Source organism: Perna viridis, chromosome 3 (genome assembly GCF_037379345.1).
Source record: "Perna viridis isolate PV_CMFRI_1.1 ecotype Kerala chromosome 3, ASM3737934v1, whole genome shotgun sequence".
NCBI classification, from domain to species: domain Eukaryota; kingdom Metazoa; phylum Mollusca; class Bivalvia; order Mytilida; family Mytilidae; genus Perna; species Perna viridis.
Window position 1 is genome coordinate 52,637,076 of NC_142447.1, and position 72,089 is coordinate 52,709,164.

Below are 72,089 nucleotides of genomic sequence, written 5' to 3' on the forward strand. Positions count from 1 at the left end.
AAAATGAAGAGTTGGAAAAGAGAGTTCAGAATACGTCAATAATGCATGTACTATATATAATGCATGGATGGAATTTTTGGCATTTTTAAATTCATACGTCCATTTCTTACATATCTGTTCGGATGTCAATTTACTTTTACTTGATTCGAAAAAAGCGGACATAAATGAATGGATAATAATGTTCAAGGTCTATAATCATGTTTACTTTTGTCAGAAATTTGTTCTGTTTCAATTTTACATGCCCAAACTCACGTGTCTAAATCCTAACGCGGGTCATTTCCCGAGAAAAGAGTAATCAAGGGAACCAAGGTTATAGCGGTAATCAAAAGAATGCATTCTAGAGACAAAGACCAGACATGGGAAACAGACATACACAACAAAGAACATAAAGTAACTAAAATCATACATACAAAGTAACAAAAGCAAATGAGCAACTCGGACTCCACTAAAAACTGGGAGTATGGACCAGGTGCACCGGTAGGGTAAGCGTCCTCTGCTTTTCTAGAAACACCCGCCGATTTGCTCATAAAAAGGAAAGGAAAACTATGACCCGTTGAATAAATCAATTTTCATGGTGCAGATGGATACACCATACTGATCCACGAGTTCATGATGACGACCATAAAACTTCTGTAGTGATGACTTCAATCTTGTAGCAACATAACCCTGTTCCAGAAGCCTATTTGTTAAGAGTTCTAGCGCGATACAAAAAGTCTGCGTAGTTTCGGCAAGCTCTGGCATAACGTATGAGTTGTGATATGAACACTCCATACGCAGGTGCTGAAGGGATTTTGCCCCAGATGAAAGGAAAGTTGACAATTTTGAATGAAAAGTCATCACGTTTGTCGTAAAGTTTGGTCAATAGTTTTCCTTTACCATCGATTTCAAAGTGTAGGTCAAGATATGAGGCTGACTTCACAGTGTCTGTAGTATCCTTTATCTCAAGTTCTTTGGGGTAGATGCAATGTATCAAATCCCAGAAATTAGGATTGCTTAAAGATAATACGTCATCTATATAGCGGAAACTGAAATTAAAGGATCTAGCCAAACGATATTCCTTCTTTCGGATCAGATCAGCTATAAAGTCAGCCTCATAAGAGTGAAGGAATAGGTCAGCAAGTAAAGGAGCACAATTTGTTCCCATTGGAATGCCGACCGTTTGTTGAAAAACACGTTCACCACACTGGACATATATGTTGTCGATTAAAAATTCCAACATTTTGTAAACATCTTCCTCTGTATATTTGGGAGATGATTTGGAATTATTTCTTACAAAGTATGAGGAATAGCTACCAAGAACTATATGTTTGTATCTAGGTGTATCATCTTTTTTGGAAAAACAACGATGTATTATGTTTTTCAGTCGGGATTTTAACTGAGTATTGGGAATAGAAGTATACAGTGTTGATAAATCATAGGTTTTAATGTTATTATATTCAGATAATAGTCTTGAACTGATTGTCTCCAAAAGATCTTTCGAACTTTTCAGGATCCACATTGAATTAATACAACTACGGGAGTAACAAGTGTTGTGGTAGGACTGCAGACCCTCTTTGACAGTTGTGAGTATAGAAGTTAAAAGTTTTGAAAGAGGTTTGGTGGTACATTTTGCAGATACAGCTATGAAACTTTGTTTGTATGGATTCTTGTGGAGTTTAGGAATCCAGTACATAGACGGTAAATCACAATCATCGTCCTTGGTAGAGAGGCCAAAAGAGGATAGCACATGGTTTTCCACAATCTCTTCTTTGGAGAGTATGGTAGCAGTATAGGTCTTATCACTGCTATTATTTTCTACGTCTACCTCTGATAATAAACATTGGATGTAAAACGTTTTGCAGACAAAAACAATTTGTTTGTGCTTTGTCTGCTGGTACGACAGCATACTTGTCATGTATAGTAGACAATGTTTTTGCTACCTCGGGGTCTTTGAAAACCGATGTAGCCTTGGCACTCATCGACCTACTTAAAACTTTCATTCGTTTCAAAATTAAAGACCTCACGGCCTTTAACCATTCTGACAGAGAATCAATGTCTTCTTGTTCTCGTTTTATCCATTTTCTTGCATAGTCCTCGACGGCATCCATAAGAACTTTAAAGTGATAATTCCAATTTATGGAGCGTGGTTCAAGGGACCTTTAGAAAGGATATTACGCAGAGATTCGTTTTCGATGATGGTTAAATCTCCCGTAACGACGTGACCAGAAGAACCATATTTGAAAGGAGAGTTTTTGCAAGAACATTCAGGTGGTTTAGCCTTGAAGTCCTCAATCTCGAGGTTCTGAAACCAAAAAAACCTTTTGTTTCTGAAACAAAAGAACTTTTGTTCTGAAACAAAAGAACAAAAGATATGGGTTTCGTTAAAAAATATCAAAAATGAAAGAAATTTTACTTTTTCTCTTCAACAATATTAGCATTCGTAAAATAAACAATCTTTCAGAGTTTTCCTGTCTCCAGAGGTGCAAGTACACAGATTTCTCAATCATTAAAAGTAATGTAGACAAAGCACAATTTACATCATTTCTTGATCATTCTCCTCGAGACAGCTAGTCAGAACCTCAAATGAACATCTCACACTCCTATACTCACCGTTTAGACTTTAGAATTCTCAGATTTCTCATAAATGCTCTCATGTTTACAAAATACCCGAATTTTATATGTGGAGACATTGTACCTGTGGTCGAAAGTCAAACTCATTTAGGTATTGAATTGAACTCACAATTCAAATCAAATGACAGAACTTCAAATTCTTGTCGTAAAGGTGGAAACTGCTACTATGCTTTAAAAGGAATTTCATCCGATGGTACTAGCCCAAATGTAATGTTAAAACTTTATTTTTCTGTTATCTCACCGTCGTTACTATATGGCTGCGAAATGTGGACTAATTCGAAAACTAAAGATTTGTCAATGTTGAATGTGTTCCAACACTTTATTGCAAAAGACATTCTACGTTTAAAACGTGACACTCGCTCTGATGTTTGTGAAAGCATTCTTGGACTTCATCCTATCATTAGTCAGATAGATAAAAGGAAGCTGTTCTTTTTGCAGAAACTATGTTGCCTTAATCATAACAATCTATCAAAGAACATTTTTCTTGCGAGACTGTTCCTCTTTTTAAACGAACCGTCAAGAAAACAATTAGGATTTATACCCGATATTATCCATATACTTCACCGTTACAGACTGGAAGGTTATCTCGCTACCTTTACAAGCGATGGACATTTTCCACCTAAACAAATTAGGAAAAAAATAGTCAATCAACATATCTCTTCAATTCAAACTGACAATTGGAAATATCGTATAAACAATAATTGTAACTTTTCTAGATTCCGAAATATTCATACATCAGCGACATTTTCGAAATTCTGGTCTGAAACAAAAACTTACAGCGAAATTCGCACCTCGTATTTTATTACGAAGTTATTATGTGACATTCCTGAACTTTCAGAGAAATATAGCTCCGTTTGTGGTCGAATATATAGAGATTTGTTCTTGCATGTTTCCTGCAGTTGCCCATGCATAAACGTTTTGCATGATATCTGGTAAGACAAATTAATAGAAAACTTTACTCTGACACTTTACCAGGAAACGGCCGCAAACTGATCTACAAGACTGGAAAATCACGTCGTTGACGAAACTTTGTCATTCCCACATTGTTCAGTGCTCCGCCAGATATAGTCGCTTACTGCCAATGCATGATATAGCAATACACCAAATAAATTAATATATATATGTGTGTGTGTGTATAATTATATATATATATATATATATATATATATATATATATATATATATATATATATATATATATATATATATATATATATATATATATATATATATATATATATATATATATATATATATATGCTTCTTTGCTATGCTGATTTTGTAATATCTAAGTTCATTGTAATCGCACTATTGAGGAATTAAAGACATGAATGAATGAATGAATGAATGGATGGTACCATTTTGACACGAAACTTTGGTAAAAGGAATTAATTCGAACTGTTAAGCCCTTCAGGCTCGTGGTTTCTTCGGTTACCATTCAACAGTAGTTCAATGTATCTCTATTACTCGATTGTGTATTACTGAAGTTAACTATGATACTCTTAATACGAATCATATTCTAATCATTCGTAAATTCTTTTTCAAAAATTTTCCAACTTGCTGATATGGAAACATAATTATTCCAGGCTCCCACGTCTTCTAGTTTTTATTACATATACCCTCCCACTGCTTTCTGTCAACATTCGGTTCTTCCGAAAACTTACATAAAAAGTGAAAGGTAAGAATACTTTTAACCAGACGCTTAAAAAATGTCTGATATCGTGAAAAATGTTTGTACACTGGCCTTTTATCGAGATGAATTAATATAATGTTTAAGTCATGACGATTGTATAGATTTTTTTCTCAAACCTGCATTCTTTATTCATTATGATAATATTTATGACAAATAAACGAGCATTGGAAATGATAACATTCAAAGGCAAGCAAAAAATAGACGCAATTTTAAGAAATGACAAATGAGATTTGATCTGAAGCGAGCACTGTTAACAGAGATAGGCAAAGGGAATTCAAATATCAAGAAAATTGTGAATTCCCAATCCTGTCGCACTAATGTTTACAAATTGGTTTAACAACGCACTGAATTTTAAAATGGGAATCGACAATAGCAGAAATAATGCACTTGTAAAGTACATTGGTTTATTGGCTAAGTTATTCTTAAGTAGAACCAAATCAATCTAACAATTCCACATGTAAACAGCTTTCTTGTTATAAACTTAACTCCCTTTATTAGCTGATACACTTTATTCTGAAAAGTACTTAATTATTGTATTATTGAAATTTCCAAATTTGTCCGTAAATTTAATCATTTGAAATTAAGAATTGAACGGGATTATGACTTATTTTATCCATACAATCGTAAGAGCGATAAATAGTTAGATTAAACAGGAAATGTTTTAAATCGGACCATTCTCTTACTACCTCCTAGTCCTTATACTCATTCATACAATAAACAAATGGTCCAATAATACATCAATTTCGTTTGTTTGTTTGTTGGGGTTTAACGTCCGAGTAGCAATATTTCAGCTATATTCAGACAATGAACATGAAATGGATGATAAAATGAACATGAAATGATAAAAAAAAAGGATGGGTCACAAGGATAATTGGGTCGACAAATTTTGATTGCCACTGGAAAAAGGGGGAATGGGTAAAGTCGGGCAATTTAGCCTCCTGTGGCGGAGCGCAAAGGTTCCTACTCCTATCGAATACCACAGCAGGATGCTTTAACGTGCGAGGAAAGTGGCATCTTTCCCAACACGGTGCACCACTATGGTTTGCGGTCAGGTTTTCCGTATTATAGCCTGACAACCCCGGCATGTAACATACCAGGGGTACCCCATTCCACCACCTGGGGCACACATCCCAGTTGCTCTGTGGGCAAAGCGCCTAGCCCCCGGCTAGGTTTCTGAGCACTATTTAGTCGCCTTATACGACAAGCTTAGCGCTGCTGCAGGCCTATTCTTTTGACACCCGGACCTGCACGGGGTAATAATACATCAATAAATTCTATCAGAAATACAAAAACAAAACAGAAGAAAACAATGTGTAATTCTATAATGCACTAAGATCTCTTATCTAATTTTCAAAAAAGATTCTGCCAATAAACTAAAAAACTTACTGCAAATTATAGGCGGTCATTGTAGTGTGGATTTTTCTTATAAAAACAGTTTTTGTTTATTTCTAGTTTAAATTATCAAATATTATGTCAGGGAACTTGTATTTCCCACCATATGTTCTAATATTTTGAGATTTGGTTGATCTTTTCTTCTCAGATATTTCTTTTGATCTTTTACCGTCTGTCTATGCACTGTCAGCGACCGTATTTACTTTATCCATTAATTTTGGCACCCCAATAATCTATAAATTCAGGTAAATTGAGCTAATTTCTAATTTCTGTTTTTAAAATAGAATATAAAATATTTGCAGAAAATTAATATTATCCAAAGACAGAAAATTATCTCAACTCAACTCAACATGTGTTTTGACATGAAGTACATGTAGCTGTCAAAATTTGTTTTTATTGATATAAATTGCCTTAGTATTCTGGTTACAAAAGTGCATAGAAATGGTGATTTTATTAATACAAGTTCAAAATCTTGGTTATTCAACAGACAATTCTATCTAAGCAGCTATTTAAGAAAGTTTCAGAATCACACAATTATTTCGAGGCTTTTGCTAATCAACTTCGATTGCGAACGTATGCAACCTATAATCTAGTAGCAAAGTATAAAGCAGATGAATAGCTGATTAGAAAGATACCATAATGCTACAGAAATGTTATTTGGAATGAGACCCTAATTGCATTTAATATAATGGTTCTAGTCGGGCTTTCACATGCTATCCTGTAATTCTCATGATCATTCTTCTCGTTTTGAAAGAGAAACTGCTTATTCAAGTGTGCTGTTTGATTGCATGTGTCTGTTGACTTGGAATGTCAATGACAACTGTATTAGTTGTCAAAGCTATATTCACATAACGGCTTATTTAAAGGAATAATCTGAGAACCGCTTTACGAATTGATATCATGTCTCACTGGCCGATGAAACAAGTGATTTATAAAAATCAAAACCATTTAAATATACTGGCTTAATATTGCTTTTTAATGCCCTTGAGTATTATAACTAAACATCTCTATTTCCTCTGAGAGATATGTTTATTGAAAAGTTTAATGATATCAGTGAAAAATAATTTCCGAGTTGTTAAATGTGTGGTTAAATCAATGGTCCTGATCTGCCTTATTTGGTACGACAGAAATGTAATAAGCCATTTTTACAATATAGACTTTAGTCTCGGCGGTTTTGTGATACCGTGCTCGGGCGGGAGGTCGTGGGTTGAGTCAAAACAAAAACCTAATTTGCAGGGTCTGTTCGATTGATCCCGAAATCCATGGATTATCAGTCGAATTAACCCATAATCAATCAATCAAACAAACAATTAAATAGTATATCTTATTGTAAAAATGCAGTTTTGAGAGATATACAAATGTATATTATTAAATATGCCTTGTCAAGTTTTCAACACGTTGTTTATGAATCATCTTTTTTTATTGTTACCAGCCAGTTTATGTGGACATTTTGTTTCTTTGCCTGTTTGCGGTTTATTTTCATTTTATTTTTTTCATTGTATTCATTAGTATACATAATACTTACTCTAGTTGAATATGAACACAGAGATCAATTATATTGTGACACCAACATTACATTTTTTGATGCTGTATAGTGTTTCTGTTATGCCACTTTTCGATTGAACTTAACGTCTACCCCACTCATAGTCAATTATATATGCCCCTTCATTGAATAGCAGTCACCAAAACATTGCTGACAGCCATATCATACAGTCGAATTCCCCCGCATTCAACGCATATATCTGACCAGACCACAAATAAACGAACTTATAATAGACATATTTTTAGAATATAAAGCTAAGAAAAAAATGGTTAATTTACTATCTGATTTACTATTCTGTCTACGGGACCCGTTCTCGGTCGATGTATTGTAATTGGGAAGCCTGCATCTAAAATATATTGTAAGCTCTCTAAAGTCTTTCCCGCAATACTTATTTTGACATTTTGTGGAATTTATTCCTTATTTATTGATGTCAATAAATGAATTATTGATATTAAGGAATTATTATTAATATCAATAAATCATAAATTATTGATATAAGTAAATATGACTTATTTATTCACACATTAATAAATAAATATTGATATGAATTAATGAATTATTAACACTTTAATATATATGTATCTGAGAAACTTTTTTCAATGATCAATAATAGTTGACAGGGGTAATCAGAAAACTTGCCATGTTGAATGATTGGGAAAAGAATTTCAATAACCGCTCAGAAGGGAAACTGTGAACATATACTACTTCTAAATCTAAGTTTGGTTGCGAAAAATATCTGATAAAAAAATTGAAGAAAAACAGAGTCTAACAAAATTAAGCATATCTGCTCACCATTTACTTATAGAGAGAGGTAGATATAATAATACTCCCGACATAGCAGTAATGAGTTCGAAGATAATACTAGTTTACATTTTCATTTTGACTGTGATAGTCTATCTGAGCAACAAAAAGAATATGATAAGGGACCAGTCATTATTTATCTCCAGGGGTGGGACAGCAAAAAAGTAGGGGGGTCTAAAAAAAATAGCTGTACTTGAAGTTGGGTGTGCATTTTTTGACTAATTGATTCTTTTTTTTTCTTAAGAAAAATCATTCACACATGTTCTTGTGCAATATGTAGAATTTCACACAGCATTGTAACTTTGCATGATTGTTCCTCATGGTATTGTGCCCAAAATTACTGTTTGGATTTTTGATCCATGAAAAGAACATGGCCCCTGTTGATAAAATTATAGAACATAGGGGTCAGAAGGCAGTTTTTATAACAAAGTTTGGAGGTATATAGGCGTCACCCTGTCTGTTTGTTCTCCTGTCTGGTAATGGGTAATATTGTTCAGCATCATGAGACGGAACTATGCAGAAATTTTCAGAACATTATGTTGACCCATATAGGAGTTACCCTTTACAAAGAGTCCTGATTTTGTTTCGATCTGATGAAATACATGACTGTCAGAGCAAATATTTGATTCTGATTGGCTGATTTTCTGAAATCTTTTTTCTCCAAAACTACAAGGTCAGATGTTTTGAAACTTTGCAGGAATGATCTATGGCAGACCATTAACAAGCAATCTTCATTTCAATCTTGGTTGAGATCCAACAAAAAATATGGCCACCAGTGGGGTCCACAGTTTACCTAGAACTTGACATTAATGAAAGATGTTTATTGTGCAAGGGGAAGTAATTCAATTATTAAATAGAGTAGTATCTTTAGTTCCTTTCCAGGCCAGGGGTCAGGAATCCAGGTGAGCGATAAAGGCTCCCAGGAGCCTCTATTTTTAATCATGTGACTATGTGTAGGATTGAAAAACAAACCCTTTTGTTGAAGTAGACAAGATTGTATAGTATATAACTGAAGGGATAAGTGATGCTTCACTGATTCAATGAAACTGATATTGAAAAAATTGTCTGAGATATGGTGTATTTTAAACTGATTGAATTACTCCCACCCTAAAACCCTTTTCTTCATGATTTTTGTTGTCAAGTTAGAAATGTAAAATAAAATGATTTATTTAAATCTATCATCTCGTATAAATATTGCTATACACATCACTTGCATCAAATACAACACAGGTCTTGCCTAGTTCAATAGAAGGTTTCCTATTATACATTACTTTAAGATTTCCTAAATTAATTTGGACTACTTCTGTCCTTATTGCACATGATAGATTTTGATATTTGAGATCAATTATGCATTTTTTTGTATGATTTATATTTGAAGTACAATGTACCATAACAACATTATGATTTGCTTTGAGATACTGTGTGCTAAAATGTTTTCACCTTTTTGATGCATTTTATTTGGTTACAAATTGTGTCTATGATTTTTTGTGGATTGAAATGAACAAACATGTATAATTTAACTAAGTATAAAACAAGCTTTTTGATTTGTCTAACCACTCGAAGGAACATTGTCCATTTAGGATAACTTGGTCAGCTTTGAGGTCACGCCCCTTTTACCTTTTATGTCAAATATATGTACTCATGTGTGCGGAGCTTGTTTGATTGATGTGATATTTTCCTATGCCGTTTTTTAATTGTTTCGATTATTAAAATAATGCAAAGATTAAATCTTTATTTATTTTATCATTTCAAATTAAATTATAAAAAATGTTTCTAATATTTGAACAGGTTATACAATATAACCTGGTTTGGGGCAGTTTACGCTAAAACTTATAGACCGCTTCGTGGCCCATTAAGCGTAAACTGCCCCAAACCAAGTTATATCGTATAACCTGTTCAAATATTGGAGACATTCCTTAAATAACTTGAGATTGTACTATATGTTTCCTATTCCTATTCCTAAATCAATACATATATTGAAATTTCATATTAAAAAAATGCAGGGGGTTGATTTTTTTTTTGGTACTTGAGAGAGGGGGTTGAGAATTTTTCTATGATTGGAAAAGAGGGGTCCGTTATTTTTTCCGGGATCATTTTTCAATTTGCCGGCCCACCCCTGGAGATAAATAATGACCGGTCCCTAACAATGATTAATAATTACTGCAAAAAAATAAAAATCTAGAACCTGCCAAAAAATCGATTTGGTTAATGAATAATGAAGATGATAAATTGTTATCAGAATTGTGCAATTTCATCAAGAAATATAAAAGAAAGTTTTGATGTGATTATTTTTATCACTTGAACCCTATAATTTCCCCTTAGTAAGTTCTAGAGCACCGTTAACCCCTTGCTGTGCATCATTCACGAGGAGAGCCACTATTGGGGATAATCTCATTATATATGTAATATCTGTAGCTGGTTCCGAATGACCGCCCCTTGATGACCTCTGTATTGTAATGATGTAAGTTCGTCGCTGCTGTGCACATATCATGAGAAGAAATACTGCAAATGGGAAACTATATTTCTTGTTGTATTATTATTTATTGACGTGTTTTTCATTCCTTTATTTATTGATATCAGCAATTGAATAGTACAGATGTTGATAAATATTTAATAACATTTTATTCAATACTTATTTATATCGATAAATGGGGAATAAATTACTCAACTGCTTCCCACTGAAATCGATTTGAAAATTTAGAGACTGGAAAAAGTCCAACTAGTACATACTAGTTCGATTACTGTGGAGGAAGTCGGATGGTTTTGTGTTCATTCAACTGGAACCAACAGTGAACCCGAATTTCGCAAACTGGTGCACTTCTACGATGCCACGTGAGTTTTGGTGAGAAGATAAATTGAATGTCACCCGTAATTCATTCAAAGACTGTTCTGTGTTGTAACATTTCACAACAACACGCTTGTGTTCATAGATACGTATTTTAAAGTCGATTCGCATTTTTTTCTTTTGTCTTCTCCCCATGTTTTCAATTCGCAGTTGGTTATTTCAGGCATAGAATTCAAACAAGCGATTTGCATTGATTCAGCACACGAGTACTTTGATTTATTATCTTGTTCATGAATTAGCGTATATAACCGGAAGTTCATTTGTTTACAATCGCCATGTGAATTTGTTTTTGAATACACAGAAAACTGGTGTGATGGAAGAGGAAAACAACTGCCAATCAATAATCAGCTTTCAAGTACACACGTTTTCAGAGAAATTGCTAGACGCACACGTTTTCTTTCAAGTAATACGTTTTGATGGAGGCTTCTACTTATGGGTGGGCACATCACCGTGTGGATTTGGGGATTTGGCCCTTGCCATGAAGAATAAATATGTAAGATGATATTTTGAACCAGGGCGCATTTCATAAGTTAGCTGCGAAAATTGTGCTTTCGATTTCCAATAATTTCAATGCTAGGTTTTTTTCTTTGTTGTCAGTTGACTAGAATAATTGATAAATGCACATGACATGTACGAAGTGTAACTGTAAGTGTTTGGTCAAGTTTGTGTACAAGTACATTATACTATTACGTGTCGTGTCGTTTGCATGAGTGGCTACCACATAAATTAAAAAGAACTTTTACTATAAGTGATGAAATATATTATATACAGGGATTTTCTTTTAATAAAAAGTAATCTTTGTGTGTTTTTAAACTATGTACATGTCTATGGCAAGCCCAAGTGGACAAAAATGCCTCTTTATAAATAATAATAAATATTTATAATTGACATATTTATAAATATTAATAAATGAATTATGAATATTAATAAATAGGAATTTTTGTCCTCTTTAGCTTGCCATACATGTCTTGCTGTTTAGAAAATTTTTTAAAGAGTAGATGTGGTAAGCTGCTCTTTAAAACTCTCAACTGCAGTACTGAGAACTGCAGATGTTGGTAGCATGTTCCGATGTACATGATGGTATATGGATAACATGAAAATTTATAAGTGTCTTTCTTTATCTGAATTTGTTAATAATGGTAGTGTATTTATTTTGGTTCTATTGTCACTAATGTCAGATGGTTTAAGTAGATTTATTGGGTATATTGCCAGTTGGTGGTGAATGATCTCATGAAATACTATAATATTCTTGTCTGAACAAGCCTAACATTTGCCATTGCAGATGCTCTAGTATGTCTGAGACAGAACTGGTGTTATGATGCATGTTGTATCTGGTACAAGTGAAACAAGCTGCTTTGGGTTGGACCATCTCTAATTGATTGATTACTTGACAAGCCCTAAAGAGTTTGAATTTGAGTTTATATAACCTCAATCCTCCTTTCATCTATTTTCATTCAAAATAAAAACTTAGGCACCGACCATTTTTATACTGGGGGGGGGGGCCTGGGATTTTGCTGAATAATTTTTTCCACTCTTCTTATTTTTTTTTTTTCAATAGCAAATGAATTACATATATAATTTTTTTTTCAGGAATATGGCAGATTTTTTTTTTTGCAAGTCAACTTTAGGATAAACAATTAATGTAAAATGTTACATAGATATCAAAGGAGGGCATATAAAACTAAAGATTCAGTTCAATCAGCTATTTTATTCCAGTTGAGACTAAATAAACCGCATCCCCTCCCGCTCCTAAAAAATGACAATCCTTTAAAAACAAATGGGATGGAAATTTCAAAATCAGGATTTTTGTTCACATCAGTTTCTGGTATTTAGGCCTTATAACATACAAATATTTCAATTCTTGTTGACCAAAATAATGTTTATTCTCTGTGGCTATGGATTTAGAACTTGTCTTTACATCAAATAGCTAAAATTAGGATTGCAAACATTTGGTAAGGAGTAAAAAAAAATCCTACTAACCACCCCATGTAGTTGGTGAGGGTTGGATGAAATTTACTTGGCCCAAACAAGACAATGCCTTGTCTGTAACCAGGAATGGACAAGGAGCTGCTTCTTTTTTATAAACCATAACAAAGTACGAGAAAGTCTGGGACTCGAGCAGTCCAGGAAGCTTCCCCTGAGATACCATGAGAAAGCCTAGAACTCGTGCAGGTGCAGTCCGGGAAGCTTCCCCTGGTGGATTCCACTCCCAAGAGTGTTTGGTGATGTTGCTATATCCATCTCCATTTATGCCTCTTGATGGTGTCAGTAATGGATGTTTGGTTGGTATGTTTCCATAGCTCTGGTAATTTATCAGGCCATCTGATCTGTAGAATCTGTCAGTGGCATTTGTTTATGAAGACCTGGTCATGTTTGGTTTTCTTTGTCTGTTTCCAAATCTCCGACCCTTTCAAAAGAACTGACTTGACATTTGTCTCATATATTGTGATTTTTGTTTTGAGACAGATGTTTCTGCTCCTCAAGATTGGTCGTAGGGTTACAAAAGATTGTGGCTTTTCCAAGTCTCGCCTTGATGCCCTCATCGGCGCCTCCAATCACCATTGAGTATGGTGGCTACTGTGTTATGTGTGTTAACTGTGAGTGACTTTATTGGTGTTTCTCTCTATACCAGTTGATTTGGCTGTTTTGTACAAGACCGATGTCCTTAGTTGTATTTGCTGGAATTGTTGGGATAGTAGGCTCACATCATCTGCAAAGTCAATCTCTTCTAGCTTTGTAGTAAGTGACCATTGAACTATTTTTTCTTCAATCTTGTCTCGACTTGGTCAAGTTGTATCTTAACAGACCTATGCTTCTTAGTTGTATCGATTGTATCGTCAGACAACCATAACTTGTATTCCTTCTTTGAAAATCCAAGTTCTTCTTGTCATTTGGTGTTTCTGTGGATTTTACTCTCTCTTCCACTGTTTGTTTACTGTGCTTATTCCTTATGCTGTACTTTCTACTTCTAATCTGATATTGTCTATTTGCCCTGGCTATCTTGATCTTAAATTTAGCCACCACAAATTGATGATCGGATGCTATATCAGCACCTTGAAAAGCTGTAACATCTGTCATGCTCTCTCCATCTCCTGGCGACTGTACTGTGCTCTATCAGGTTTCTAGTTTTCATGTCTGGAGATACCCAGGTTGTTTATATCCTTGTGAGGCAATATTGTACCACCTATGACCAGATCGTTTTGGGAGCATAAATCTGCAAAGAGTTCTCCAATTGATTGTTACCAATTACTTTCTTCCCCATGATGAGTTCTCTCCCTGTGTTATCTTTTCTGACTTTGGCACCCATTACATTCAAGACGTCCTGTGGTGTTCTATCTAGGGTAGCTTTGAACTGGTTGTAAAACTCCTCTTTATCGTTATACATGATTGTCATGTCATAAGTACACAGAAAATTTGTTGTTATTTAGAAACTTTAAAATTTCTGAATTGTCTCGTACATAAGTTTCTTCGTGTTTTACTATAGGTTGCAAAAATCAGTTAAAAAGTCTCCACAAGTAATGCGTTAGAGAACCACAATAGGAAATGATCAGATGGATTTGTATTCTTATCATGTCTCCATTGGAGATAAAATCTAAATTGGTTATAATGTATAGTGGTAATTTGTGTATTTTTGTGCATCCTTCGTAAAAGCTTAAAATACTGGATAAATATAAAACAAAAGTATCTGTATATTGATATCCATTTAGTTGCTCATTATAACATCATGAATTTATATGTACATGAGATTTCTCACCTCTCCTTTTCTTTTTTTTTTCCCTAAACTTTTTTTTTATGAAAAGCAGAATACAACATTATTTTTTTTTATCATTATTTTATTTTTTTCTTGCCACAGAAAAATTTTTTTATTTTTATTTTTCTTCAAAGTGAAATTAATATTTTTTTTTCAAAAATATCCTGGCCTCCGCCTCAATATAAAAATGGTCAGTGCCTTAATAACAATAGTAAATGAAAGACGTGGGAGATACGTGCATGATGCAATCACCAAGCAGTCCTTTTCAAATAAAACAAAGTGGTGACTAGGTTTTTTTGGAACATAAAGATCAAAGAAACAATAACAAAAAATATTGTTACCTGAAAAACTCACTCTCTGGAGTCCTGTATTCTTTACCAGGAAAACACAGTACTAATATACATTACATACTAAAGTCAGAGTTACGTTTTTTTTATATTGTTAAACAATGTGGAAAGGTTTATGTTGAATCATTAACATAAAAGAAATTATCACTGTTTTCGTGGTTGTTTAGTAAAACTTAGTTGATACAGAATAAATATGTATAAGCCCACAACTTGGTGACGATAATTAATTTCATATTATCAAGAGTTCACTTCCATAGATTATGACTATGTAAGTTAATGAGGCCTAAAAATAATTACTGGTGTTTTCACTAACCCTATTGACCCTACTTTATAACAAAAAGGATATGAATTAAAACTCGTTCATAGAATTTGAGGAACAGTTGAAAAAATACTGATGCTTTAATAATCAGTAGAGAAGCTGTAGCTTTAGTTAACAAAATCAATTATCATAAGTTTTCAAAGTAAAGAATACTCTTAAGATAAGTCTGCAAGACAAATGGACAACAAGCTCACAAGTAGACCTGACACGAAAATATATACCAATCAACAAAATATCGCAAATCTATATCTAAAATTTCAAGTATTTACTTTTGGTATATGTACAAATGTAGCTCCTTACTGACTGCATGATTAAAAAACTTGTACATTAAAATGCAGTTTTTCATTCAGTCTTTCTTGTGCTCTTACTGAAGTCATTCAGAATTGTTGTTTTATTTTCAGAGCAAAGAACCAAGCTTTTCAACACTCTTAGGAGCATCAGATTCACAGTGTAATGGTATTGCACAGAGACTAGGTAAGACAAAGAAAGATAACCCTTGATTTCACTTCACATAAATATTGACATTACATGAAGCATGCACTAAAAACAGTGACTTTTTCATGTATTTTTTTACAGTTGGATTCAATATACTATTAACCCTCCTTACCATTGGGTTGGTGGTATTTGGATTGTGAGTAGAACGCATTTTTTGTATGAAATCTTGATTTTGAACAAATTCTACCTCAATAAATTTTCATGCATCTCCTCACCCAACCTTTTATTTTATTTACACCACCCCTAACCTGAAATTCTGCATCTGCCTCTGGAATATATATTTATTCTGGATACCATTTTATCATTAAAAGTCTTAAAAATATGTGAGAATATGCTTACATTCCTGAAACTTTTCACATTAATAATATTCACACTAAAACCTCTCAGTGGATTGCATTCTTTAGATATCTACTTCAAAAATTCTTCTGATTACACCAATCAGGCAAAAACACAATGGCAATGTCTATTCATAGAAAACAGACATAAAACTGCTTATTTCAAGTAATATCTCAAAAACTAAGCGAGATAAAAAAAAAAAAAAGAAGAAAAAAGGTCACCATCTGATAAGACTCATAAAAAGTTTTCCTTAAAAAACATCTTGCAGATCTAATTTAAACTTTCTTAATAGAAATCCAAGGATTAGTTGTTCTTTATTCAATGCATGTATATAAGGTCAATCACAATTAGTATTTCTGATATACAGGCTGTCTATATATACAATGCTATCAGTAGTGATGAACCATTAAATCAAAGTTTATAGGTTTTACTTGTTGATATCTGCATTTTCCTGAACTTTATTTCCTGCTCTACAATATAAAGATATATCAATGAATATTCTCATTTTTCAGCCAAGAGAACTAGTAAACAAGTGTTTGTTGGGGGTAGCCTGAGCTACAATCAGATAATGTTACCACTGATAGAAAAGAGGATAGGAGAAGAAATCAAAGCTCATCCCGAAATATTCATGAGCTGAAACAAACATTATTCATGAAGACTTCAATTTTATGAATTATCATTTGAATATACTAAGGAGTACTGAAATGAATGTGCCATAATTGAGTTGGTTAGAACGAACAGTTAATGATTAGTCTTGATGTTTGATGTAATACTAACAATTCTAACACTACATGTAAAATATCTTACTTTTCTTTCTATTTAAGAAAAATAGTACTTTAATGTTAATGCTCTAATTTTGAGTCATTCTTGAAACAACTTTTAAAAGCAGGAAGTATATTGTGATCATGCTGTCTGTGTTTCCATCTACAACACCTCCAAAACTGTGAATGGAATGGAATTGGAACTTACAGGCTCACATGATGCCATTGTGCACCTCCTATTTTACATTTCTATTTGAATGACTTTAGTAATTTCCTGGTACAAAATATATAAACTTTGTCATTTATCGACCAAGGATGAGCATCCTACCATCCACCGCTGAGGGGAAATCAAGGAACATGTCACTATTTCTTCAACATGTCAGATGCCATTGTGCATATCTTATTTGTCATTTAGATCTGATTGACTTAAAGGGTTTCCTGGTGCAAAACATTGACTTTGTCATTTATAGACCCTGAGGGAACAGTTTTCTCTGCAACTACTTGTTACATCTACTAAATATTTTGACTGAAGCTTTCTATAGGTATGTCACTTTCAGACTCAGCAAGTTCAAATTTTCTTTTTTTTTTTAGGGTGGGGAGAAGGTTTAATAAGGTCACAATTTTTCTAGTTAGTTAGTATTGTACATTGTGGCCCTATGTTTCATATTTAATTACAATGTATATAGTCATCTGTCTTAAACTGTATAACCAAGACTGGAAAACTTTCCTAAGGTAAGTCCATGTGGAAAACTTCAAAATTCACAGATAATTCGGTAAAACTTCATCAATATAAAAGTTTTGAAAATCAATGGTATAGATATGGCTTTACTTATATGTAATTTAAACATAGAGTTTGCACCATAGAATGTCCATCCATATCAATATTCTTTTGTTTTTCAGAAACATATGAGGGAACTAGTTTTAGCCAATTTATTTTATTTCTGTTCTGAAAAATATGCTGCAAGTTTATTGTCTTCCCGTTTTGTTAGAAACCTACCATATGCTGTGTCAAATATCTAATCACAATCCAAACTAGAAAAAAACTAAGATACGGTGCTCCTTTCTTTAGAAACTATATTGTCAAAAATGGAGTTAAACAAAAAGTTAGATGCCAAGTAAGTCGGAAATCTATTTTCACAATGTAACTGCTGTCAAAGTATTGAGTTTGTGCGATAAGCTGTTGCAGAGAGAAATACCCTCAGTAATTCAACGGTTTCAATATGTTCAAAGGAGTTGCTGGTGATAACGGGGGATGGATATCAATATAACCACTGAAAATCCTGCTTTTCAAAGTGGGGTTATTATTTACAATGCGTCAAAATTGGTTTTCAGTTCTTGCTATTCCAACTTTCCGAATTACACAAATAACAACTTGTTTTGGAGATAATTAGTGTTTAATATCAAATTATTGACCCGATGTTGATGTGATTGATCGATTTATTACATCAAGGTTGGAAGGTGAAAAAACAAGAATGTGTACAATATTAGTTATAAATTAAAATTGTCATCATCGAATTCACATAATCAATGATTTAAAAGTCACCTTCACAACTAATACTTTAATCAATTATATCTACACATGCATAGTTCGGAGAAATATTAGAATCACTTGACTGTTCTTAACTTAACAATGGCTTTTGGTGCAACTGTACAAGTAGTTTAGGCACCATATGTAACCTATGTATCAATGTTTTGTTATAACCAGGAACTGACAGTTAGCTTACATATAGATCCACTTTCAAAATTCTAGATATTCTTTGATATTTTAAATTTATCCATGGTATTTATGATTTGCACAATTTTGTTGGCTTTGTCCTATGAGTCAAAATATTAAATTCAATGCGAAACGGGGCGAAAGTTGTTTTTTTTTTATAAGAAATATCTTACAAGCTGATGCACCTCAGTCTGTTTTCAGTTTCTGTATGCTGTTCGTGGTTTCGATCTCTCTTAATTGCCTTGTCCCTTGACTTTCGAATTTTTCAAAACTTCTCTGACACTACTTGATCAATTGGAACCAAATCTGGTATGAATGTTTCTTGGGATATCTTGCCTAGAATCGGTGTGGGGATTTTTGATCCGTCGAAAAACATGACCACCGTCACTAAAATATTGTTTGTTTGTTTGTTGGGGTTTAACGTCCAAGCAGCAATATTTCAGCTATATTCAGACGATGAACATAAAATTGATGATAAAATGAACATGAAATGATGAAATGAAAAAGGGGTGGGACACAAGGACAATGGAGTCGACAAATTTTGATTGCCACTGGAAATGGGGAGAGGTGGGTAGGGTCGGGCAATTTAGCCTCCTGTGGCGGAGCGCTATGGTTCCCACTCCGGGAGAATACCACAGTAGGATTCTTTAACGTGCGAGGAACGTGGCATCTTTCCCAACACGGTGCACCACTATGGTTTGCGGTCAGGTTTTCCGTATTATAGCCTGACAACCCCAGCATGTAACACGCCATGGGTACCCCATTCCACCACCTGCGGCACACATCCCAGTTGCTCTGTGGGCAGAGCGCCCTAGCCCCCGGCTAGGTTTCTGAACACTATTTAGTCGCCTTTTGCGACAAGCTTAGCGCTGCTGCAAGCCTATTCTTTTAACACCCGGACCTGCACGGGGCGTTACTAAAAAATAGAACATAGGGGTCAGACAGTAGTTTTTCGCATATATCTCCAAAACCGTCAGGCTTGGTCAAATTCTGACAACGGTAAAAGTGTTCAGTATGATGAGATCTGTTTATGATCAAATTTTCATTTTAATCTGTTTAGCCATGTTGGTGTTATTGCTCTTTTTTTTAATGTTATTTCTTTCAAAAATCTCGGAAACTACTGGACCAATCAGAACCAAATTGATATGAATGTTCCTTTCGGTGTTTTGCATAGAACTGATGTAGGGATTTTTTATCCGTCGAAAAACATGGCCGCCGTTACTAAGAATAGAACAAAGCAATCAGAAGTTTTTCGCATATATCTCAAAAACCATTAGGTGTGGCCAAATTCTTACAAGGTAAAAGTGTTAAGCATAAAGAGATCTATTTGTGGTCAAATTTTAGTGAAAATCTGTTTAATATCCATGTTGGAGTTAATGCCTTTTTTGAAATTTTTTTTATCAATAATCTTCTCCCGTAAAACAAACTACTGGATTGAATTCAATGAAATTTGATTATTCCGTTCCTTGGGTACATGTATGAGCATAGGAATTTTTTATCGATAAAAAGATCGGTAGCTTATCGTGCGAGATAAGTGATTTCAGGCTTTTTGGAGCCTTTAGTTTTTATTTTGGGAGCATTAAAAACACCTAGTTATCTTGACATAACAGAAACATGTTTTTACAGAATACTTAGATTCATTTAATAAATTAACTGTTCTGACTGATTAGATAGCCTTTCCATTGCTCTGAACTGGGATAGTTACAATTAGAGTATACACCGCAATATTGTTCAGACAACCCTTTAAACATTCAATGATAGAAGTTTTTTTTATAAGTCTATGCATGTTAGTCAAATGCAGTTTTCACATTGCTACGATTGGTTATCAACTGTGGTGATCCAGAGTCGAACATAGAATCTGCTAGACTCGTAGTCTCTGTATTACAGTCATCTGTATGAGGATCGATGTACAGTAATTCTATACGTTTAATAACATCGATGAGGACCGTGAGATCCACACGGAAAAATCCACTGAAAGGCGAGTCTAAGTCCGAGACAACATAGCACAACATACTGATGGAAAACACGGTTATTATACACATAACTAACTCCATCCTGTAGGAGAAGGCTTTCAGTAACAGAATACCAACAAACGAAAAGAATCCCAACGTCTCTAAAAATGCCCATCTGAAATAATTAAAACCGATGTTTTGCAAATGATCAAAGTATTATCATGGTTCTAATGCAGTTGCAATAAAAATAAAGTATACGGAAAGGGGTTACAAGTGAAGCATTTTGCAATGATTGCAACTTCGATAAAGAGGGTGTTCAAATGTTTTTTTTCCCTATGTAGGAAAACTGTTATTATTTTACGATATTATTTAGATAAAACATCGTGAGTATTTCTTTTACTGAATTATTAAATGGGCTGAAAGGTCTCCAGTGTCCCGTTTCTGTACTTGTTGGTATGGTATGTAGTTTTGTATCTTCATCTCACTTGATCGGATGTTTCATTTTTATTTTTTATTATTATTTTTATTTATTATTTTTTTGTGAGAAGTCCAAAATCTAGTGTACCGTTATATTGTCTTATTTGTTGGGTTATATATTTGAATTGAAGACTTGGAGTCTTACAAATAAATTCCAGTGTTAAATCACAAACAAGGGACTCGGAATCGTTAGGATCACATTATGGTGTCATCCTCAACGGATTGCATTTTTTGTGAGACGAATTAACTCCTTATTCTAGTGTCACACCATATAGTCTTATTTGACGGCGATATCTTTGATAGGGGACTTGGTCTCAATACAATAACTTACTTGACGGGGTGTATTTTTGTGTGTAGTACTCCGAGTCGATCAGAACATATACTGTTAAGCTGTAGAATATGTGACATGATTTTCTCACAGAGAACTCTGTCGACTTGTGCCCTGACGTCATTCACATCAGCCTTCACTTCTCGCAGCACATCAATCACAGACCAAATCTGAACTGAAGCAATATGATTAATATTCCGTCAACTTCTACCTAATCGTACATTCACAATTTTTAATGTAAATTAAACTTACTTTGTTGTCAATGAAATAATTCTCAACTGATTTTGTAGACATTCTACTATTAAAGAGAAAATTGTCAAAATTAAACTTTCGTAGTTTGATGAGGTTCTACAGTGTCATTTCTAGAAGTGGCAGAGAGTTTCGTACAGAAAACAAATTTCATAAAATTTATCATAAATTGTAAAATTGTTACGTCATCAATTGTCATGGTCATTAAATTGCCAGTATTCCTTCATTTTTAGTCGGAAAATCTTTCCAAAACAATTGGTTCAATTGTAGATATTTCTTTATTATTTGTGAAAAACCATGAAAAATTAATCTTGAAATAACTTCCAAATTTTGTTGTTGTTGTTGTTGAAAAAATGTGATTTTGCATAAAAACAAAGGAAACTTTATAAGTGACCGAATATTTTTTGCACATATCTGTACATTTCATGTATCAAGAAAGTAATGGGAAATTTAAGAGTGGTATGTCTCTGTACCAATTTGCTCTGCGGGTTCCTTTCACTTTTGGACGGAGCGAATTAGTTGGCATGACATCTTTTAAACGCTTTTATATATTCAATACAAAAATGTCAATTTTTTTTTTTTTTTTTTTTTGGGGGGGGGGGGGGGGATGTTTGTTACTTCTACAAACAACCAATAAAACCCTGGTTTATATCACCCCTCGCGGGCCGGAGGCCTTTGGAGGTGATATAGGAGTCTGAGGTTGACATGGAATTACAAACCGATTTTGACATGTAGTATTTAGTATACAAAATGATATTCATATTTCTAGATATAGAATGCAGTGTAAGCTAACGTTAATTTGCTCAAACAAATCGTCATATCTTCAGAACCAAATGAAGATGTTTTGTCCTGTTGTCCAGCTTAATCTTAAAATATTAAAATATACATCAACATTCGGTAATCTGTTACAAATAAGTGAAAGACTAGCTTGCACTACATTTAGTATTTAGTCTATCGAATATTTACATTCCAAAAAAAAATTGTTCTGTTAAGTTGTAAATTTATTTTAAAAATTTTAACTCTTGTTGTTTGAATATAATTTTTACAACAGGTTTTACTTTTTTTAAAAGGGGAACATATTTATGTGAAGAATACTTTATTAAGAAGCATCATTTAGCAACGTTTCAGTGATTTACATTTATTAATTAATTATCATCAAAATGACTAGAATATTTGATATGTAATGTCCTACAGATTCAGAAGTTAAAAGCGGAATCTTATTTAAGTTGAGAATAAAATAGTATAAGCATAGAACTTTCCTAGTATTTTAATTTTGAATTTTTGACACAGATCGATTAAATTATGTAATTTTATCTCACGGAATTAATTGGTAAACCCTTTTTATTGCCATTAGAGACAAACAATGGGATAACTAATGGCTTATTATTATTTCCAATTTCTCTTTGTAGAATCAATGTCCGCCGACTGGAAGCATGTAACAGAATGAAGTAGTTTATTACTTATTCAGTTGTTCATTTCGCTGATGTAACATTAATGAAAGCTTGGTCTCTACAGAGAAATCAAAGCACGTTGTTACCAAAAACATAGGTTTACTTGGAGATCAACAACATAAACAAAAGACATGTGGTCGTTTAAACATTTCCTTTCTTTTTTGCTGCTACAGTGAAACTAAACAACTATTTATCTTTTCTTCTAGATCCGTTGAAACACTTTTTTTATTAAATCAATGTTTTTATGTATAAAGCTGTGTTCCTATTTTCTGTAACATCTAGATTAACTCACTACTTTGAACATACGTACAAAGCCCTACCTTTAAATATAAAAATAAAAATACCTACTCTTTATATTGACATCAGGTTTTTCCTCAAAAGAGTCTGGTCTCCTGTCTAGTATTTGGAGCACCATGAAGATTATTTCCGCCTTTATATATCTGTAAACCTGGCGTCTTTGCCTTTGTTTCGGTAGATTTATTCTGGTACAAAATGTTGCAATTTGATCTATCATGCTTATTTCTTTAGTTACCTTGTCCATGATATGAGATTGTTTTGACAAAGCTTGTTGGAAGGCAAACCCAAAGGACGTTGCATATACAAGCCCAGCGGGGGCCAAGAAACAGGCAATGGCATCATTGATATCTGGAGGGCTTGCATATTCATCCTTGGGCCAAATAAATGTTGTTAGAGGTGTGTAAAGGTACAGGGTAAATGGACAAAGGGCAAGGGACAGAAGAGCTGGGAATGCTATCTTTAACAAATCTATTGGCCTGTTATAATGTGTTTTAAATGTGTCTATGACCTCCATGTCAAACGGTGTTAAGAATGGTGGTTCATCTTTACAGCTATCATTATAATCTTCTAAAGAAATTATTTGTAGAGATTGTTTCTTTCTCTCCTTTGCCGCAGCTGCTATTGGACGGTTCCTACAGTTACTGTATGCGTACAGACCTATCATAGCTGCAATAACAAATAAAACATTTGCCATAATTATGATAGTTTTGACAGATTTTATTTTTATCAAAATAATTCAGTCACTATCATTACCGACTTATATGTTTCTTGCTCATTTATGCTTTTTAACATAATTATGTGAAGATTCAAATGTAGATTTTGAGCAGTTATTCGATAATACTTGCTGGCGTCTCTACAAGTAAAAATGGACTTAAAAGAGATTTTTAATAATTGTTTTTTATTTGTATTTCATAGTTTCTTAAATGATTTTGATCATGCAAAAAAGATACATCGTCTGGCAATTGATCACATTAGGTAATAGAACATGTACTACAAGTATAAATCAAACATAACGTACCAAGAATAACAAGGACTACAAGCGACAATGGTGGTACCATTATTTCTGCTACTGAAGGTTCGGCTGACACAGTTTCTGCTGTGACTTCTGGTTCAACATAAGCTTCTGGTTCTGAGGACATTTCTGATTCAGCTCCAGGAACCAACTCTGGTTCAGACCCAGTTTCTGGTTCTGATATAACCTCTGAAGTCGCTTCCGGCTCTGATGTAACCTCGGACTCAACCTCTGGTTCTGCTGTGCCCTCGGACTCTGTTTCCGGTTCTGATGTAACCTCAGACTCGGATTCCGGTTCTGATACTACCTCAGACTCAGCTTCAGGCTCTGATGTTATCTCTGACCCTGCCTCCGGTCCTGATGTTACCTCGGACTCGCCTTCCGGTTCTGCTGTAACTTTTGACTCCGCTTCCGGTTCTGATGTGACCTCAGGTGCAGCTTCTGGTTCTGCCGTTACCTCTGACTCTGCTTCTGGTTCTGACGTGACTTCTGGTCCCGCTTCCGGTTCTGATGTAACCTCGGACTCAGTTTCTGGTTCTTGTGTTATCCCTGATTCTGCCTCAGGTTCTGATGGAACCTCGGACTCCGCTTCTGGATCTGATATGACCACTGATCCTGCCTTTGGTCCTGATGTAACCTCTGAAGCCACTTCCGGCTCTGATGAAACCTCAGACTCCGTTTCTTGTTCTACTGCGCCCTCAGGCTCTATTTCCGGTTCTGATGTGACCTCAGACTCTGGTTCTGATGTAATCTCGGACTCGACTTCCGGTTCTCCTTTGACTTTTGAGTCCGTTTCCGGTTCTGATATGATTTCTGACTCAGCTTCTCCTTCTGATGTAACCTCAGATTTAGTTCCTGGTTCTGCCGTCACCTCGGACTCACCTTCTGGTTCTGATGTAACCACTGAGTCTGCCTCCGGTTCTGATGTTACCTTCGACTCTACTTCCGGTTCTGATGTGACTTCTGACTCCACTTCCCGTTGAGCTGTAACCTCTGACTCCGCTTCTGGTTCTGATGTAATCACTGAATCAGCTTCTGGCCTTGAAGTGAGCTTCGACAAAGTTTCTGGTTCTGGTGTGACCTCTGATTCAACCTCTGGTTCTGATGTGACATCGCCCTCCGCTTCCGGTTCTGACGTGATTTCAGACTTGGAGTCTGGTTCTGAAGTTACCTGGAAATCGGCAACTGGTTCTGATGTAACACCCGACTCTGCCTCCGGTTCAGATGTGACCTCCGATTCCGCCTCCGGTTTTGATGTGACTTCTAAGTCTGCTTCCGGTTCTGATATAACTTCGGACTCAGCTATGGATTCTGATGTTAGCCCTGACTCTGCCTCCGGTTCTGATGTAACCTCTGACTCCGCTTCTGGTTCTGATGTAACTTCCGACTCTGCTTCCGGTTCTGATGTGACCACTGACTCCGCTTCTGGTTCTGTTGTTACATCTGAATTAGCAGCTGGTTCTGGTGTAATCTCGATCTCAGACTTGGTCTCTGGATCTAATGTTACATCGACCTCTGGCTCAGTTTCTGCTTCTGATATAACTTCCCTTAATTGCTCTGGTATTGTCGACTTTACTTCATGTAGTTTAGTTGCAAGGGTAGTTTGGAACGACGTTTCTCCTGATGTACTACAGCAAACATCTGCAAAAAGGAAAGTTAAACTAGAATGTTCTTACAATTAGTTCTTATATTTATACTTCCGTCAATTTTGACGGGACGTAATATGATATACTGCTGTCCGTCTCTCCGTCGTAAACACTTCGTACAATAACTCCAAAACGCATTAAGCCATATACTAGTAAGTAGCAGTCTTTGTAACAAACATGCAAATTCTTTGCTGTGTGATTCATTTATTTTTATTATCAAATTGTTTTATGGCTTTATATGATTGAATGTATAATCGTTCATTCCAATCTGTCTGTTATTATGAGACAATCCACATCGAAAATACAATAGTTTCTGTTGTATTTCAGTGGCATTTGCAGATTTATTTCTCTTAATTTTGCAGATTCCTTACAATTTATATCTCCTATGAACAGGTTCTATATGAAAAGTCGTGTTAATTTCTGTTTACTATTAAAAAATTAACAAATATCAAATATAAAAATATGTAGGCTTTCCGACCATGAATCTAATTTTGCATGATTGTTAGCTGGGGTATTACTTTAAATAAAACTTTGGTCAATTATTCATATTGATAGAAAAAGCTACTTTTAATTTTACATCAAATTTGAACATTTCGTTTTTTTAATTTTTAATTTTTAATTTTTTTTTTTACTGAAAAACTCTTCCGGCAAATACTTTCGGATATTATCCATGATCATAGGCTCCCTTCCGTTTTCTATATAACTTCTATTTCATTTTTTATTTTGTACTTTCGCTCTAAAAATATCGACTTCATGTTTTAAGTTATTGTACTTGTATAAAAAAAGCGGGATGTTTCTTTCTATTTTCGGAACTGAAAAATGCTTTTCTGCCGACGGGTATATCATGCGTTCATGGCACAGCTCTTTATTAATTCAATCTACAAAATTTGTTGTTTCTCATTTTTTTCTATTTATTTAACATCTGCTTTATATGTAAGTACGTACGGAAGCGTGTGTGTGCTATGTCTTTGAGAGTTATTTCAACATTTTGCGAGTTAAAGTAACGTCTGTTAAAACACGTGATTTCTACGTTTCACGAGTTAAAATAAATGGATTGGTGACTTGCAATCAGAAACTAGGGTTGAAACGTAATTGAGCAAATAAAATATAACATGAAGTGAATTTATCTTTACACTTCATGCGATTTATCAAACTTGGGTTACTTGTTGGATCGATGAACACACAAACATGTAAATAAAAAAATTGCGTTACGCGATCGTAATAAGAAACTCAAGTTTAAAACAATAAATTCATTACGTGTACTGTATAATTTGTAATATTGTATTTGAAGGCACTAACGAGCAATTTCCGATCAATTTTGTTGAGTTGCAAGGCAGAAACTCATACAAAGTTGATATAACACATAAAGATATGACACATTCCGTACAAGTCGTTCATTCGAGTTATTAAAGTCGTTCACACGAGTTATTAATTCCTGTTCTCAGTAGAAAATCCTGGCCAGTCATATTTTAGCACGTAATCGAAATGAAAAGGTGTGATAGACTTCATTGAAGGTCTCGCTAGTTGTGACATTTGTGCACAATTAGCCTCAATAAATGGCATTGTTGCTAGTGAAAATACAGTGAAAAGAACAGAAGCAAAAATCGAAGTCCAAAATAGATGAAAATATGTATTCAATTGTGTTTTTATAAAATAAGTTGACAATTGGCGAAGTAATCACATACAACGTGTACAGGAGAATATTCTTATTTTAATTTGATTTAACATAATATTAACATAATCTTAAAAACTAAAGTAATTGTGAGCGCAATGCTCACTAGTGAATACCCCAGGCTCAAGCTTTACTTCATGTTTTGCTACTGAAAGAGTAATCAAGGGAACCAATATTCTAGCGGAAATCAAAAGAACGCAACTCAAGCAGAATTTTTGACCAACAGGGAAAATAGACACGAACAGCAAAGAACATATAACAACCAAAATAATACGTACAAAGAAACAAAAGTAAACGAGCAACTCGGACTCCAATAAAAACTGGGAGCATGGAACAGGTACACCGGTAGGGTAAACGTCCTTTGCTTTTCTTGAAACACATGCCGAGTTGCTCATAAAAAGTCAAGTCCGGAATCGACGAAAATGGAAAGGAAAACTATGACACATTGAACAAATCGGTTCTCATAGTGCAGATGGGTGTATATATATCGTTACGATCCACGATTTTATGATAGCGACCATAAATCTTCTGTACATAGTGATGACTTCAATCTTGTAGCAACATAACACTGTACTAGATGCCTAATTGCAAGAAGTCTATAGCGCGGTACAAAAAGGCTGCATTGTTAAGATAGGTTCTGGTATAACATTTGAGTTGTGATATAAGAAAACTCAATGCGCAGGTGCTGAAGGGATGCTGCCACAGATGAAAGCAAAGTTGACAATAACGTTTGTCGTATAGTTTGGTCAATAATTTTCCTTTTCCATTGATCTCTAAGTGTAGATCAAGGTGTGAGGCTGACTTCCCAGTGTCTGTAGAATCATTTGTCTCAAGTTCTTTGGGGTAGATGCGATGTAAGAAACTATGATTGTTTAACAATAATACGTTATTAATATAACGGAAACTGAGATCAAAGGATCTGGCTTAACGATTTTCCTTCCTTTAAAACAAATCAGCTATAAAGTCAGCGTAATAAGAGTGAAGGAATAGTTCAGCGAGTAGCGAAGCACAATTTGTTCCTATTGAAATGCCGACTGCTTGTTGTAAAACGCGTCCACCACACTGGACAAATATATTGTCAATCAAATATTCCAGCATTTTGACAACATCATTTTCGGTATACATGTATTTGGAAGATGATTTGGAATCTGCATCTAGGTGTACCGTCGGGACTTTAACTGAGTATGGGGAATAGAAGTATAAAGGGTTGAAAAATCATAGATTTTACCGGTAATGCTAGTGTATTCTGATAATAATTTTGAATTGAGAGTTTCCAGAAGATCTTTTGAATTTTTAGGATCCATATTGGATTAATATCACTACGGGAGTAACAAGTGTCGTCGTGGTAGGACTGGAGACCCTCCTTGACAGCCGTGAGTGTTGAAGTTAAACAACTTTTGAAAGAGGTGACATTCGGTGGCATATTTTGCAGATCTAGCCATCACAATCTAGCATTGTATAGTAATTCGTATTTTAATAGCTTCATATCTAATCTTAATTCATTAAAGGAAAAGGGTTAATGTTAACGGTTTAACCAACCACTTTTTGCATGTGATTTTAATGTTTTTAGTACAAAAAAAATGGTTGAAACCACAAATAGGATTTCGATTAAAATCCACAGCTTGAGAAACACAATGGTACTATGCGACAAAGATTTTGTGACAGTCCTTCAATAACAACCGGTTGCATCGGAAAGAGTTGGACGGTCGAAAAACCCCATCATTTTTAAAGCATGGATAAAAAAACATTAAGTAGTGATGATTTATTTTCACATTTTTTTTTTAAATCACATGCAATATGTGCTTGGTTTACAATTTTCCTTTTCCTTTAATGAATATGGATGGAGATTTAAGGATAGGTAATGGAGCCTATTAAAATCAGAATGACTAAAAAATGTACATAAGGTTATTCAAACTCACAGTTTTCATAGTACAACATATCAACTTTCAATCAAATAAAATCCCGTTATATTTGTATGTAAATCGTGGGAAAGCATGAAACTTTAATTTAACATTAAATGCATGATAAAGTAATTTGCAACGATAACAATTATTATAATAGAAATAAAAATTGACTCCAAGTTAAATAAGAGGAGCCTGTTGTAATGTCGTTCTCATGAGTGACGAAGTCGTTTCCACGAGTAACTAGGTCGTTCCTACTATGTCATCTAAACATGTAAAGTGATGATATTGAATTTATCAAGAAACCCGATTCAGAGCAAGTATAAGGCAATATGATTCGTTATGAATATATTTAATTGATTTTTATGAACATATATCTTACTTTTATAGACAAATTTTCAATTTTAAAAACATATATTTCGTTTTTGCGAATACATATATTTTTTATTACCAATTATATGTTGTAATAAATAAAATGGAAATGGATATGGTGAATTTGTCAAAGAGACAACAACCTCAACGGGCTGTGAAAAATGTCAGCTCAAGGCCACCCATGGGTATTCAATGAATGAAGAGGGATCCATCACACCACATGGCAGCTGAGTCCAAAACAACTTACCAAATACGTATTTCGTTTAAATTATTAATACATTTGATTTTACGAACATAATTATATTCTTTTTAATGAATATTGAAACGCTTTACACGCGCCATAAACAAGAGTGATTATTGTATCATGGAAATATAAATAATTCGCAGGGCGCAGCTTCACATACATATGATGTTACATGTACGGTTGGGAAAGTATAAACACAATTTTCAAACTTGATACAGTCCCGAAGTTTGCTTGTGGTTGTGAGTGAGCTTCTGATAAGAATGAAAGTTTCTCAAGGAAATGAGAAATATATAAATTTAAACAACGTTGAAGAATCATTTCTATTGCTGAACTTTTGTGATACCGATATGAAACCTTGAAATACGATGTCTAAGACAAGAATTTTACTCAGGTGTTTGTCAAAAAACAGGGAAATGTTTGTTTGGACCCTTTTGGTCCCTAATCTCTAGATGGTTCAAGACACAAACCTTAAAATCAATCAAAGCATTTCCATCTTGGAATATAACATTGAGTACTATTTTAAAGAGATCACTTATATTCAAGTTTTTGTCTAGATATCAGGTAAATACTTGATTTGGTTCCCTTTAGACCCCTTATTCTTAAACGGTTATTGCAACAACACCCGAAATTTATCACAATTTTCTTTTGGGGTATAGCATCTTGTCCAATTGAAAAAAAAAATCCATGTACTTTTACTTAAGTAATATCGTTGTCCGGGCATCGTGGAAATGATTATTTCTATATTTCTAAACGGTTCAAGGCACAGCCACTTAAATATCGATCCCAGCCTTCCCTTGATCGTAAAGCACATTGTGGTATATATTAAATAAGTCCGTAATCTATAATTATTCATTATTTTCTGGAATTAAATTGTCAATGGAGATACCGACGTCGGACGACGACAACTGCGCAATACCATTATACAACCGCATTTTATTGCGGTAGTATAAAAAACTGGTGACTATTAATCTGTATGTGTGTGCTTGTTTTTCATAGATAATGATTTTTGAAATGGGTTCCAGATAATGGAAGGGTTGTAGGCTATTAATAGTCAACTTTCGCCCCTATACATGCACGAAATCAACAAAATTTTCAAACAAAAGCCGCCAATGGTATGAATCTGCTTAGTACACAGCGCATCTAGTTTGAATGAGTTGTACATTGCATTATTGTATGTAGTAATTTGTAATACAATCATCTATAATATCTAATGATTACTGACCACTTATTCTGAGCTCCTATACTTCATCCATACAAAAACTTAAAACTTCTCTTTATCATAAATAATGTAATACAGAAGAAACATAGAACAAATGAAATCTATCACTATTATAAAGCCGCTTACCTTCTAGAAATAACAATAGAACTATTCCTGTTAATCCTCCAACTGTTCCTATCTGAAAAATCATCTTGCTGCTTCGCCTAACTCTCCATTAGAAATTTACATTTATTTCAAAGTTTATAGAGACATATTGATTTGAATTACAGATAAAATGCATTACCATTTCAATTTATACTAACATGCAATTGCCTTGATATTATAAATCGTCACCGTCATAGTTTGTAGTTTTGATCGGTTTCTAGGATGGCAGTTCATCAAAACTATTGATCTTAAGAATCTATTTTCCTTTCTTCACAAATTATATATCGTTAATATCAGTTCCAAGAAGTTTATTTAATGAAGTCACTAAACATATAAATGGTTCGATCTAATCAATAGCATTTTTAAAATACACAGAAGTCTCATAGCTTAATTTTTAAAATCAAAATACATACCAATAAAAAACGAAAAGAAAACATATTATATAAATACATGATTAAACATGGCAAGCGTGTGGTTTTCTTGCTTTGTACTTTGACATTGTGACCTTGACTTTTGACCCTGTAAATGACGGTGTTCTGCCATAGATATATATTTCAAAGGAATAAGAAAAAGCCATGTTGGGTTAAAATCCAAAGAAGAAAGTTGATATTATGAATGATACTATACCTTATATTATTTGGGTGTGCATTAAATTGGAATTCCAGCGTAAATAGCCAAAAAGCGGATACAGTACAACAAAATCAGTTCGGTGTCATTTGAAATTCTGTATTTTTATAACACGTGTTGAACCGGTGTGTTTTAAAAGACTCTCCCGTTACTCTATATAGGAGCTCGTGGTTTAGCCGTTTTTAATAACCCATCTCACGATTTCATTGAAATGTTCGAACACATTACTTTTTTTCAAAATACTGTTCTGTTAAAAGATTTGAGAAACAATGTGATATAAAAGCTTCCATTCATATTCCCTAATAAAGATTTATCAGTCTGCCTTTTTTCATGATTGTTATCGATCCTTTGATCACAATAATCACTGTTTATAATCGAAGTTAAAGACCTCTTTTTTTATACAACGATTCACATGCATGAAAACTTTGGTTCAGTTTAAGAATTGCTTTCTTTTTCTCTTTATTTTTCTTGTAATAACCCGTTTGAAAGCGTAAGGAATAATAGCGATCATGTTGTCCGTCCGTACTCAGTTTTTTAAACCACTGAATTAAATTCGATGAGACTTGCACACGTTCTTCATTAGACGATGCCATTGGGTATCCCTATTTTGAATTTCAATCAGAATGATTTATTGGGGTTCCTTAATGCAAAACATGAACTTTGTCATTCGTTGACCAAAGGGGTTATCTTCTAATCCGCAACGTCTCTAGATCTGAAAGCAATAAATGAAATTCAATGAAACTTGCTCACTTCATTCATTACAGACTCCATTGTATAACTCCTATTTTGTTTTGTTTTATGGGTTTCCTATGTGGTTTCTGAGAGTGGATTGGGGATATCAACCAGTAAGCTTTCCTTCAGGTTTTTCTGTTTTCTTAATTTCTTTTTTAATCAGTAAATTAGCTTGTTGACAAATGAATGGAACTCTTTTAAATTAATAAAAAACAAATGTAAACAAGTATAGTGAAGAAACTAGTTTTATACTAATAAGGTCGTGTTCATGGATTACGGCTCAGTCAACAGATCTATAAAATGGACTTCTAATCATGGAAGCAAATAAAAAATTCCAATATAACTTTCCTCACCCCATGTGATCTTGAAATTTATAATGTCATTTTCTGGTAAATATCAATTAATATACCAATATTCTAATTGGCTTTCTCTTTGACCAGCACTCAGCTGAAGATATGAAAGGTTATTACATTGATGGGAAAAATTCTATATTTTGTATTTTACTTCAAGAAACATCCATTGTAAAATGAATTTAATCATATTTTTAGATATCTTGATATTTTGGCCATAGATAACCCTAACTTCGAAAACTTTGTTCAAAAGAACTAAAGTTGACAAAGTCTAACCATAGCACACCTCTTCTTGATTAAGATATGACACTAGAAAATGGCAGCCTTCATACTTAAATTTATGACAAAACAGATTATTTTGATTTTATTATTGTTAATTTTCTATTCAAAGACGGTGGTATTGAACACAGAGACAAAATGAAACCACAATAGTTATACATTTATCTTTTTATTCAGTCAAAATTTCAGGTCCAGTTCTGGTGACCAGAATTGTGTGCTCAAATTGAGCAGTCCTGCTTCCATCATAAGTAACAGCAGTCCATCCATCAGATAAAATATATATTTCATCAGTACCTTCAGATAATATAGGCTCTGTAAAGACATGAAAAGCTTAATTAAAAAAAATATTTCAAGGAAGTCTTTATTCATTACTGTTGACCTCACAAAATGTATTACTTTGCTTAATTTGGAACAGTGAAAGACAGAAAAGCAATTTGAATGAAGACAGGCAATGATAAAAAATAATCAATATAGAAAAATCCTTTTATTAGTCCACTTTTACAGGTTGAACTCTGTCTATCCATCAGCCTGTCCATCAGTCTGGCAAATACATTTTTCACACTTATTTTGTCATACTTGCAGATAAATATTTGATATTTAGTACATTGCTTTACTAAGTCAAGTTACTGATCAAATATGAATTTTAGCTGAGTTAACTTATAGCCCTAGGACTTGAAGATTTAATGCAATAACTCATTTTTCCACACTTTTTTTCATGCATGCAGATATACTCTTGTTATTTGGCACATTGCTCTACCATGGCAAGTTACAGATCAAGTTCAAATGTTGTTCCAGTCTATTGAATATTAGCTGAGTTATGGCCCTTGGACTTGAAGATTTAATGCAGTAACTCAGTTTTCCACACTTTTTTATGCTTGCAGATATAGTCTTGATATTTTTTGTATATTGATTCACCATGGCAAGTTACAGATCAAGTTCAAATGTTGTTCCAGTCTGTTGATTTTTAGTTGAGTTATGGCCTTTGGACTTAGAAAATTAACAGCCTCAGTTTTCTGTACTTTCTCATAAACAAAATTATGCATGAAGTTTGCATTCTGTTCTCCTCATCAGAAATTTCTTCTGGTAGGGGACTTTGAATTACCGTGCAATACTATCAGAATGCTTGATCATTTACTTATCAAAATTTCTCATGTATGAAAGCAGTATATATCTATACATAGTTCATAATACTGACTTCTCAGCACTTATATTAATTCCACAAATAACCAGACTGACCCCAATATGAAACCATACCTATAGTGAATGTTACTCCATCCTGCATTACATCATCATAGCTATTTTCTGAAAGAGAATATTATACAAGATGATTTATATCATTGACAAGAAATACAATCCTATACAATATACTGTTAACATATTAATTTTTGTGATTGCTAATTTTTGTGGATTCTCTTAAGAAAACATATTCAGGGGAATCAAATTTTGCAATTTCAAAAAAATATGATTAGGGTCAAAAAGTGTTAAGAATCAATTTTGTGGGTACTATTTTACGTGGTTTTCTGTCCACAGCAAAAATAGTGAAAATCAGTACAACACGAAAATTAGTAAGCTAAGAGTAATCAAATAAAGTACAGGTCCGTTACATCATTTGAATACAGTGAATTATTATTTCATAGTTAAATAACCTGATAATTTATCATATGAACCAATAATGTGAAATGTTTACAATACAAATATTGTTAATTCATGTCAAACAAATATGGATGTTTACCTAATGACCCATTTCATAGCATTATAAACAAAGAAGGCTTTTCCAGAAAAAAATAAAGCTTTCTTGTAACCAAAAATGTTCCGTTAGTATGAATTAGTATGCAATTACCAAATTACTGATGTTTGTACAGAGCATAATATTGCTTCAAAATGATGAGGTTGTTTGTGATTTTCAAACATTTCTATTTTTATAGGTATTGAATGGGTAACTGTATGGCCAATGCTTGAAACAAGCAAGTATCTTGAAAAATACCAGCTGATAATAAAAAAATATAAACAACTTACAACAGAAAATGTTGTTGATCCAAACTGTTTGTCATTATAAAAAAATAACAGCTCTGAATTCATAAATACCTAAAATAGTATGATACAATGACATTACAAACACTCATTATATTATTCAACCAACAGTTATTACTGCATTTAGGAAAAGTAGACTCAATTCTTACCAAAATGGAAAACATCTGGAGGCCCATGAAAATAATCCCCTATACCATGTCCACAGAATGCAGGCACTACTTTGTACCCATACATATCTGCTATAGAACTGAAAAATGAATTAAATAACCAATTTGAATATTACTATATACACTTTTATATCAACATTCTTTTAAAACTATTTTATGATAAAGTTTTCATACCACTTTTTTTAACACTATTCGCTACAAATGTAATTGGAAATGCATGAATTTGCAAGATGGCTGAAAAAGATACCCTGTGTAAAATGTATGATCTACCTTAAAATTTTATTACAAAAAGTAAGATTACTTCTGAATTTATATATCTAGTATATATTTGAAACACAACTATGACTTAATGAACCTACTTCTTTCAAATGATTATTACTCCATATTCATTTCTTGTATCTATTACTTTAAGGACTGTCCATAAAGGTGTAAACCTAAAAATCAGCCAATGTTTTCTAACTATTTGGTAAACCCATCACATCAGGTCCTAACTAAGACCTTTACCTTATTGTATGTCCTATTTTACTGTACTTCACCCCAGCTTTACACTGGCTAATAGCAACATCCCTTGCCATCCGTGTAGCATGAATCAACCGTTTAGCTTCATCATCTACATCTCCAATCATGTATGTCTCTGAAACATCTCCATGGTATCCACCACAAAATACCTAAACAGGGCAACTTCTACTGTAGACGCTACATTGTCTTGTTACTTTCATTTTGACACTTCAACTTGAAATCTACATTTTACTGTTTCTGGTTCAGTTTTCAATTGTATATTTTACTTATTTTTTTCTGTGTTGCTTTGGATTTGTTCCTTAAGGAATTATCCAAGACTCAGAAATGCTTTCCCTTTTTTCCCCTCTGCAAACCAGTTGGCAGTCTAAACTAAGAATAACCACTGAATAACACAAAATTTTTAGTCCTAGTCACTAATTTTTTTGTTTGTTTCCTGTACTTACTTTTGTTTGTCTTTAATAAATCGATATTCACCCTTTGACTTTTTCGATTTGATTATTTCAACAGTTATCTCCCTTCACTTCATTCATGGCCCTATGAGGTAGCAATTTAATCCATGCTATCAAGAAAAGCATAAAAACTTACAGTTATATCAATGTTGATGATATCTCCATTGGCTAAAGGTCGAAGGTCAGGGACGCCATGACATGTTACATTGTTAACAGATGTACAGACAGATTTTGGAAAATGCTTGTAGTTTAGAGGGGAAGGGTAAACTTGGTTTTCTATACACAACTGGTGTACAATAGCATCTATATCGTCTGTTGTCATCCCAATCTACAACAATGAAAATGCATTTCAAAACAATATCATCTTAACCTACAAATGCAATAAATATAGGAGCTCAAGGCAAATTTCAATGGTAATTCTAAAACTACAAAGGCAGAAATTCAAATGCCTTGTAAAAGGGTTTAATTTTTAACATTACACTAACCCAAATGTTCATTCATTTACTAGATTGAAGATAAATGATTAATTATGCTAAGAAGTACCTGGAGGCCATCAGATGCCTGGTTCAGTATTTTTCTAGCCATTTTCCCAGCTTTTCTCATACCAGATATTTGCTCATCACTTTTGATTTCAATTTCTTCACCAATTTTCTTTGCAGCAACATGACCTGTTTCAGCATATGGAGGTTTCTGTATAAAATCAGGTACTAATCTTAAAGGTGTTGTCTCATGGGGGAGAACAAGAGAGAATGTCCTTTTGGAAAGCTTCGAACCAAACTGGCTGGCTGATGATTTTGCTCCAATTGATAATACATCCAACTGTTTCCTAAGACTTCTATATACACTGTAGCTTAGTTCTGAAAATGTTCATTTTTAACATTTTAGATAATAGGCCTAGTAATCTGCAGTAAAAAAAAAAATAATATGCTTGTTTAGATCAAAATGCGGCATCTATGACATTTATTAAAATAAAATTAATATCAAGTGAAAGAGAAAAATCTGCTAAATGACAATGGCTATTTTTAATAAGAGTGCTTTGAAAAACAATCAAATGATGACTAAATGAATGTACCTACATCTTTGTATGTCTTGAGAAAGAAATATCAAATTTTCATTTTCCTAAACTATACTCCAGTAAGGTTTTAATCTCTAGGTCGTTCTGTTTGTTTAACCATATGAATTTCTACCGATTAAAAGATTAAATAAACTTCTTTAAAACAATATAAGTTTTATTACATAGCTATTTTATCTGTAATTACTCCTATTCCTAAATCCTCTACAGCTGACCCTCATGATCTTATGTCATATAGGGGTATTGTTTTGGCTCCTATATCATATAAAATTTACTGTGGTGTTCTGAATAAAAGGCTAACTAATAAGCTGGATGATTTGGAAGTCTTAAGAGATGAACAGAATGGTTTTAGAAAAGACCGTAGTACTGTTATCATTTATCAACATTAACTTCAATTATTGAAACAAGAAAATTTCTTAAACAGTCAACATTTTGAGCCTTCATAGACTTCAAAAAGGCTTATGATTGGGTTTATAGAAATTTATTATTTACCAAGCTGGATGAACTTGGGTTCAGTTCAAAGATGAATGTTTTACATTCCATTTACTTATTTAAAGTTCAGTCTTGTGTAAAATTGAATGGTTGTATGACGGACTGGTTTAATGTAACTTAAGGATTAAAGCAAAGGTGTGTTTTACCTCCATTGTTTAATATTTTTTATTAATGATCTGGTAGATGAGATTAAAACCTTGAATGTTGGTGTTAGATAAGACGATGCTATTATCTGTTCTATATATACGCAGATGACATAGTGTTTTTATGTGAAAATGAAATACAAAGAATTTCAGATATTTTAAATCAATGATGTTAACATAATGATTTATTTGTCATTTTAGCAAAGTCTAAAGTTGTTCATTTTAGACCACAATTAATGTCTTTTTACAATGTATTTAAACAGTTCTTCAATTTATTTTCAATGACGAAAAGTTGGAAATTGTGGATAAATATATATATATAGTTTTAAATGAATTTTTGAATTATGAATAAATGGATAAAGCTGTAGCTAAGTCTTCCAGTAGAGCTTTGGGTTTATTGATATCTAAATATAAACTTAACTATTCTTACGAAACCTTTTGATACTATGGTGATGTCTCATTGAATATGGTGCCTCAATATGGGGCTGTAGAGAATTTTCATGTATTAATGAATTAAAAATAGAGTAATGCATTTCTTTATGGGGGTTGGTAAATATACCCCAAATCTTGCATTATATGGTGATATGGCCTGGAAGCCTTGTATAGAGAAACAATAAAATATGTATTTTCAGAATGTTGTCACAATTTACAAAAATATGTAATGGCTGATCGAATAAGAAAGTTTTTTTCTGTGGGCCAACAGACATTGTATCAATCAAATAAAAAATTAGAACTTTAAGAGTCCATAGTAAATTTAGAGAGTTGAATGTTAACCATTTTTGTAATACTGACTTTATTTTTAATAAAAGCTCTATAAAAAGGCTTGAAGTTGTAAATTTTGATTCTTTTAAAAATAAATGGCATAATGATTTAAACATAAAAAATTGCAATAAACTGTGAACATATAGAAATTTTATACATTAATTTGGTGCAGAAAAATGTTTAAAAAGGTCAAATTCCTGTTTTTTTTCTAGTGGCATTGCACTATTATGAATAGACTGACAGATGAAGGTATTTTTAGTGAAAATAGCCTTTGTTTTAATGATACATGAAGAGATAACAATAATATTGAAGATGAGAAACATGTCATTTTATATTTCAAATTATACTTAAAGACTCAGTCTTTTAATGACATGAGTGACAATGATAAGTTTATATTCTTATTTAGAAATGAAAATATGTTCTTTCATAAAGCCAAAACCTGCCATGAACTTTTATTAACTAGAAGAAATATTTTATATAAGTAAAATAAGTATCAGTTTTTTTTAAATTTTGTATCCTATTGTATTTTTTTTTTTGTTTTTAATATACAGTCTTTCATAAATGTTTTGAAAAGAGTGGCTCTCAATACATGTAAATAAATGCACATGTTTTTAAAGGCAATGATTTATATTAATAACTTTTGTCATATTGTATGATGCTTTAAGAATATTATGTTGTGAAAAACTATTTTATATGTATATGTATTTATATGTGAGACTTTAATAAAGAATTGTCTTGTCTACAGTGAGTTTGAAATACTTATTAACAGTTAATAGTTGACCAATTTCATTAATTTTTCCTGAAGCAATAACTGATAAATAATAAGTAATTATTGATTTTACAAGTAATTTTTGTCATTTTTATATATAATATATTTTAGTGTTTTGAGAACACACCCTTCCTCAGTATTTTCATCATACATATAACTTTGTCATTATCAATATGCCAATTTTATAACTTATATAACTAAAATCCTGAATAATTTCTCTTCCTCCCAGTACGCATATGTCAAATGTTAATCTTGTAGGCTTTAAGTTTAACCAGTAAAAAACAGAGAAACAAAGTAAATGATATGAAAAAGTGGCTAAAGAAAATTTTGAACAAAATCTAGATAATATTATTTTAGAAAATGCAACTAATTCCAAAACATACTCAATTATAATGGAAATGCCTATTCAATGAAACAATGGTTCCCCTGGTATTCCACCGTTCAGTAATATAATTAATGATGACAGAATTCCAGATACAGTTTACAAAGATGAGGATAAATGTAACCTATTGAATAAATATTTCACTTCCATATCTAACCTTAATGAGCAAAACGTCCTTTTACCAGATTTTGAAAACCTTACAAACTCAGAAATAAGCAACTTACAAATTGGAATAGATGAAATCTTCGACATAATAAATGTACTTGTGCCTAATAAAGCCTCATGTCCTGATTCAATAAGTCATAGTATGTTAAAGCTATGATATAACAGACCCACTTCAAATTATTTTTAACAAATCACTAAACACAGGCCGATATCCTTCCACATGGAAGATAGCAAATGTTACAGCAAAGGATGATGCATTGCTCCCTTCTAATTACAGACCTATATCCCTAATAAGTTGCATAGGTAAAGTCTTAGAAAGAATAGTTTTCAAACATGTCTATTACTACCACAACTTCAATCAGCTTATCTATAAATATCAGTCAGAGTTTTTATCCAAGTACTCAACAGTGCATCAATTATTAGAAATTTACGATTGCATTCTCAACTCCTTGGAGCATAAAGAATTAAACTGTTTTGTCTTTTGCGATTTCTCTAAAGCATTTGATAAAGTTTGGCGCAGGGGTCTTATTCATAAAATGAAAGCCTATGGGATTAATGGAAATCTCTGAAAATGGTTTGAACATTATCTAAAATCTACAAAACAAAAGGTAGTTCTAAATGAAACTTCACCCTCACTTCGCGAAGTTCTAGCTGGAGTACCGCAAGGATCAGTCCTAGGACCCCTTCTATTCATTATATTCATAAACGATATAGCCCATAGCCTGACTTCTTTATGTAGATTACTCGCATGTGACACTTCTTTTAACTATTCCAGAAAGAATGGTGAACAGATTAAAAGTATTATTGATCATGATCTTAGAGAGCTTGATGTTTGGTCAAAGAAATGGCTCATGTCATTCAATCCAGATAAAACAGAGATAATGATTTTTGCAAATACCGAAATACCTGCCCTTAACTTTACTTTAAATAATAAAAATATTCCACTGACAAAGTCTCATAAGCACTTAGGGGTTACTTATAGCTGCGATGGCAAGTGAAACAATCATGTTGAAAACATATTATCTGGTATCAAAAAACGTGAATATCCTTCGAAAATTAAAATATACACTTTCTAGAAAAAACTTAGAAAAATTATATCTTGCTATTATTAGACCAATATTCGAGTATGCTTGTGAAGTTTGGGACATTTACGGGAAGGGAAATTCAGATAGACTAGAACAGTTGCAACTAGAAGCAGCGAGAATAGTTACAGGTCTACCAACTTTTACAAAAACTCTGTATAGAGATATTGGATGGCAAACACTTCCTGAAAGAAGACTACATAAACTATCTATGTTTTACATTTTCCATAAAAATGCACCCAATCTCCTGAACAACATAACCCCTCCTAGTATTCAAAGTACTACCAACTACCCCCTTCGGAATGGACAAGATATTATTGTTTCATTCTGTAGACTTACAAGTTATCTACTGAATCATTCTTCCCTTCAACTAAAAAGCAATAGAATCAACTTGACCCAATATTAAGTTTTTTTGTTGGGGTTTAACGTCCCAATATAAAGAAATGTAGACTCAAAACAGAAATTTAAATCTGGATTGAGAAACGATAATCCAAATGTTCCATCTTATAATTCATTTGGTCCCAGAAAGCTTAATATTATTTTGACACCGTTAAGATATTCTGCTTCTTTTCTAAACTACGATTTATTTCGTTGTAATATTATAGTAGACACGTCCTGTAGTTGTGGAGTTTAATTGAAAATGTAAAACATTTTCTATTTGATTGTCCAATATATGATATACAACGAAATACTTATAAATGATCTAAATTGGCTTCCAGCAAACTCCATAATTAATGTTGAACTACTAACAAAAGGTGATATGAATTTAACAAATGACCAAAATACTAGAATTTTCAACCAAGTCAAGACTATATAAAAGCATCAAAAAGATTCCTTGTAGCGTAACATTCTTTGTGTTTAGTTTAAAGTACTTTTTCAAAGTCGTGTCGTCATGTTGTCGTCATCAGACATCACAAATACAAATGATGCATGCTCAATAGATTTGTAATTACTACATTCAGGCACGTAGCTGCCATTAGGAGAAAAAGCTTTTGCCTGCACTTAATTTTTTTTGGAGATAAAATACATCCAGGAGAGACATAAATGATGCTCTAAAACGCTATCTCCGCTCAGTTTCGGGGGGAGTAGGGCTTTGTCCCCTGGGCCTGCTGGGGCCTTAAGCCTTACCCCCAGACCCCCTGCCGTAATTTTGCCTACACTTCAATTTGGCCTCAGCTACGCGCCTGATATTGTATATTGGAGAAGACATCCTAACTTGACCTAAGTGTGATTCACTTTTGTCTGATCCGTTGTGCTTTGAGCAATAAAATATGTTTAAACTAAACAGTGAAATGATACACGCATTTCTTAAATTCAAAGTTGAAATGAATCTTTACGCTACAAACACCATTAGAAAAACAACAACTAACTTTTTAACATTCTGTCTCCCTTTCTCCGGATACATCAATTTCCGTGTCTGTTACGGATTTTATTTGATTTTGTTCCTTGTGATATTAAATCAAACTTCAAATTATTGTTTTATTTCTTTTATTAACGAAAGTAAATTTGAAATACTTTTATCAAAACAAAAGCCAATTAACAATGCCGATAACGTTATCTATTTTATTCCAGATCGATATAACTCAGCAAGATTTCTTCAAGGTTGTGTGCGGCCTTAAAACCGCATCACATTGTCGAAGCCGGTTAAGAAAAAAATTAGAAGACCAAATATTTTAAAAGTCAAGGTATTTTTACAAAACTTTTGCCTCGAAAATATACATGACAGTACTAGCTAACTGTTTGGTTGGTTTTATGCTTGGAAAGGTTATGCTGTTGTCAAAAACCGTGATTTAGTGTGGTGACCAATCAGAATGGGCCACATCTCAGAACTAATACTAAACTCTTTTAGACCTTTTCTGAATCTTGCTTTGCAATTATTTGACTCTTGTTGATATTTATGTAAGTATTATATTAAGCTAGTCATGACCATAGGTAAAAAGTATGACTTGAGTCTGAAGATGTGCATAACAAGTAATTCATTTGCCCTTCTTTGTTCTGTTTTTTTCTGACAGAAACAATCACTTTTGTATATTTACCAAATTTGTGAAGAAGAAGGACATGTGATTAGTCAGGCCAGGCTGCAGCTACAGGTTTATCACTTTGGGTTGACTCTTGCTCTTGCATGTATAAAGCACTGATCTTTCTTTTGTGCACTTGTTACTCTAATAGATGGACCTGGCATTCCTATTTTACTAATGTTCTTTCATGTTGCTGGGTATCACAGTGTTTGTTTTGGTTTTGCTCCTTTTTGCCTTATGTTTCTGCTGTGTCACAGTGGCAGATTCATAGAGGATAGGTGTCTTAGGTTTCCCCTTTTGTTGGAAAATTTGTTAATTTGTTTGCATAAATTCTGGATCTACCCCTGTGTCAGGCAAACTCCTCAATAATTGATTGGTTTAAGTCTATACATATATCCTATTTCAAATATATATGTATAAAAGTCTAAATGTGTCTGATGAAGCTGTTAGTTTTTTAATCTTTATTTTTTTTTTTTGGATGTATATTATTTTAGTTAATGAAGTTTAACATTTTTTTATGAAAAAGTGACTGCAAAAAAATATGGTATGGCATTGTTCTAGATGTTGTCATCTGTTTTTTCCTGCAGTTTAATGGATAATCTAGTAGTAATTGGATTAATTGGTTTGAAGAATTGCTACTTGGAAGAAAAAACTTATTCAAAAAGCAAGGATTGCCAAATGTTTATGTATTGTGAAATCTGAGTACAGTAGATTCTTTATTGTGTATATACCTACATGCATGAACTTGCTCACACTACATTAACATATAGGTGTATTGATCCTTGTTTTTTCTCTGTTATTATTTAAAGTGACCACAAGAAGAACTAGTTGTGCCTATTTAGTTGTCAATTTTTTGAAAGGCTGCAGTGTACAATTCTTGATATTTAAAAAAGTTCATTTTATCAAGTAAGTCTGATGAGTTCAAGTCTTAAATACAGAATTCATGCTGATCTTTAAGAACAACATGAATTCTGTGTTAAGGGCAGTTTTTGTAGCTCATATTTTTGATAGAATTATATTTAGTCAGTATATTATTTGTTAAGATTTTTTTTTAAATTTTAGTGCTGGTGTCAATATGGAGATTCAGTACTTCACTACAGTATTAACAGGCTTTCTGATATACCTATGTGAAGGGAGGATGGACAGAGAACACCAGTGTGCAGGTATGAAGTACTGAAAAATATGTATGTATCAATTTCCTGTTAACCGTTACCTTTTTGTGATATTTTTTACTGTCACCAATGGTGTAAGCAGGTCTGGCTGAACTTCATTCATCCATTGGTCTTTCTTGCTTGGGTAAAACATACTTTGTGTAATCTGTATCTCAAAAAGGGAAGAATTTACAAAACAAAAACAAGGAGGAGGAAGATCTTTTCCCATGCAACCATTTTTAGTGTTTTTTAAGACTTGACATTTTATGTTATACACGTGTCCGTCCGCCTGTATATCCTTCACACTTTGCACAATAACTCAAAAATGTTGCTACCAATTTTTGTGAATTTGGTAATTTGATTTTTCTATTGATGTGATTTCCTCTGGATTTTTTTTTTATTGATTTCCACTGCTTTGTTTTTGAGTAATGGGACTTTATTTGTACAAAAATAGGGGAATTTCATGTTTTCAGACTTAAACTCAAAAACCATTGTTTAAAATGTTATTTTTGTTATAATTTTCAGTTTGCAGAGCTCTAGTGGATGAAATGAACCATGGTGTAAGTTTGGTGGACCCAAAAGAAACAATAGAAATTGGAAGTTTTAGAGTAGATCCTAAGGGAAATACCAAAACATACCAGGTACTCATACTTACAGCTAGATTTTGTCAGAAAAAACAATGGAAAAATTCTTCATTTCTTTTCTCAAGAAAGAAAAAAAAACCAAAATCTTCATAGATCATGATTAACAGTTAAAAATGCCTACATGCCAGACCTCCCACAAGATTTGCAATTTTCAGCAATTGCCATCACATGGCATCTGTTGTTATCATCTGTCATTGTTAGTAATTTTTCTAACATGTTCTCATCTGAAACTACTGAATGGATTTGGATGAAACTTAGCATGATTATTTCTTGGGGTATTCTACACAAAGTTGATGCTTGGATTTTTGATCAGTTGAAAAGCATGACCACCAGTACTGAAAAAAAGAGCATATCAGTCAAACAACAGATTTTTTTTGCAAATATCTAAAAAAACATTAGGTATAAGCAAATTCTGGCATGGTTAAAGTGTTCAGCATGATGAAAGCTACCTGATTGCCAATTTTGAAGAAAATCTGTCAAAATACAGTTTGCAAATAACTAAAAAAAACGCTGAAATTAGCACAATCTGATGAGGGGTAATTTTGTTCACCTGAAGTAAGAGTTAAATCCCGAAACAGATTTTTTTGGTCATTTTTCAGGTGTACAACATAAAAACACTTCTTCTCTGAAACCATGTTTCAAAATTTAATGAAAGTTGGCATAATTGATTTTTTTTTTTGGAGGGGGTGATCCTGCACTTACCAATTGTTTTAAATTTTTCATTGTTGAAAAACATGGGGTCATTACTAAAAATTGAACATAGGGGCAGAATGCTTTTTTTGCAATTTTTTCCTCAAAGAAGGTTAATGACGATGAAAGCTACTCATAAGCGGCCATTTTGCGACCATTTCACCATTTGCTTAGATTCCAATGATTTTTGGTTTCTGAAGGGAACATAGTATTTCAAGTTGAATTGTGATGATGAAATTTTGTAGTGGGTGGCCCTTTTCCTGCTAATTTTTATTCTTGCATTAATTTCAATAACATTTGGTTTATCTATTATAGTAAACATGGTCTCCTGAGTTGAATGGTGGTGATGAAAATGTTGTATAGCTATGATTCAACTTCATTTTATGTTTGTTTTCAGCAAATATATACTGGGCTTATGCCCCCTCAGACCAGGTGGTATAACAGGGCAAAGGGGTTCTAAAAACACTTTGAGGGCATTTTCAGTATTTTCAAGTGCCTTAGGTACTGGGTTGAACTTGTAGCAGTTGTCAATATATGCTCTTTTTCGGTAATTTTTTGTCAAACATGATACTAACTTACTTAATAAGGTTTTCCAGGTGAGCGATTCTTTAAGAGCCTCCTGTTCACTAGATGCTTCAGTTAAAGATAAATCATATCTTATATTTTTCGTCAATAGATTTTTATACACCCATTTTTACCGACATCTTTACAAATGGGACGTACCGGTACTAGTATCATGGATTGTCTGTTTGTAGTTCACATTCTTTGCAAGATGCTAAAGAAGACGCCCCATGCTCAGGAATCTGAAAAATTTTCATCATGTTTTTTTTCATGTTAGACACTAAACAGTAAAGAGTGACTATTTTATAATTGGTTATGTATTTTATTCCAGAGATCATATGCCAGGTCAGAGGTGCATTTATTAGAGCTTTTTGAAAAAGTTTGTGACAAATTTACACAGTATGCTTTAACAAAAAATTCCAAAGGTCAGAAAAGTGTAATACCAACATCATCACGATCTGGCAAGTCAATATCATTAAAAGAAGTCACTATAAGCAGTGATGCTACAAAACAGATGAAGTATACCGTAAGTAGTTAGTCTTTATTGATGGCATCTCTTACAAATACTTCTTACAATCTGACTCCCTATCTCATGTAAACAGGTAACAGGTTAATTGTTACAGGAAACAGTTATAGTAAGACTGAGTCAAACCTTAATGTTTATTTACCTGGTACATTCAAAAATGTTTTGCTATTAATAGTGTCATGGAAGAGTATGCATGTTATGTACCACAAATGCATTGTTTACAGTCATCTTTACTTGTATAATTGTTATTGGACAATTTTGATACATGTATAAAATGTAGAAACTTCACCTTTTGCTCCTGAACGTTTGTTAAGGAAGTAAAATACATTTGAGCAAATATTTTTATATACAAATTGTAGTACATTGTATATGGATTTTGTCAAGGTCAACTACATCAAAAATAGAAGTTCCAGACAGTCACATTAATCATTAAAAATGGTAATCAACATTAAGTAATACAGTTCATGCCTTATTTTTTGCAGTTATAAAGAATATAAACAATTGGTTAATACACTAATTAAAAACCACCCAGTTACTTATAGTATAGCATAAAATATACCCCTAACTATTAGGTTTTCTGCATTGTGTTATATAATTTCTACATAAGAATGAAATTATGTCTTTTGTAGTGTGAACATTTTGTAGAAGAATATGAAGAAGATATGACCAAAGTACTTAATAAAGATGATGCTGAAAATCATGAAAAAGAAATTTGTATAAGAATTACTGGTATGTCAATATTAACAAAAAGGAGATACAGGTTTCTTCTTTTAAATAAAAAAATATTATATTATTTGAAGGGAATGCTCTTGAACAATGGACTCTTTAGACGATTGAAGATGCATTTTTATATCACATCTAAATAGATAACACCTTTCCCATAAAAAATATTTGTCAAAAATATCACTATAATTATCCCTATGTAAAGAATTGCTGTTTCGATCAGATGTAGATTTTCTCATGTTATGGTCCTCCATATATAATATAACTTGACCAGCTGAAGATGATTTTCACACAGGTATATGCACTGCAGAAGATTTAGAGACACCTATGCCATCACCAGATTCTGCTGAATATCAGAAGACAGAAGAAGAAGAAAAAGAGGAGAAGGGTGAAAAAGATGATGATGATAATGATGAAAATAAAGATGACAACAATGATGATAGTAGAGACGATAAAAATGAAGATGTTAAGGAAGAGCTTTGATGCCAGTTTTATTTAGATTTCATCATTAATTTGAAAATCATACTACATTTGTTGATTATTAAAACATCTACAAGTCTGTATCAGTGTAATGTGATATTTCTTGTTTTAAGAAAAGAAAAAATGCTCCTTTTTATCTCTCTCTTCAAACAAATTTTTTTAAAGATATTAAAAGGGCTTGAAATGTAAAAATGCAATGATATTTTAAGTAAATTGATTAAGAATAAAGGCAGTTAATTTTTACCTCATTCATATCAGCCACTTGTAGTAGTACTTGTTTTGAATACTTTACATGAACTTTTAGCCAAACTTATGAAGAAGACAACAAACACACAGTTATGCAAAGCTCTTTCAGTAGATAGTTTTCAATTCATAATAATAAATTATTTTAATCCGTATTCAAATAGATTATAATTTTTTTTTATTAACAGGATGCTCCTTTACTAAATGCATCAGTGATTAACATCAAGTTTATCTAGACAGGAATTTATAAAACCAGTTTTTATCAACCGAGTCTACGATCCAGTGAAATTTAGGAGATTTGTTGTTTCTGCTCTAAAAGTTCTATATATAATATGCTTGATGTTCAGAGATCTATTTATCATAAACATTTTTGTTGCAAACAGTATGTATTATTAGATAAAACCATACAATAATTGTTTCCAGGATTTCACATTTGTACATTTATCACAATTCTATGAAAGCATACTTATAATTTGTTAATCGAAGAAATACATCTTCAAGTACTTATGATGGATAGTGATGTGAACTTATGAAATAAAGTAAGTTGCTCTGTTTATACAATATTTTATTACCTTATCATTATTCATCCAAGTACATGAACATTATTTTAAATGGGTATATGGGTATATTCTGTAAGGCAGGAAAATGAAGTGCTGTTCTGTAACTTATTTTGTTTATAACCACTATACATATACTACAATAAATAGTGTAATATTGGTTTAGTTGTAGATACTTTGATACTAAACTTTGCTGGGTGTTTTCAATATTAAAAATTATGAAGACAAAGTACCATTTTGCTATCAATGTCAAATGTAGGGTTGTAAAATTAGGGAGTAATTTAATATGATTGATTACACCTTTGATATACCATTTTTCAATATTCTGCCTGAAATGTTTGAGAAAATGTGTGATATGAAAGCAGACTTTGGACTGTTATGTATGGTATAACCCTCTGTTTAGTGTATGTGAAATGAAAGAAAACCAAAGTTGAATGAAATCCATATGAATGTTAAGTGAAAAGTTAAAGTTTGTGGACCTGAATGAAACTATCTGAGAATTTCTCATTGGTTGATATCACAGGGAGACTGAAACAAATATTTTCTAAGTTTCCTATATATTTTGTAATACAAAGTATTGGCGTGTGTATATATGTTATTTATGAGCTACCCATTGTCTTTGCAATACCAAGATGAACATGAATCCTGATGAAAGAATAAAATGAAATGAAAATTTGCAGTAATTTTTTAAAAATTTTAATCGAATATGAATATTTCGTTAAAACGTACTTTGTAACAATTCTTTGACATGAAAAACGTTAAGAGCTTACAAGGTTTATTCTTATGATATCATTTGATATCCTAAGAATTCTACTTGGTAATTGGTGATATATTTTTTTGTATTGTTGAACACGTAACAGTGCTTAAATATACATGACTGAAATTGTATGGAAGTGTGTGTATGTGGTATGCTAGGTTTTGGGAATACTTGGTCTTCATGTTTGTTCAAATTTGATGTCTCTTTATATCTAGTTTCAATAAAATTATTTTTATGAATCTCTCATTATTATTATTAATATTTTCATACGATTACAAGTATTTTTGAAGTTTTATTTTACCTAATTGACTTATTGTAAACTATTGTGGATATGATTTTGTCGGTCATTTCTTTCTATTGTTCATTCATGAAATGTATATGGAAAATTATTTATTCAGAATGTGTATTTTCACCTACAATATCTACTGTGATAGTAGAATGGATGTCTATACCAATAAATGGACAATTTATGATGCACAGAAATATTCTAACCGTTGGTAATAGATTACACCATTGGATTAGTGTTTGAAAAAAAACTTCAGCTTGTAGATTGGGAGAAGGGGGTAGTTGATGTCAATATTTACAAAGTAGGGTAACTGAAACCTTTTTTTTTTTGCCAATTTGATATAATGTCAAATCAGAGATGATGAAGCAAATTTTATATGCTTGAATATTGCTTACAATGGTCATTTACTTGAACTAAGTATATTTTAAATCGTGAGACTGTAGATACAACACATTGAAAATACATAACATTATCATATACTCTTTTGATAATTTTCTATGATGATGTCAGTACAATTTGTTATTTTACATTAAATATATTGGCATTGAAATTACAAATATGAATATTATTTTAGCAAAAAAATACTATATGGTTAGGAAATGATAAATTCATTAGAGCTGAAATGAGAAGTAGAATGTAATTTAACAGCTATATAAATTCTTCATTTTAAGTTTAGGAATACACTACTGGGCTTTTATATACATGTACAAAGAATCATATGCTTCTACAAGTTGCCTTGTAGGGGTTATAAAATATGTGCTGCTAAAGGGCAATGGACTTCATAATAAGAAAGGTTCCACTCATAGTTTGCTCAACAAACGATGGACACTATCTTAATCCTAAAATGGCCCCTTCCAACCAAGCTTCTTCTTAATGATCCGGCCATTCTAAGGGACTTAAATGCTCTAAATAAGGTTAGGGGAAACAAAGCCTCAAGTAGACCAAGACCTGGTACTTGGCAAGCTTTTTTTCTCATGGGCTCCTTCAAGCCTTGATTCCCATGAAACTACCAGTTCTTCAGGAATAACCTGCCTGATGGTCTTCAACCAAAGCACAATATCTTGTTGGAGGGTTAACGTTATCTCTTTCATGTTTCCAAAATCAAGTTGTCCTGATATTACCACATCCACTATGTCTCTATGTCTCTCTGCATTCTTGGCTACCCATTTCCTTCATGTCTTGATTTCGACATTTTCATCTTCAACCTCTTCATATTTGCTGTCCCTCAACATCTTGACTTGTCTGATTTTGTGACATTTAACTCCTCTGTAATGGACGATAGTGATAGTTGAAGAACTGGTGCAGTACAAACCAATGCTGCTTAAACTCTTTGGAACCCCTATCCATCTGCATAAGTATCTGGTAAATATCCTTTCTAGACTTTCGCCCTGTGCAGGTCCGGGTGTTAAAAGAATAGGCCCGCAGCGGCGCTAAGCTTGTCGTAAAAGGCGACTAAATAGTGCTCAGAACCCTAGCCGGGGGCTAGGGCGCTCTGCCCACAGAGCAACTGGGATGTGTGCCCCTGGCGTGTTACATGCTGGGGTTGTCAGACTATAATACGGAAAACCTGACCGCAAACCATAGTGGTGCACCGTGTTGGGAAAGATGCCACGTTCCTCGCACGTTAAAGAACCCTACTGTGGTATTCTTCCGGAGTAGGAACCATAGGGCTCCGCCACAGGAGGCTAAATTGCCCGACCCTACCCACCTCTCCCTATTTCCAGTGGCAATCAAAATTTTTCGACCCCATTATCCTTGTGTCGCATCCCTTTTTCATTTCATCATCATTTCATGTTCATTTTCTCATCAATTTCATGTTCATCGTCTGAATATAGCTGAAATATTGCTGCTCGGACGTTAAACCCCAACAAACAAACAAACAAACTTTCTAGACTTTCTACTCTGGTCAAAGGTACTTCATACATCAATAGTGGCAATCTGATTCTTGATAATATCCTATACTGATAGCGTTATGCCCTGTTCTTCATAAGTAACCAGACTTATCACTGGTGTCCTTCCACTTTTCAGCCTGGTATACCAATTATTTTGCGCTTTCTCTGTCGTTCAAGGAATCTCTAAACCCCTTACCAGGCTTTTAATTGACTTCTCCATGATTGCTGGGATCATCTCACCTTAGATTCTGATCTTACTGTCCTGCACCTTCTTTTTCTTCAATATCTGTCTCGTTGACTTTGCAGGCTTGAACTTCATGCGTGCCCAGTCTATAAGCTCTCCCAGGTCTTGTAGAATTAAGTCGCCTTGAAGAACTGACTTGGCTGTTATCGTCATGTCATCCATAGATTATCTTGTTGGTAGATGAATGACCCCAGATTACATTATAGGTTCTCTATTGGCAACCAGGGCCATTGCTGGCGAGAAAAGTAGTTCTGATTAGGTGTATCCTGTCACGATGCTTCTAGCCTTCACAATTTTGTTGTGTAGTCTGCAGCTGTGAAATGGTAACCAAGTGAACCAATATTAGCGCGGAAATCAAAAGAATGTATTCCAAGGAAAAAATAGTCACACACAACAAAAAGCATGGAATAACCAAGATAACACGTACAATGAAACAAAGCAAAAGACCAACCCGGGCTACACTTAAAACTGAGAGCATGAACCCGGTTCATTGGTAGTTTCAGCGTCCGCTGCTTTTGAAGAAACACACAGAGTTGCTCACAAAATGTCAAGTCAGGGGTAGTCGAAAGAGAAAATGGAAATTTTTATACAGTGAACGAATCAGTTCTCATGGTGCAGGTGGATACACCATAATTATCCACGAATTCATGGTCACAACCGTAAAACTTTTGTAGTGATGACTTTATTCTTATAACAACATAATGCTGTTCCATAAGCCCAAACAAAACTCTAGCACGGTTCAAAAATTCTGCGTAGTTTCGGCAAGCTCTGGCATAACTTAAGAACCACATTACAAAGTTGTTGAAATAGTGTTGCAGCATTTCTCTGTTTCTCTGGTATATGATGCTTCTCTAAGGTCATGTCTACTAGTTAGAGTGGTATACTTCAATAAGCGTTTGCCAAGTCTAACTACAGAACAGGCCGGTCGCTTATGCTTTCTTTTGCATCCTGTTTGATCTCTGTGAAACGCTTGGGTGTTCTAGGTACCCTGGTTCGCCTAATACCCCATCCTTCTGAACGGAAGTGTCAATATAGTTCTCCGGCATATATGCTGTGACATGCTGGTGCACCTGGTCCATGCTCCCAGTTTTTAGTGGAGTCCGAGTTTTTCTCATTTTCTTTTGTTATTTTGTATGTATTATTTTGGTTATTTTATGTCCTTAGTTGTGTTTTCTGTTTTTCATGTAATGTTTTTTTTCCCTGGATTACATTTGATTTTCACCAGAATCTTGGTTTCCTTGGTTACTCTTGCAAAGATCTCTAATCAAACCTTTCCCTCGACAGTAAGTAGTGATGTGGTTCTAAACTGCTGTAGGTCTTGGAATCTTCCTCTTTATAATAAAAAAAACATTCTGATTTAAACACTCCTCTTTTTCTCAAAACTACTTTGACGAGTCTCCATAGTTATTTTGCAAGGTTCGGACAGATCTTATATTATACTCTTCATGGAATGCCGTTCGGAAATGTTGATGAAGTTGCTCTCGCCTTTCTTGTAGTTGACATTCCTTTATGCAGCTTTTTTTTATATGAAACATACTTAAGTATGAATCATGTGCTTTGAAGGCTTTAGTATGCTATATGTAAATTGAAGATATGTTTGTCTGTCGGTCTGTCCGATGTTACAAGCTGCACATAAATTGAAATAAGCTTCCATCAATTGTTTGAAACTTTGACGAATTGTATCTTTCTGTTGATAAGAACTCTCCTTCTAGTTTAAGAAAACTAAAATGTCACATTTTGAAGTTATTGCACTTATTTTTATAAAATAAAGGAAGTTTTCGAATTAATAACAATTCTTCACCACCAATTTTCCTGAAACTTAGGAGACTAAAGTATTTCTCCCTTTTGATTTTTTATACATTTCTGATTTTATATTTTCAAGATATTGAACCTTATTCATAAACAATTGGAATTTCACTGTTATCAAACCAACTTAAATGTGTTTGCACCCACCCTTTTTCTTGAAAAGTTCCTAAATTATATATATCTTTTGATATAATTTGATTATTTTATGATTTTATGATATTGAGATTATTCATTAAAAAAACACATCTATCAGTTGCCATGTGACTTCAGAAACTTCTTTACGCCCATAGATTTGTGCTCCCTTTTAGTTTTTTTTTTTGTTATCGTTATTCCCAGGAAATTTTATCATGTTTCAAACATTTCATCACATTACAAAACCCAGAACTGTATCAAGCTTAATCCTTGTGTCCATATTTGCCCTTATTACTGCACGGTTCTACGAGCGTATCAAGCTGTGCCCTGTATAGAATTTTATTTCCACATAAAATAACAAAACTGAAATGTAAAGATCTTCTTTTTTTCCTTGTATTTTTTCGACTGTGCATTTGCTACATGAACAAAGTTCTTTTTTAACATTAACAAAATCAAAATTTGTATTGAAAAGGGCTATACATAATGACAAAAATCTGACCAATGCGTTTATTAACCGCTAGGCGTCTGATAACATCAATAAGCCATTCCAAGTTATGACTTCCCTGGTTTGACGTCGACAATGCCGTTATAGATATTATCAGAACCCTAACAGTAAAAAGTGGACATTGTCTTTACAATACTATCAAAATGTTTGTTAAACGTGAAAATAAACAGAACCGTATAAAGTAGGTTAAGCCAAGGCCTGTTTTATTAAAAAAAATACCATTTTTGGTAGAATCTGTAGTATTTTATTTTGTCACTATGTAAAAAATAGGTTTCACCAAATAGTGTTACAGAATTTGATGTTTTGTGCATTGAACTTCATGATGGCAAACAGAGGATACGTTGAAGCGCAACACATACACCAGAGTATAACTATAATGCAAAATATCAAATACTTTCAAATGTCACCCAAAGGTTCTCAACAAATGTAAATATATGGTATAACCATCTGTACCATGAAAACTTAGTTGTTCAACGTGTCATAGTTTTCCTTTTTCTCTTTCGTCTTCCTCGGATTTGCCTTTTTATGAGCAACTCGGTGGTTGTTTCTAGAAAAGCAGAGGACGCCTACCCTACCGATACACCTGGTCCGTGCTCCCAGTTTTTAGTGGAGTCTGAGTTGCTCATTTACTTTTGTTACTTTGTATGTATTATTCTCGTTACTTTGTTCTTTGTTGTGATTGTTTGTTTTCCATGTCTGGTCTTTTGTCACTGGATTACATTCTTTTGGTTTCCGCTAGAATCTTGGTTCCCTTGATTGCTCTTTCAATGTGTAAAATATTTAGCTTCATAATACCATTAAGATATCTAAATGAATTATTGAATTCATGCAATATATCATGTTTTTAAGGATCTTTAAAGAAATAAGTCATGAACTGTGATTTAGTAGAGAAACAAGCCATGAGAGGAGAACAATTAATTCCCACTGGAATCCCAACACCCTGTTTGTATATAGTGTTACCAAATCGAATATAAATATTTTCAATGAAATAACTCAAAGCAGTGATATATAAATATATCCAATTTATGTATTTACTCGTATATTTAATCAAACATTACTTTCTTTTGATTAGTTAATTTGGCAGCGTTGTATACAGGGTAGAAAAGTCATAAAGATCAACAAAATCACTCGAATCCTGAAAGATAATAAAATCAATGTAATACCTCAAATGACTTTTTTAACACAAAATTGTTGACATTATTTTCATAGCATTTATTGCAATGATTAATAACAAAGTTTTAATAGTGGTTTAAGTAGATTAGCTGGAAGATGAAATAAAACGTAATTTCAACGGCTCCTATGAAGTTCTGGTATCCAGCATAAGTTCAGAGGTGTTACTTGACATCATTTCAGCTGATTAATGATGTTTTGTAGTCACTTCATTATCTGTAGAATTTACAAATTGGAAAGTGCTCGAATTAATATTATATTTATTTCAGAATCAGTGGGTGTTTTTCCTCAAATTTCTGGTTTCATATAAAAGATAACAAACTTCTACACAGAGATTTTTTTAGATGTTCTGTCTTAGAATTTTGTCTCGATGTTTAATCTCTACATCTTTGAAAAGATATGAATGGTATTGTAGATGAATATACAGTTGTTAAAAAGGTGACATGGTTTCTTATTTGATTCGTAAATGCAACGCTTTAGGCTACAGTATGTTCATATACATAATATTAAGAGAACAACTATAACTGTCAAGAAATCATTTTATTAATAATTTACCCGTAGAACATGAAAAAAGTATCAACTGAACTAATTATATCTCATCTCAAACTTGTGACAATTAGGCATATAAAGGTATCATGTTGGCGATTTGGTGTCTGTAGTGATTAATTCAGAAATTCAGATTAATTATCTTTAAGATCAATAAGGTTCCATGTATTCTCCGTAAAGTACTGTATTTGAGGGTGAACAGTATAGCAAGTTTTGTCATTTTGGTTTAATACACATTTTCATTATTTCCTTGGACAAGTGCATAAAAAAAATTCCATATACAAAATGGTAATAAATTTTGATATCTAGGAATACTAGGAATATTATAAACTTTTATATCAATAGATGTCATTCATTTCAGAGTATTTTGTAAAGCTTTAAAATAAGATGTACGACAGTTTACGTTGCTGAAATTGACCACAACGAGGAACTAAGGAATGTATTATGTGCGTACTTTTTGAATAAAACACTTAAACTGTAAATGCTGAAAGAATACTCCAACATTTATCAAGAAATTCTCACAAAAGTAAAGACACAAAAAAGAGAGTGTTATTTTTAATGACTGTTCCCATGACTACCAGATGCTCTTGCTTCTACTGGCTGCTGCCATTTCTTGGAGAAGGGACTTCAGTGATGCTTGTCTCTGTAAGTAAGAAGAAAACATAATGCAGTAACTGGTATTAAAAATATTCGTTTAAAAGGAGTGATATTTTAAAACCAATGAAGATTTTCAATCTCATTTTATTTAATGTGACTAATACTAAGGTAAAGCACGCATGATATGATATAAAATCCTTGTAGAAATTGAATTCATAATCTTGTCGCTTGTTTAGTTGGAATCGTGTGGGGGTTCCACTTCATCCGAATGGATCTCATAGGTCTAGGAATAAAGTCCATTCATGGCTTTGAGTGATCAAAGAAAACAAAAACTTTCACCATACCAGCTGTTTAACCAGGGATGTTTTCAATCATTTTTATTGTTTTTATTTTACAAAGATCGTTGAATTTTATATCGTAACATTTTCATCGTGTTCTAAAATATTGCCCATATCGACACTTTGACTTTTGGGTTCTTGACATTATATTTAAAAGATAATGCATAGATGTGCTGAATAGTCAACATTTACCAGAACAAATAAAACAAGTAAAGTAAATTCTACATCCCTTCAAAGTTCTTACCATTTTGCTAATGGCGAGCTACTTACATAACAATAATAAACAATATAAGCTACGTTATGTTACTACTTAGTTAAAGGCATCAATGAAACTAATACAAACGTTCTTACATAAATAGAGGTATAGAGTCAATATGCCAGTAAATATCAAAAGTGTGCTTTGAAATTGTTGCAAAATAAAAGAACTTTTAATCTTTTAATTGATTTCGCATTTATTTTGAAGTATCTGGACAATGTCAGTGCATGAAAATGAACGACTATTGGTTATTGTAAAGACCTCCCAATTTTCACGTAACGCATACATTTAAACAAATGTACAGTCGCCATGATTTTGTTTTAGAAAATTAACGAAGAGTAATCAAGAGAACCAAGGTTATAGCGGTAATCAAAAGAATGCAACCCAGAGACAAAGACCAGACTCACAAAACAAAGAACATATAGTAACTAAAAATCATACATACTAAGTATTTTGTGACATTTCGAATGTGTTGTACGTAAATCAGGCTGCATCACCATTCAAAGTGTGTAAAAATAATTTTAGACCTTGGATCACGATTTCCTATATTTTTCTCATTTTTCCTAATGATACCTATTTATACATTATTAAACTGCGTTTTATCAATTTATTAATCATAATGATGCTATATCATCTTACCTCTCTTTCATCCATAACTTTATTATAGTTATTGTCATATACTCGTGCGCCACCAGCGCTCTGCACATGATGGGGCAACACTTTGGTTCCATGGAGTTTTAATTTTACAGATTTAACTACACCAAGATTTTTCGTTCCTTTCTAGAATAAAATGAGATGTATTTGCAATGACAAACTGACATTACATGACACCTATACGTGATATAACAAATGGATTAGAATTCATGGCATCATTTTAGCAAATGTGGATAATTCAGATTATTATAACAATTCTAAATATTCCAACAACTCTCATGCTAATGCTCGAAGTCCAAAGTCCTAAAAATACGATATGTTTTGAAAAATGTAATCTATACTTAGAGATTTGTTCATCGAATCCCTCTCATTATGTGCGGCAGTATTAGTTTGATATATCATGCCGTCCATTGATGATTTATTTGTCTATGTTGAAGATTTTAGTCCTGCTTAAACAAACCTAGGGACGAAATAACAGGTATCTCAATTTACCTATGTTATCAGATTCGCTCTTATATGAAACACACATAGTATATTATGAAATTTTCAAGCACTCATGTGCCCAATGGTAGTTTTACTACCTACTTCATCTCGTATAGTAAGTTTCCATGTACCGCTTGGTCTCTCTCCCCAGGAATGTACTGACATGAAGTGCCAGTCATGAAAACCAGAGTCAGAGTTATCCAAAGGTCTCTCCGTTAGCAATGTAGTATCAGTATCTAGAAAACAAGACCATGTTTACCTGGCAACTTTGCATTTTCAGTTTACTTCATTTTTTCGCAGATATAAGGTACCATACAGTGGCTTTGGTGTTTGCAGTTTAACAAATGCAGATATTGTTGCAATATAAAGGTTCTTCTAAAATATTTCATACATGAAGGTATGATAGCAGGAAGGCAATGATTAAAAGCTAAGAACAAGATATTCATGATCCATCCGTAGACAAAACTTAGATAATAGAAACAGACCGAACACCACAAGTTACATTATATATACAAACTCCGTACGATGGACTGAATGAATCTTACCACAATCATAAGGCAAATTGGCTATATTAGATGTGAAGTCATCGCGTTTGATGTGTAAAGTGTAATACTGATACCTGCATAAATTGTATTTGTATTATTAAGACTTGCACAAGAAAAAACATTCCTGCACGTAACAGAAACAGAAGAGAGTACGAACAAAACCTTGATTGAACAAGTTATAAAAAGGTAATCACACGGCACTTTTTAGTATAAGAACCATAAATTAAGTTTTGAAGGTCAGGAATAAACATGCACACAAAACTGAATATGGCTTATATCATTTTTTTATGAAGGAAGACATTTTACAATTACTGCATCAAAAAGGTCTTCAAACGAACAATTAAATAGATACATCGATCGGTTGTTATTATCAGATCGTAAGAACCAATTAAGACCTTTGTTCATTTTTGTGAAAAAAAAACGGTGAGGTAAATACTTTTTAATATAAACTTTGAATACATTTTGTTTTTGAGTGAGTAGGTAAATAACGAAAATTAAGTGCTTATTTTTTATGATTTAATCAAGACGAATTTGAATATTCTTTGTTATATTTTATATTAATAGAAAAGATAAAGTGCATTCATGTGAATATGATAAGAGGCCCTTCATTAAATACAACGCCGAATATAGTTTTAGAGTTTTCTTTATGCAAATTATTCAGGATTTATGCAATCAATATTAAATCATGTAGTTTTTATAAAGCATCATTGATCTATAAACATTAATTTCATGGACAAAATAATGACGTTCATCGATCATAAACCCTAATGACATCATTATAGGTTTAGCTTTAATTCTGAATTATACAACGAAATACTTACTCATTGCCGATGTTAACTTCATTTTTAAGTCTCCTCGTTTGGAATAATCCATAGATAAGGCAAGTTGTACGTGTTCAAGATATTTTACTTCGTTCTCTTGACCTTTACACCCATCAGTATGAAACAAAATTTCAATTTCTTGTTTGCTTCTGAAATCTCTAAGAAAAAATAACAAGGATTACTTTCATGTTGTTTTTTTTTTCTTTTTAGAAAACTTAGAGTATCATTGTTTAATAATTAATTCAATTTCTTTATTTCATATGTACTTTTATCATTTATCATGGCAAAGCCGTAAACGTATTTTGAAGTAGTAAACCTTTTCTAGGGAAAAGCCAAGATGGATATGACAATAAAATTTTAGAATATAGATGACTAGTGAGCATTGGGTTTATCAAGCGACCAAATAATAATGCATCTCTAGACATCTTCTTTCATTTTCGTGTATGCTTTACTTCAGAATAAAACGTACTGAGGTAAATTAGAAGAGATATCTGACTCGACGTAGCAAATGTATTTTTCAGGAACGTGTTGCCAATGAGATGGGTCTGCGGCATTGATAATCCTAGCTGCATTCAGAAGACCGAAACCAAAAGCACTGTTAATCCAGTACCCAGCACCATTTTGCGTCCAACCTTTGTTGTCTTTAAGAGCGGAGTATTCTGCTGTCCATGCAACCAAATGTTGAACATCTCTCCATGTAAGATTTGGGCTGTATATAGATAATTTATAGAAGTTAATACCGTTCAACAGAATTTATGTATGCATTTAAATACCTTTTTTTCAATGTTTACAGTTTTGTTCACGAATTTTATTTATCAGATCTTTTGAAAAATTGAAACCATTATAACTTACTTGGCCTCCAGAAGAAGAGCAAATATTCCAGCAGCCAGAGGAGCAGCGGCGGAAGTACCAGTATGTGATACAGTACATTTTCCTCTCAGATCAGTTGAAGCCTTTAATTACATATTATTTTTTTATATTACAGCATCCTTTAAGTCAATGGGTAAATCTAATACTAGTAATGGAAAATTTTAAACAAAATTTACATGAAATATAAAAAAAATAATTAATTTAATTATTTTTTTACAATGTTTGATAGCGCTATTGAAAATGTGGGATTAAAATATAATTTCGCCCATGAAGGAATCTTTATGAATGCATGTTAAGTCAATAAAGAATGATATTTGTTACATACTATTCTTTGATCGTCGTAAGCACCACTAGAATACGTCGTTGCCATTGTGGATGCACATTTTTCAGCATACCATGGAGTATGCTGAGCTTGTGAGGCACTGCTTATAGATATTGTATAAATACTACCAGTATACCCATCACAGTCACAGTTATCGCCAAGTCGACCGCCATTACCAGAGGCCCATACATATAAAACACCTTTACCACCTCTTCCCTGAAAAAAAAAATCATTTACCTCAGAGTCGACTATCTTTAACAGAAACCCATGCATATAATACACTTTTACAGCCTCATCATTCTATATATCTTACAGTCGAATGCTATTCTAAATATCTACCCTACAGATTAATGTTGCTCTGACGTGGTAAAAGAACCTAGCAGAAATCAAAATAATATAATCCAAATAATAAGGAATTAAGACCACACAGTGAAAAAAGACGTACACAACAATAACATGAAATAACAAGAATAATACGTAAAAAGGTGCCGAAGGTATGTCGCCACAGATGAAAGGAAAGTTGGCAATACGGAATTAGAAATCATCGCGTAAAATTATGTAATGGCGTTCACACTATTGTAAACTGTATATACCTATATTACATCTCACTTTAAGGATAAACACGATACTTTACGACAAAAATGAAAATTTAATATCCCAAATTCAGTGAAAATGAAGCAGGTAATCAAAGTTTTTACAAATGATTTTCTTCCATTAACCTAATGCCAACTATACCTCTTTAATTCCCAATTCAAAGGCCTGTTTTGCAAGTTTACCAGGACCTTCAACCGTTTGACCATCATCATTTGGTCCCCAACTAGCGCTGTATATATCAACATATTTATGATTGAAGGCTATTGCTTCAGCTTCTACACTATCTGTCACTCTGCCGTCTAGCATTCTAACGCCTATAATTGATATAAATATTTCCATCTCATTACAATGCCGTCACCTATATTAAACGCCTTTTGTACCATCTGTTTAAGTGTTGAATTATTGTCAGTGCTATAACTGTCTTTGTTTTCGTATTATAATTGTCAAATTTAAACTTCCCTCATAGAACAGATTTTTGAGTATACAGCATCATAGGTATTCAATTATTCTTATTATTATTATACAATATTCATAAAGCGCTTATCTAATAAAAAATTACTCTAAGCGCAGTACAATATAAAAAATACTACATAAATAAATAAAACGTATAATAATACAAAATCCTACGAGTTAAAATTTCAAAACCAGTTAATTCATCGATAAAAATTTCTAACAAGATATGAATGAGAAATCAAGGGAACCAAGGTTATAGCGGTAATCAAAAGAATGTAATCCAGGGAAAAATGAATGCATTGAATATATGACACTATGAAAATATCATTAATTAAAAATATATATAAAAAAATGGAAAATATCAGGCAAACACGCTAAAAATTTACTGAAAAAGAAATAAGAATATCAAAATAGAGTTGAGAAATTGCAAATTATAAATTCTTTGCAATACTTTTTAAGCGAATTGATCACCGTTCTAGATATATCCTATATTACATTGTCACGTTCAACTTTGACAAAGACACTGCTTGGTTTTTGCAAGTAGCATTTCTTCTGTTTATCGTTAGGTATGTTGATAAAACAAACTTGTGTTAGTGACCTTTTGTCCAAAGGATCTGTCAGAGTGGAAAAACTTGATAAAACACGAATAATGGCCTTCCCGTGTGGATTTAGTAGTAATACATTTTTGTCATAACACTTTTCTCATATTTGGAAATGCTTTATATGATAAATGTATTTCTATTTAGACTCACCTCCAATTTTGGCATTATGAGCAATTCCTACACCACACAGTGTATTGTTAGCAACCATAGCGATTTCACCTGCGCATCGTGTTCCATGTCTGATACATTAGAGAAATATAATAGAAGGATAGTCAGGAAGATGATAGGAGCAGACACTTGAAGGTTGACGGGAGCAATAAAACAGCATGCACACTTAAAATGTGATAAGTTTGGTCTAGAAAGCGTAGTGATTTAATTTGGAAATTACACAATACAAATAGGAAATATTTTAGATATAATCAAAGCATTATGATATTATTATTGGTATTTTTTACTATCAATTTATCAGAAATTCCATGCACAAACTTTATTTTGGTCTCATTATCTTATTACTTGTTTGTTTAACTATTACTTGTTTTCATTAGTTGGATCATAGCGAGGTTGAGGATCGTCGTCATCGTCGTTTAGATCCGTACTAGCCTTTGGGTCCTTAAAATAAAACACTTGCTATAGTACTATTTTAATCTTATAATTTTCATTATTAAATATTTTAACAATAAATAGAACGTAACAATTCAAATGCAAAACATTTAAACAAGAAAGTTTGTCAAGATAACGTACAGAAACCCGTGATATTCATCTACCTTCAGCTGTTGAAATGCGTATGTTGTTTTGGTATTTATTTAACACAACTATTTTGAAATAAATTACATTGTTTTTCTTATTTTTTTCTTTTTGCCTTCTTTTAATTATTTTGTAAAGAAGTAATACTTTGCTTACATAGTTAGCTTCAATATCAGTATGGTTTTTCTCCAAACCTACAATAAATATGTCCTGATGATTTTAATTGTTGTTTTTATATCAGAATCATTTAAATGATTCGTAGTATACTTCCTTATGTTTATAAATAAATTGCATGAAGAAAAATACTGATGTCGTCCCGATTAAGAATCTGCGGCTCAATTGGAAATTTGAGCTACGTATCGACCGGCATTTTCAAAACTTTTCTTTTTCGGTTTCGTTGAAATTTGATATCCACGTTGTGTACACTGAAGTCGCTTCTTTCTTTGTGTTTAGTGCAACTTTATAAATAAAACATTCATTTTGGTATTTCTTTTCTCTAAATACAACTTATCCAAGACACTGAGAAATTATTTAATGAGTGACTGTTATATTTTTCAGGTCCTTGAAGAGACAACCTCAATCACGTGGTGTACACTAAATAATTTGCTCTGCAGGTTTTTTCAAGTGTGCACCAGGGACATTGAGGTTATTTTTCAAATAGACCGAAAAATATACTAGTCATTCCTTAATTTGGTGTATGAGATGATGGACAATTTTTTATGCAATCAGAAAGCGTGTTATTTCTGAAATTAAATTATATTATTATGATTTATACGTTTTATTACATACCGTCGTCTAAGACAGTAACAACTACTCCCTTCCCAGTTATTCCTTTGTTCCAGACAGGAATCACGTGCAAGTCTAACTTTGGAAGAGTTATTTTTGTTCTAGTATCTCTCTACAAAACAGAATGTGTTTTGATGGCATTACTGTCATGTTTCATGATAATAACATCTTATCATTAGTATATAACAATAAAAATTAAATGTAACAGGTGGTCAGTTATTATATCTGACGTCAAGCTTAATATGATTTAAAAGGAGTGTCTTCTTCTCTTTTTAAGGTAAAATACTGTCTACTTTTGTAAATTAAAATGCAACACTACAGTAGTTTTTGACAGACTTATCCTTCAACATTATATTCAACCTTCGACCTTCAACCGAATGACTTGTATCTCAAGCCATTAGAGGCACAGTTTTAGATAAATTATAGACGTTAATAAGTAATATGGCTGATTTTACCTTTGCACTATAGAGAGACTTTCTTTGTACTTACAAGATACCATTCGGATTTCCATAATGGGTCATTAAACGTGACTTCATCATAAGATCTTTCGATGGTTTCCCTGTCTATTAAATTACGTTTCGATCTTGTTTTGTGCTGTTGTTGTTCGACCCAATTTACCTTAAAGGAGATATACTATATTTAAGATAATACAAAGAGGATGTATTACCCATTCAGACTTTCGAAAAATGTTGCTCTTTCGAGAGAAGTATTTTGTTGGGGATTATGGCTTAGTCAGTATATAACAAGATTTTATTTTGCCGGATTTATAGTGTCAACTTTCGCCGCCATAGTTTGCAAATGATTTTATTCTAATGGACATCACGTCTTAGAACATTAAAGTATATTAACTAGTCAATGTTTGATTGCTGCTTTGGCTAGGCGTAACGGAAGTCCGCTGATCCCACGTGACAGTACGAGATCTCATAAATCATGGTATTGCCGTTTATTAGATTCAATTTCCTTGCATACAATTAAAGAATGTCATTTTATGAAGACATACTAAGCCATATTGAATTTCAATTTATACGACAAGGTGATTGTCAGTTAAAACATACAAAACATATCTCTCTCATCATTAGGTTAAATTTGTATAGGTCAAAACGAAAAAAAAATAGCTTGTACTAATATGATTACAACAATCTCAATTATTCAGTGAGATTCTGTGTACTATCCTTTTCTTTTAGTGAGTGTTATTTTTCATGAAATTCTAGTTCGTCACCAGGGTATTGCGCAGTTGCCTTTTACGAGGGAAGTTGACTAAATGCGTATACATAATTGAATTTATATTTCAATAAATATGATAAAGCAAATGGTCGAAAGCAATCAAAACGATCGTCTGAAAAGGATGGAATCATGAAATCAAATTTCGATTAAAAATAATATCATAACATGACAATGCGCCTCATTAAGATTTTTTTAAAATCGAATCTGAAAGTGCGAACCCAGCATCAAAATACCTGGACTTGTAAACATTAAATAGATAGGAGTGCCATATGTATTCCTTCGTACATGTACATGTGGTGTATTTTTTTTCAATGATTAAGTTGTCGATGAAAACGTTGACGACATCTCTCAATTATATAAAACAAGGGATGGTCTTATCTGATTGTTTGCTGTTTACGACCCAGTTTTGGTGTGCCGTTACTTTTTAGTAAGGTTTTACAAAACCTTTGATGTATACACAAAACTATCCTCCGGTGCTGTGTATCACTTTTGTGTTTAATCTTTCTTAACACAAAAGTTAATAGCTCATTTTATTTTTCTTACTTGTAACGTCGCTTCTGACATTTCTTTGGGGTTTTTTTTTGTATTTTTTTTTTGTTTGTTTGTTTGGTTTTTTGGGGTTTTTTGTTTTTGTTTTTGTTTTGTTTTGTTTTGTTTTTTGTTTTGTTTTGTTTTTTTTTAACCATTACATGGCGTATTTCTGACGTCATACGCCATAGACTTAATAAAATTACGACCATTCTTTCAGTGTACCTTTATGTAATTGTACATAATATGTTAGTCGAGTCAATACAAAATTGCACCAGCTTACCCGTTGGTCTGTTTGTAGTTTCCTCGTGTGACGGTGAGCATGACGTTTAGAGCGACTAGGCACGTGTCGGTGTGTTAAAAGGTAGTGGTTTTCAAATGGTATGAGCTGAAATAAAAAAATGAAACCTGTAATGTGCTGTAACGTACGACTTTTTTTCCTATTTTCCTATTTTTGAAGCAAGTCTCATACATGCCTGCAACTGCGTCACCGCAAAAAAAAAGGATAACGTGATAAAGTTGCAGGGAAAAAAAATAATCAAAACTTTCCATAATGGAAGGTGTACATTTATGATATATAAACACTTGCAAAGTTTACATAATATTAAATTAATATTTTGCGGTTACAGTTTACACAAAGTCCACAACACAAAGTGCCCAAATAATCAAGTTTCTGCACTATAGAGGATACACATCTTCAATATACACACTTTGCAGTAATATTTTGTTTAAGGGTAATTAAGGGAACCAAGGTTATAGCGGTAATCAAAAGAATGTAATCCAGGGACAAAGACCAGACATGGAAAACAGACATACACAACAAAGAACATAAAGTAACTAAAATCATACATACAAAGTAACAAAAGCAAATGAGCAACTCGGACTCCAATAAAAACTGGGAGCATATTATTATGCGAAGATTGAATAGAATTCGCTGAATATTTTTGAAAGAATATTCGCATAAAAAGAAGCCACACACTGTATTAAACACCGTCAGATCATGTACAGATGCACGTTTCATACTTATTGAATGATAAAATATCTTTTCATGGATTTAATTAGACATCCACCTGGTCGCTATGATATAAAAGAATAAACAATAAACAATAATTAAAGTACGCATGTCTCTATTATTTATTATTCTGTTTATACTTCCTATTTAGTAAGGTATTCACAAATATATAACAAAAACACATATATCTCTTTTCAAGTTTGCATGTACTTTGAATTTTAATTATTCTTTAGAAATTTATAAAATTTGCTTTTACTTTGTTAAGTAAAAAATAAAAATTGATGTATATTATAATTCTACTTAAAATGAAATTTATATTATTCATATCATCCTGCATTTTAATTCCTAAGTACTGTGCACGCACACATACTGTGGATGCAATAGTATAATCCAGTAATAAAAACATATTTCTTTAATTTGTATCATTCAACATCATGGTTGTTATATTAAATGCATGTCGAGTTTTAATTAATAAAAGAACAAGCGGTTTACCTTGCGGGTAGGCACACCATTCTACCTACAGAGACAATAACTTTATTACGTCTGATATTTGATTCTAATAAATGATTTAACGTCCTTTGTTTTTGATATTGTTGGTGCCCCAAAGCTTCGTTTCACTTCTCTTTCGATAATTTTGTTTTCCTAGACCGAAAGCAGTATCAACAGAAACCACTACGATTTAAAGTTTACAGCGATCAAAATTTAAAAACAATAAAACATACTAGACAATTTCATTAATACACAAAACCGGCATCTAAAAGTACCAAAACAGGAATTGATGCACTGAGAGGATTCTTGTGAAAACATTGTAGCCTTTGAAATAGCAAAACATTTTCCTCATATACAATTTCTGTTTGTTATAAGTCATGACTTTGATTTAATTGTCCTGTTTACAAATAAATCAAGATCTTTAAAGAACAGGATTAATTCTGACATGTTATGACTTAATATGCAAACATGCATGGAATGTTTCCACCTATAAGTGCAAAAGTAGGATATGAAATGAAATTCAGTCACTTTTGCCGTTTTGAGCTCTCCCATGTCGTCGACATTTTCTAGAGAGACAGACTTAACAGAGTGTTTGGTTTCCTTTACCTTAATTTCTTTAGGAAGGATGATATGGTTCATAGATACTTTATGATCGACCGATGAATTCATAGTTACTGAACTGAGATATTTTGTGGTTGATTTGGCAAAAATGCCAAAGCGTAATAAATGGGATAATTTCTTCCTACATTTTTGATTTTCATGCTGCTGATGAGAGGTTACTCCTTGAAATACGTGTACAGCATTTTGAAAATTACAATGAATAAAAATGGTATTTTTTGTATTTGAATACGCCAAAATCCAAAAACATGGCCATAACGTAAAACAAGAAATAAAGCCGATCAACATACACAATGTAGCGAACCAGATAAAATAAATTACTAAGTACATATAAAAGCTGAAAATAAGAATAAGAAGACGTACCACAAAAAACTAAAGCACAAGAGGTATGAACCTCACTAAAAGTGTGAGTGAAATCATGTGATTCGGAAGAGTAAGCATGTCCTGCTCCGCAAGCGGTACCCGTCATATTACAATGATAGAGTAATCAAAGGAACCAAGATTCGAGCGATAATCAAAAGAGTATATTCCAAGGACAAAGAACAGAGAGGAAAACATACAAAAACAGCAAAGAACATAAAATAACCAAACTAATACGAACAAAGAAACAGTTGTAAATGAGCAACTCCGATTCCTCTAAAAACTGGGAACATGGACCAGGTGCACCAGCGTGTAATCCTGTCATATTCAAGTAACAAAAATGCAGCTTCCTAACTCTTGGAAACAAACGTGTCAAAAACAATTCACACTTCAAATCATGTAATTCAATAAAGTATAATGATGTTAATAAAGTGAACTGACCGATGATTTCCATGTTGTAACGGTGAATGAAATAGTGGCATTTGGGTGTGAATAGTCAATGTCTATCAACAACTTATCGGGAAATTCATATTCTTCTTCTATCAAATTGTGCTTTCCTTTCTACGTTCTTGAATAAAATCACCATATTAAATCAGTAAACATCTTCCCAATCATATCGAAAATTGAGCGATTTATAGGTACTGCTGTACCACTCCTGTTTTTAAATAATTAATTTGAAACGTTTCCATTAATGTAGAGAATTTCAATTTCGTATGAAAGGATGTGTACGCTATACACAAATCTAGTTTTTGTGTTGAAAGAGTAAAACAATCGGACTTTTGTTGGCGATAAGTTTACATGTTCCGTACTTTGATTTCCTTGGATTTCTTTTGTTTTAAATTTATTTTATTGCTCATTCTTGTAAACATAGTATAAATAGCTTCAAAACGAGAAAATAGGATGTCGCAACCAGAATTAATACAAGCACTTTGAACAGCATAAAAAAGTAATAAAATTGTCTAGAAAAGTGCTAAGAATTTGGTGAAGTACTTTAAGAGATATAACCAATAACACATATCATAATCATCTCTTTTAGGGCGTTTGTATGCTCGCTTATTATTAAGTGATTGTATCAAAAAAGTAATACTTACAAATGAAAAAAAAAGCCAAATATTTAATTTTAGTAATAAATATTGAAGGTTATTGGGTGAATGTACTTTGAATATATATGTTTCCATGCTGTGATATTAACAAGCGACATGTCCGGTTTCTGAAAGCTTTATTCTTCACTACTCAGAATAAACTACTTTTGTCTCACGTCGTCGGTCAATCCTGATTCAGTTACGTTGCACATCAGTATAATTCCGTCATCAAAGGACAATTAAAAGCTCTATTGGACTATTAATGACTGTCTTTTAAGGTGGATCAGTTGAATCATCCTAAAGGAAACACTCTCTCGTGTGTATAACACAATCAATACAGTATTAGCTTTTGTCATGTATTATATTCCCTATTGTAAACTTCTAAATTTTGCTAATCTCTGAAATTGATTATAAGACAGGGGTAAATTCGCCTACCTGAGTTTTCCTGTTACAGAAACCTAATGAATTACTTGTTGATTTATTTTTGATCCAGTAACAAGGTAAACGATGAAGACTAAATATTCCCCTGATGTATCTTTACGACTGATAGTCGATTACTTTATATAATAAAATATCATAATTTATATTTTAGAAAAAAAAAGCTATAATTAATTTTCATATCTAGTCAAATATGAATAGGTAAAGAAGCACATCTTACCTTTGGATGTAATACGTATTGATATATAGATAAACTCTTTATAAATGAAAACGGGGAAACTGTTTGGAAACATAACTTCTGGTGCCTTCTATTTCAAATATTGATTTTCTATCGAAGTATTATAAGAACTAAACTTTCATTTCGGCTACTACTACATGAGAATATCTTAAGTCTTTATGCAAACTTCCTTTGATTTAGAAAGTATATTGATGATATATTTTGTGTTTATCTAAATAACTGTTTTGTAAAGGCTAAAAACTTACAAAAAGAAGACTCGTGCTTTTGTTTTACTTTAGTGAATTGTGCAAAAAAGGCATTAAAGTACTAGATATCTTTAAGCACACGCATTCTGATAAGCAAGGACTCGAATACATCTTGTAAACTCTCTGAAGAATCAATTAAATTAATTACAACCTCGTAAACTTCTAATGTCAAAAGTCTGACGAATTATTGACAAGACTAAATCACGTACATTATAGAAGTCATCATCATAATTATCACAAATTTACTAGTTATATGGGCTAGTTTTAGAAGTCAATGATATCAGAAAATGACTTGGTTCGTGACCGCTTCGGTTATTTTAACGTAGTTAACAAGAACGTCAAAAGTCAAGGCAATCATTACATATCTATATATGTACACACTAAGTGTGTGTTTCATACAGAGAATTGCCTGTTCAGGTAGTTTACATTCCCTTTGACAACACTGCCCCCTTGACTTAATTTGCAATGAAAACCTGTCTTCCTATAGCTATCCCTTCGACAACACTGCCCCCTTGATTTAATTTGCAATGAAAACCTGTCTTCCTATAGACTGAATTAAGAGATTGGATGTAAGAGGTTCATGTTTTAAATGCAGATTTGCATAGAATGTACTTATTAATGATCAACATGCACGACCCAGGACCTAAAACAGTTTTATTGAATTTCAACAGTTCCAGCTTCTAATGAATATTGATAATAATAATAAAACAAGCTAGTACTTTATATCATTTCTCTTGTACTCAAAATAACAAAATAAGGTTTACGCTTTATTTTAAAAAAAAGCATACGTTAAACTGGACAATCATTAATTGGAAAATATTGAAGTTACATTAAAGGTTGTCTTGTCTGTGCTCAAGAAGCGTTAATTTTTATTTTTTTTCTAAAATCGTCATTATCTATTAACTGCAAGTCATTTTGAATAAGTGGACGTTCTTTTGAACGTGCTGACTAGACAAATGTGTATTTAAGCCAATCAGTTCTTTCGAAAAGCTCCTTTGTTATCTTCTTACCCATACCTTGCAACTTTTGAAACACAAATAAAAAAATATTTTGTCTTTGATCGAAAGAAATTAAAGTTCAGAAACATTACTCTATTTTCAAAAGCTCGTGTGTATAGAATTCACATTCTTTTAATACTTCTTTTCAAACTTTGTAACCCCATGATTTATATAGGAATTCTGTTAGTTTAATTCATGCATATTAAGATGTCTGGATACACTAATTTTCCTCATGCGGTTTCTATTGTGATATTTCATCTAGTCAAACA

The 72,089-nt window shown here is 32.8% G+C and overlaps 5 protein-coding genes and 1 long non-coding RNA gene across 8 annotated transcripts in view; 2 read left to right on the top strand and 4 right to left on the bottom strand.

The window, feature by feature from the left end:
- The first annotated feature begins 11,116 nt into the window (after positions 1-11,116).
- Positions 11,117-18,744, top strand: LOC148622857 (proteasome assembly chaperone 4-like). The gene is made up of 3 exons (XM_088573129.1): positions 11,117-11,377; positions 15,703-15,775; positions 16,645-18,744. The coding sequence occupies exons 1-3, from the start codon at positions 11,198-11,200 to the stop codon at positions 16,767-16,769; spliced, it is 378 nt and encodes a 125-aa protein (XP_088429255.1). The 5' UTR covers positions 11,117-11,197; the 3' UTR covers positions 16,770-18,744.
- Positions 18,745-20,224: 1,480 nt separating this feature from the next.
- LOC148622858 (uncharacterized) lies at positions 20,225-31,710 on the bottom strand. The gene is made up of 5 exons (XM_088573127.1): positions 31,554-31,710; positions 24,380-26,014; positions 23,413-24,027; positions 21,368-21,539; positions 20,225-20,734 (listed from the first exon to the last, which is right to left on the bottom strand). Exons 1-5 carry the CDS (start codon positions 31,615-31,617, stop codon positions 20,395-20,397), a joined length of 2,826 nt encoding a protein of 941 aa, XP_088429253.1. The 5' UTR covers positions 31,618-31,710; the 3' UTR covers positions 20,225-20,394.
- A 2,002-nt stretch (positions 31,711-33,712) lies between these two features.
- Positions 33,713-43,042, bottom strand: LOC148622859 (methionine aminopeptidase 1D, mitochondrial-like). The gene is made up of 7 exons (XM_088573130.1): positions 42,963-43,042; positions 37,269-37,582; positions 36,862-37,053; positions 36,262-36,425; positions 35,740-35,837; positions 34,814-34,861; positions 33,713-33,871 (listed from the first exon to the last, which is right to left on the bottom strand). The coding sequence occupies exons 1-7, from the start codon at positions 42,970-42,972 to the stop codon at positions 33,729-33,731; spliced, it is 969 nt and encodes a 322-aa protein (XP_088429256.1). The 5' UTR covers positions 42,973-43,042; the 3' UTR covers positions 33,713-33,728.
- Positions 43,043-43,164: 122 nt separating this feature from the next.
- On the top strand, positions 43,165-50,181 carry LOC148622860 (protein canopy homolog 2-like). Of its 3 annotated transcripts, XR_015920710.1 has the most exons (7): positions 43,165-43,277; positions 44,673-44,773; positions 45,287-45,402; positions 46,988-47,182; positions 47,812-47,911; positions 48,201-48,461; positions 48,817-50,181. XR_015920710.1 is itself a non-coding variant. In XM_088573131.1 (6 exons), exons 2-6 carry the CDS (start codon positions 44,686-44,688, stop codon positions 48,386-48,388), a joined length of 687 nt encoding a protein of 228 aa, XP_088429257.1. In that variant the 5' UTR covers positions 43,165-43,277; positions 44,673-44,685; the 3' UTR covers positions 48,389-50,181. The 3 variants fall into 3 exon arrangements, 2 of the variants coding, with proteins under 2 accessions (XP_088429257.1, XP_088429259.1); XM_088573131.1 differs by having other exon boundaries at positions 48,201-50,181; XM_088573133.1 differs by lacking the exon at positions 43,165-43,277 and adding an exon at positions 43,361-43,491 and having other exon boundaries at positions 48,201-50,181.
- Positions 45,412-52,517, bottom strand: LOC148622861 (uncharacterized). The gene is made up of 3 exons (XR_015920711.1): positions 52,361-52,517; positions 46,675-46,898; positions 45,412-45,740 (listed from the first exon to the last, which is right to left on the bottom strand). It is a non-coding gene; the product is annotated as an uncharacterized LOC148622861 (long non-coding RNA).
- A 4,548-nt stretch (positions 52,518-57,065) lies between these two features.
- Positions 57,066-72,089, bottom strand: part of LOC148622862 (neuroendocrine convertase 1-like) — a 16,052-nt gene continuing 1,028 nt past the window's right edge. Inside the window, exons 2-15 of the mRNA XM_088573134.1 lie at positions 66,624-66,728; positions 65,078-65,206; positions 64,592-64,700; positions 63,959-63,996; positions 63,591-63,667; positions 63,209-63,297; positions 62,145-62,317; positions 61,413-61,625; positions 61,070-61,170; positions 60,687-60,926; positions 60,218-60,375; positions 58,954-59,087; positions 58,354-58,494; positions 57,066-57,166 (exon numbers count right to left, since the gene is read on the bottom strand). Of these exons, the coding sequence (XP_088429260.1) occupies positions 57,098-57,166; positions 58,354-58,494; positions 58,954-59,087; positions 60,218-60,375; positions 60,687-60,926; positions 61,070-61,170; positions 61,413-61,625; positions 62,145-62,317; positions 63,209-63,297; positions 63,591-63,667; positions 63,959-63,996; positions 64,592-64,700; positions 65,078-65,206; positions 66,624-66,728 (1,776 nt within the window). The 3' untranslated portion in view covers positions 57,066-57,097. The remainder of the gene's footprint in view (positions 57,167-58,353; positions 58,495-58,953; positions 59,088-60,217; positions 60,376-60,686; positions 60,927-61,069; positions 61,171-61,412; positions 61,626-62,144; positions 62,318-63,208; positions 63,298-63,590; positions 63,668-63,958; positions 63,997-64,591; positions 64,701-65,077; positions 65,207-66,623; positions 66,729-72,089) is intronic.

What these genes read in the sequence shown, in the direction of transcription:
- LOC148622859 (XM_088573130.1), bottom strand. An exon ending in AGGCATCTGATGGCCTCCAG is followed by an intron (nt 37,054 to 37,268) that starts GTACTTCTTAGC and finishes TCATTGTTGTAG; the next exon opens with ATTGGGATGACAACAGACGA. An exon ending in AAAATAGGACATACAATAAG is followed by an intron (nt 35,838 to 36,261) that starts GTAAAGGTCTTA and finishes TTCATTTTTCAG; the next exon opens with TTCTATAGCAGATATGTATG.
- LOC148622857 (XM_088573129.1), top strand. Translation starts at nt 11,198, where the DNA reads ATGGAAGAGGAAAACAACTGCCAATCAATAATCAGCTTTCAAGTACAC. An exon ending in TTGCCATGAAGAATAAATAT is followed by an intron (nt 11,378 to 15,702) that starts GTAAGATGATAT and finishes TTTTATTTTCAG; the next exon opens with AGCAAAGAACCAAGCTTTTC. An exon ending in TGGTATTGCACAGAGACTAG is followed by an intron (nt 15,776 to 16,644) that starts GTAAGACAAAGA and finishes CTCATTTTTCAG; the next exon opens with CCAAGAGAACTAGTAAACAA.
- LOC148622858 (XM_088573127.1), bottom strand. Translation starts at nt 31,617, where the DNA reads ATGATTTTTCAGATAGGAACAGTTGGAGGATTAACAGGAATAGTTCTA. An exon ending in TCTATTGTTATTTCTAGAAG is followed by an intron (nt 26,015 to 31,553) that starts GTAAGCGGCTTT and finishes TCCTTTTTGCAG; the next exon opens with ATGTTTGCTGTAGTACATCA. An exon ending in ACAAAAATACACCCCGTCAA is followed by an intron (nt 20,735 to 21,367) that starts GTAAGTTATTGT and finishes TAATTATTTCAG; the next exon opens with ATGGGCATTTTTAGAGACGT.
- LOC148622860 (XM_088573131.1), top strand. Translation starts at nt 44,686, where the DNA reads ATGGAGATTCAGTACTTCACTACAGTATTAACAGGCTTTCTGATATAC. An exon ending in GAAATACCAAAACATACCAG is followed by an intron (nt 45,403 to 46,987) that starts GTACTCATACTT and finishes ATTTTATTCCAG; the next exon opens with AGATCATATGCCAGGTCAGA. An exon ending in CAAAACAGATGAAGTATACC is followed by an intron (nt 47,183 to 47,811) that starts GTAAGTAGTTAG and finishes TGTCTTTTGTAG; the next exon opens with TGTGAACATTTTGTAGAAGA.